Consider the following 72,089-nt stretch of genomic DNA (forward strand, 5'->3'; position numbering starts at 1 on the left):
ATCAACCGATATAACACACGCAAAGCTGCTAGCACGGTGTCTGACACATAATAAATGTGCAATAAATGTGGAAGTCGCAGCAAAAGAGATTAGACACATATAAAAATAACCAGAACACCAAGTCAAAAATAAGTGCATCCCTCCGGTCTATTTCGCAGGAAAACTCCTCCTTCTGGACCCATCCTTCTAACAATGGGGGTACAGTGGGGAGCTGTGTTTGGGGGGAAAACACTCCCTAAATGGCAACATTTCTGAACGGGCATCCAAATGATCTGCAATCTAAGGAGTGATGATGGTCCCTACACATGTAAATTTCTGAACGCATTCAAAGAAGGTCAATCTATCTGAAGTACCCTGTTATTAAAATTCAGACTAGTCTTTGCGAGAACAATCTCCAATCGAGCCATGTAAAAATGCATCTGCTGCTGTTACTCTTCTTCCCTTCTTTAACCCCTACCCCCCCCCCACCATGTCCTTTATTTAGGAAGAAACAACAGCATGGAGTTTCTTTTCAAAGTCTTAAAATAAAAATCCCAAAAAAAGGGGATGCTGCTTATAAAACCTTTCAGAGTTGTTTGAAAAAGCAAAAAAAAAAAAAAAAAAAAAAAAAAAAATGCACGCAGAGCCAAGTGCTCGTGTCCTGGCCAAGTATAAGCCTCTGAGAACAAGAGCTTGAGGGGAGGACTGTTAACCCCATCTGCGTCGGCAGCACTAGCTCCTTCCCTTTTGCTTTGCACTGGCTGCGAGGCTCCTCGTGCCCTCAGAGAGAAGCCGGCCTGCGAGGGAAATCCAGGAATCTGCAGCCTGAAACACTCCCCGGTGCCAACCTCCAAATTCTCGTCTGTCACTTCAGACCCTGACTAGTTAGTTGACAGAGCAGCAGAATTTCAACTCCACTAGGCTTGAATGTGCTTCTGGGCAAAGAAGCAGAGCTCACCAGGAAAGGGATTTAGAGAGTTTTCTCTTGGGTATTTGTCAAACTTTTATTTCCTGGCTGTGTGCAAAGAGGGGATTCAACTTCAATTTTCCGCCCCGGCTCGGGATCCAGCCACTTACCTGAAGGTAAATAAATTTTAATAACTTCACTGTATTGCCTGATTGCATTTGTTAAACTGATTTGCATGAGCTGATAAAGCTGTCTAATATTTTTGCCTAAATAATACAGAATGATCAACTTTTTGTGTGATTTGCAGAAAAGCTACTTCATGGGGAATTTTACCGTTTGTATTCGTGTTTCCTTTTTTCCTCCAAGATGAAATAGCAAGGACTAATAAATGATGATGGTTTTAGTGAAGACCCAAGACAGAAATACAGAACTGTTGTTAGCCCGAGCAGCACTCAGATCTTGGTGAAGCCCAAATCCTGAAATGTGTTTTGTAGAAATACTTCACTAAAGTATAAAATAAACCATAAAGAAAGTAGTTTTAAAAAAACAACTTTCAAATAAAATAATCTATTTTCCATGTTTATATTATCGAAAGTTCTTTACTTCTATAGTCCCAGTCTGTACCTAATAGTAATGTAGAAATGGAATCTTTAGCTTTTCCAAAAGGCAGGAAAATCTCTCTGATAGCATATTCTTATTTGATTATTTCTGAGTTAGTGTGATTGTTTGTTATCCCTTTCCTGACTCCCTTTTATAGCTTTAGAACGAATTGTGTCTCGCCTCCTACTAGTATTGCTAAGATGCACACACAGATATAAAATTTCTCTAATTCTTGATGATGCTTTCCTTAGAAAAGCAAAGGGGAGGGGACTTAAAGAGCGAAAGAGATTACGATAACTCATAAGGTACCATCATTTCTGACTCTCTCTTCTAAAATAAAACAATAATGCAAGCCGTGCTTATTCATTTCTCCCAGGTATTAAAGGTTACCCATCAGGAGAAAACCACACTTTCAACTACAGATCCACACTGTGGAAACCGTACACCAGGAGGTACTGCAGAAAGAGTATCTCTTTTGCACTGCCTTTAATCTGCAGAGGTTAAATATGTCACCTTGGCATTGTATCTGAGCTCTCCTCTGGCCCAGAGCCTAAGCACACTGAATAGAAATGTTCACTCAGTCCAACTCAGCAGAAATCTTTTTTTTTTTTTCAGTTCTCCCTTTTCTCATGGATACCAGTTTTTTTTCAGTTCACAGTTTACTTGGTTAAACCTTGGTGGTTATGACTATGGTTAACTATGATTTAAAAAAAAAAAAGACACCCCTCTTTGGAAAGATTTAAGTTTATATTTCTGTGCATTCAACAAGATCTAGCAAAGCAGAGCAGTCTATTTCATTCACTTATCATCCAATCAACTAATGCTGCTTTCCACATTTTGGAAAAGCGTATGTACGTGTTATTCAGGAATCTTGCCTTCTTCTTCCAGAGAATTTTTGTACAGCCATCGAGCAGTTAGCGTTCTGGGGTTTCTTTCCCAAGTCCTTTGGGATTTAATTCCCAGTAGCCTCTCATGGTGCCATTTCACTTAACAACTAAGTAAAAATATTAAATAGCGATGACAGAAATGAAATGAATAGTGATGTATCTGGACAACTCCAGAACATGATTCATTTCATTTCCTCTTGACTGGTATTTTTACTCAGTTGATCTGAACATTGCTATTTTAGTTAAGTTTATTCCAATGTCCGGAACACGTTAAGAACATTTTTCCATCAAGTAGAACATAAATAACTTGCTAAAAGACTTGAGCTGTACTTAGCCCTCACATATCACTCTGGAAGGATCTTCAGTGGGGGAGACCCCCATACATCCAGGAGAATTTCTCCGGAAGGCCTGGCTGCCCAAGACATGCCCAACCAGGCCAGGATCTGGTTCTTACATGGTTCACAGGGCATCTTCTGAGCTTGTGATAGGAGTGCCACCTGAGGCTAGCCTGGCTTTTGTCTTAGGCATCAAAAAATGGACAGAACTCTGGAAAACAGACTGTGTGGTCTCGACTAGTTACTCCAAAGGTAGAGAGACAGTCTAATAAAGTGAAGAAGGCCATGGGCTCTGGTTTATATCTGACCATATAGAACTGGTTTATATATGACAGTGTAGACCTGGTTTATATTCAAGCTTTACCACTGAATAGCTCTGTGACTTTGGGCAAACAACTTAACCTCTTTGTGCCTGAGTCTTTTCATTTGTGGAAATGGGATCATAAAATTAGGAGCTACCTGAGAGATTTATTATAAGAGTTAAGGGAAGAAAACTGCTATGCTTGGTACATTAAAGCAATCAGTTAATCATGGCTAATACGAAAGTACTGGCCTACCTATAGGTCCCTACTGAAACTCCATAGAAAGGGAATTGACAACAGATTTTCCCCCTTGGTTTCTTCCTTGTACTTACACATGTTGCTCTATAATAAAATGTCAATGTCAGGTCTGCGCCTCAGAGTCAGCACAGCAGAGTGGACAGAACTTGGGTTCAGAGTTTAGCGCCCCTGGGCTGGAATCCGACTCTGCCTCCTACAAGCTTTGTGAGCCCGGGCAGTCACTTCATACGTCCGGGACTCAGTTTACCCATCTGTGAAGCAACATGGCGATCGTAATACCTACAAATGGGGTTGCTGTGGGAATCAAATGAGAGGTTTATTAAATGCCACGTATAGGACCCGGCAGAGTGCTAGACACACAGGAAATTTTACTCATTGCTTAGAAGAAATCTCATCTATCAGTGAGGCCTCGGTGAACGTACATTCATGATTTTTCTGGTAGTAACGTTGGGGGATCAAGAAGGAAAGATTCTTCGAATTGTCTTGTTGGAAATCCAAAGAAATGTCCAAATAAATCTGACACTACCCTTTCCCTCTGGGGGCAGGGAAGGCTCTTTACTGCTTCATCAATTAGTATCTTCTTAATGGCCGAGTCAAATGGAACCCAAGAGAGGGCTGTGTTTCAGCTCGCCATCACTCAGGGGGAGAAGTGCTGCTTTGCAGTGGATCCTGTTTTATTGACCCACTTGGACAGGGAAGAAGGCCCCCAACATTTTGTCTTTCTTGTACTTTCTAAAGGCAAGAATAGGGCTTTTGACTTGCTCTAGGGGGTGTTTTTTTCTTCTCTAACTGAAATCCAAACGAAAGAGTTTTTTTGTTGTTGTTTTTTTGTCTTTGTTTTTTTGTTTTTGTAAACCTCTCCCCATGTTCCTCGCATTGAAATGTCAGCTGCTTTTTCTGGCTGCCTGGAGCAGCAGCCTGTCGTCATAGCAATGAAAGGGTCTAGAGAAACTCCTGCTTCATGGCCTGCTCTGGGAAATAACTCTTAGTCTGCTTTAAAAAAAATCCTTCTTTAGAAATGAAGTCTCCAGTCCTGGCTTGTTTCCTTCCTATTATGCAACCAATTTAGGTACACCAATTGCAGTAGCTAAATGTTTCCTTTAAAGACTGAGTGAATAGGTATTTTTAAAAAATGAACAAGGGCTCTAAAACAGTGGCCACTTTACTATGGAACACAGGGGGAAACTGGGAACGCAAAAGAAGAGAAATAGAATTGGCCTCACTTGATAGTGCATGCCGCACACCCCGCCATAAACCCATCCTCCAAGTCCCCACTGCCTCCCCCCATCGTCACCATGTGCCCCAGCGCAGCGGTGACCTGGGAGGATTCTGGGGCAGGCTGCCTGGACCCCAATCCTGAGACTCCTACTTTCTGGTTTCTTTAACCTTATCCACTCTGTGCCTCTGTCTTCTCATCTGTGACAGTCACAACATTGTCATGGGTACCAAATGAGGCATTTATTACAGTGTCTAATGAACAACCCGTGGTAAAGGTTGGCTGCTAAACTTGAGGGCCTCAGTTTCCCCCACTTGTGACATGAGGATTAACAGCGAATTCTTAAGATCATTGTTTGATTAGCTAAGACGATGAGTGTAAGTGCTCCATAAGTAGTAGCTATTATTATAGCTTTTTTTTCTTGGTTAGACATAAAACTGATAGGAATGGCCTTTTTGAACTTGGAATCTCCCAGTGAGTAAATTCCAACGAATAGAGGCTTCAGAAATATCATTTCATAAACGTGAACCACTGAATGTCTAAGGAGAAAAAAAGAAATAATTATGATTCTTTGCACATATAAAGAGTAAAAAGACCTCTCATCTTGATTAACACTAGGGCGAAAGTATTAAAACATCATATCTTTCATTAAAATACCTTTATTAAAGTTTCTGTTTCAGTTTCTCCAGCATTTTCCAGGTCATGCAATTATATAGATAAGCCATATTTTTATCTTACGTTTCAAGCAACTCATGTATTCGGTCTATACCATTCAAAATGCCAGATATTCAGCAGGAAGCAAAACTATAGAGGGGCTGTGTTCTTGTGGAGCTTACCGTGTAGTTAGGGAGATGGTCATTAATCAAATTATCACATGATTTGAATATGAAATATGAAAAAACTGCATATGCCCAAACATAGATGGCTTGGAATACAAAGCCATCTTTATTTTTCTAATGAAAAGATCCCCAGCCAAAGATTTTGGCCAACCTAAGTGTACAAATGGATAATGTAATGTATACTCAGGATATTTAATCTATGGCTATACTTACACAATTAAAATGTCATTTTTACTTTCAATATTGTAAACTTGTAAAACTGACTTTTTTCTTTTTTTTAAATTTCACGCAACAGTTTTGTTAGAACTCTTCACATGCATCTTTAACGCCATGTGTGTGTTCCCTGGGTCCACTCTGTAATTATCTAATACTGAGCACATCGTCAATCCTTATGCAAGTTGCTTATAACACAATTTTGAAAAATTTGCTGATGCCACAGATTTAAGCCCCAGGCATAAGTCCTCAGCCCGGGCTGATGCTCTCCACATATTAATTACTTACTATATTGCTGTTTCCACTGCTCTTTAAAGGGCTTATGTAAAACCACCTGAATCTTTAAGTGTGGTTTTCTAAAACTGTATAATTCCAACACTTATGATAATGAAGTCATACCTCGGGAATAATGACTAAATCTGTTTTAAATATCTTTATCTCTTTTTTCATCCATGCTGCCAAGGTGACCTTCCTAAGAACAAAAATAAGCTTTGCCTGGGATGGTTTATGGTTGTTTTCTTAAATGGTGCCCTGTTGCTCAAAAGGAAGAAATGGAGACAGTGGCCCTTAGTATAAGAGACTGGAGAAGCACTAGAATGTGGAATTCTGGTTAGTCCCCGAGCCCCCGCAGGCATGAACTGTGTCTATCCCTAGCTCGGACCCACATGCTGGTAGGGTCAGTGAGGAAGGACGTCTGGCAGCCGAAGGTCACAGACTGAGAAAAGTCTGTGTCACTGAGTCTGAGAATATCATATACACTCACGGGGCTAGGACATCTTGATGTCAGACGGTGACTCAGCAGAGAACTCAAAATAGCAGAGCCTCTTTTTCATCCTTCAGATGACTGTAACGCCAAGCCAGAGAAGCTCTCCCCAGAGACTCATTAATACTTTAAAATCCCTAAAGCATCAGTGTGGACTCTGAATCAGGTAATAGCACGTATATGTTAGCCAAAATATGACTAAGAGATGTGCCCTCTCAGAACAAAGCCTTTGAGTATCATGCAAAGACGAGGTGAGGGAGAATGTTCTGTTCAAATCTCATTATGAAGTACCTGTAATAATCACTTTGTTTATTACATTTCCCAGAAAGGGAATTTTTTCATAGTTATTCTAATCGCTAAAAATAGCAGCCTACAGGCTTCCTCTGATATAAGCAAATTCAACAGAAGATACCTGGCCTTATTTGGAAGTGGGGATGTACCTACTCCAGGAAATGATACACCAACAGTAATAAGAAAAAGAAAGTAACAGGGAAAACAGTCAGCACAAACCTCTCATTTTTCTAGGGTACGCGGTATGTCTTTCTCAGTTCGTTTCACTTTGGACAAAAAGAGATAAACAGATCAAGTAGTCATCATCCGCCTTGAAACCCAAAAACACTAAAATAAGTTTCCCTTGGTCTAAAAGGGAAGAAGGAGGTTTTGCAAGTTTTCTTTAGGCTGCCAGAGAAGGAGCCAACAATTGGAGGGAGGGTTCAGCTACCTGGGGAAGTCAAGGCCATAGAGGAACATTCAATTAGAAAGCCTTGAACCAGTAGCTGCCAACGTTAAAATTTCCAAGGAGTCATCGACATGGCCAAAATAAAAGAGGAGTTCGATTCCTCCTTTCGGAGCTATGGATGACTGTGTTCACACCATTCAGTGTTTAGGCAGCTTGTTGGGGCTTGAGAAAAAAGGAAAGCAAAGGGAGATAGAGAGAGAAAAGAAATACAAGAATGTAAAAAGTGCCCAGTGGAGACAGATGGTTATGCTAACTAGATTCAAATGACGAGGCAACAGGCAGAACTTCAAAATCAAAATTTATCATTTTAAATTTACATGAATGTTCTCAAAAAGCTATAGGCACTGAAAAGAAATCAAATGCATATATCTACTTTGATCTAACCTTACACTAATCTAAATTTCTAGAAAGTACTATAGAAACTGAAATGGAACCCATTACAAAAAAAAAAAAAAAAAGGAACGCAAAATGAACCACAGTACCCAAAATACATTCTGGTTGTTTGTGTCAGTTCACTACTAAATCTAGATGGAGAGTGAAGTTTTAGGGTGTGCCAAATTGTAGATACCCTCCCCTTCTCTAGGAAATACAAACTTCAGGATGAAAAGACAGAGATGAGTCAGTGGGTTCCATTCAGAGGACTGTCCTATGTTCTCTACCAAATGCAATACCCACGCCACCTCTAGCTATGACGTGCACAGCTTCTGCCCTCGCCCTGAGGGACCAGGCGCTGGTCTTGGAGGTCCGAGCTGGCCTCGCTGCATCAGAGCTTGGGGCTGGTTGACACAGGCATAGCCCATTTCATCCGAGCCTTTCTGGCCAATCTCTGCGTGCTTGGCTGGGCTACGTTTCCAGCTAGAGGAGAGGGTATTCAAAGCCCCTTGCTCGCTTCTCCAGGGACAGAGCTTGTGGAGCTGTGGAGGAATCTAATTCCAACTTCCTTTCATGGTGAAATCTCATTACAACCTCTCCCATGGTGAAAACCAATCCTTTTAATACGGGTGGTGGGGGCAAAGCTAAACAAAGGGCTTCAAGCAGGGGACAGGCCTGTGTTCTGTCTTCTCTCTTAGGCAACTGTGCAGAAAGGTCGCCATGACCTTGGCTTGCCTTGCTTAAGAACAGAGGTCACAATCTCCTACTCCTCCCCACTCAACGAAAAGGAAAAAATATTTTCATATCTGATGTCAGGAGTTTTGGGAATTTTCTCTAAGATCCCTTAGTTAGATGAAGCAAATTTTGAGCCAACACCTGCTCCCTCCATATACACTTTTTTTTTTCCAGCAAGATGACTTTGCATATTGCACTTGGAATGCCATGTTAAACAAGAAAAAAGGTAGTGAGTTATTTAGGCCAATATCCTCCTGTCATGTGCTCCTGACATCTTTAATGCTATGTGTCAGCCTTTCAGCCAACCTGTAGACACTGCGGTGCTATTTGGAGGAGGGTCCCCCTGAATTCCTAAAACCTAATGGAGATAAATAGAGACAATTCTCAAAATAGTAATTTATGGAAATACATATCTTATAAGTACCTGGCGCATGTCTATAACTACTGAAATAATAAAATTACTAAGGACATTCTGTTCAAAACTCTATCACTACTGCATAATCACTCTACTCCACCAAATGTATATAAAATACAGATTTGCAGCTTATAAAGAAAAAATGAGCAAACAGCTCTGAAAGCAAAGCATTTTTAGATTCAACTTGAGTTACCTAATCATCTATGTGCTAGGGACCCAGTGGAAAGGTATCCTGAGATTACAAAAATCAGAAGAATTCACCTTAATTATAAGTCAATAAAAACCTATAACTTGTTTCAATACGCCATGTTTGGTTGAATGTTCATGCTCTCTTAACTCATTGGAATCATTTTCAGCTCTCAAGCCATTAATTCAGTGGATTCTCCCAACCTGTTATTGGGCACCAAACAACTCTGAGCTAACTCTCTCTAAATCAATGCAATAATCTGTTGGAATTCACAAGAAGCAAAACACAAATGCTGAACCCAAATGTCTTCTTTTCCTCTCTTTTTCTTCCCTGATCCCCAACTCCAACTAACAGTAGGTTTTAAGAACTTCAAAGGGGGGCACAAGTTAATCTCTTTCTAGAAAAACTTTTCAATTATTTCCTAAAATATGGAGAGAGGAAAATACTAGAAGCTTTTGTTTTAAACTAGGACGATGTTTGGTTTAAACCTTGGTACTCACAGTGATTCTGTATTCAGTAGCTTTTAGATAGGCATAAAAGTAGGGGAAGACGAGTACCAACATCAACTCACGCATGGATAAAAACAGCTGATTGATGTCTTCTTGTGTTCAGAAAACAATTTAAAGTCATTCATTTCAAAAGCAAAATTTATTTTTATGATTTGAAAAATATTCTTGCTTGGAGTGCGTAAGGCTGCGGTTCCCAACTGTGGTACTGGTCCGTGGCCTATTAGAAACCAGCCACACAGCAGGAGGTGAGCAGCAGGTGAGCGAGCGAAGCTTCGTCTGTGTTTACAGCCGCTCCCCATCACCCGCATCACAGCAGAAGCTCCGCCTCCTGTCAGATCAGCGGCTGCATTAGATTCTCATAGGAGCACGAACCATACTGTAAACTGCACATGCAAAGGATCTAGTTTGGCTCCTTATGAGAATCTAATGCAGCTGCTGATCTGAGGTGCAGCTGAGATAGGGATGCTAGTGCTGGGGAGCAGCTGCAAATACAGATCATCATTAGCAGAGAGGTTTGACTGCACAATAAATGTAATGTGCTTGAATCATCCTAACCACCCCCCATCCATGGAAAAATTGTCTTCCATGAAACCGGTCCCTGGTGCCAAAAAGGTTGGGGACTTGCCGGTGGAAGGTTACAATAGCCTGAGATCTGGATATTATTAACTTCTTTTCTTTCCCACACACAAAATTCCAGCCCATGCTTAGTCTGTTTGCTTCTTTGTTGTTTTATTTTTCTCCAATCCTGTGTGTTTGGATGGGGGCCACAGTAAGGTGTGACCCTGCCTGGTGGTGGCTGGCTGGCCTTACTGCTTCCTGGCATCTTGAGAACAGAGCTAACCACTCTAGGGACCCGTAGCCTCGTTCTTGAATGTGGGGTGGACATTTTAGTGCTGTGCAGCCGGAACTAGTAATTGTCCAAAAAAATTAACAACAGATTCCCTTGTACAGTATTATTCACCCAAAATACAACTTTGTTTCAATTTAGCTAATTAGACTACTCTTGATTAAGTAAATTTCTATGTGTTCTGGGACTAAACACCCAAAAACAGTGTTTTCTTGGAAAACATCGACTGAGCTAGCAAGCTGGGCTTCCTTTGATGTAGAAAGGACTGGAACAGAAGGGGAAAACAGGACTAATTACTTCCCAAGGCCCCAGATTAAACCCGGTGTCCTAACTCTCTAGAGACTGTAGGGAAAGAGAAAAGGAAGAACACTGTACAGCGAAAAAGGCCACTTTCCAACACCAAATGCTTCCCACGTTAGTTGCCCATATTTCTTTCTTAAGCTCTTCCATTCTATAGCATCTTCAAATCTTGTCATTCTATCAACGAAATCGTCTTTATTGGGTACTGATCACATTTAAATATTTTGTAGCTTCTGACTTTCTCCAAAGATGAGGACTGCTGAGCTCTGTTGAAAAAAAAAAAAAAAAGAAGAAGAAGAAGAAGATGATGATGATGATGATGAAATGTGCTCCAGCTAAGGCAACTCTAGAAAAGCTTAACTCGGGGCAGTTCTGGGAGTAGGAGGCAGCTTTGTTGACAGGGGATCTGAAAATATTAAAACTCGTGAATTCTAAATCTTAAATCAAGGGTCGTATTGGTCAAGGGCTTGGCAAAGAAATGATGGATCCAGGCAGGAAACTCAAATTTGGGAATTTGAGGAGAGTGTAATTAAAGAGTGATTTACCAAGGTGTGGGGAGGGGATAGAGAAGCCACAGAGATTGTGGAACAGACTGGTAAGAGCTGAGCTTGTACGTGTGAGAGGAGGGAATATTTTCTGAACCCAGACAGGAAATGCGAAGTGACAGGGTCACCAAGAGGCGCTGTGACCTTCAGGAGAGGGACACAGACACCTGCAGGGAACTGAGAAATATATTCCCCAGCCCTACTTTCCTCCTTCCGTTAAATTCCTCCTCATGGTACTCCCCACTGGCTGACCCCAGCAGAAACCACTGGGCAGGAGAAGCTGTCCATACCCCAGATAGGTCCTGGACAGCAGGCAGGGTGGAGAAGGGGAGCGTGGATGAAGAGGGCATGTGGAAAAGCAAAGGGAAGGGGTTTAGACAGTCAGGGGGGAAGATCTCTTCCCTGGGTGGGAGAGGAAGAATTTACAGCTGTGGATAAGCTGTGTCTTTTCCTAGCTTCAGGGAATCTTTCTAGACCTTTCCCTTTGAAGGCATAAATAAGCTTTGGGTTTTCACCCTATTTGCAAAGAACTCCTCAGACTCCAGCCATAAAATCCATTAGGGTTTATCGTGTCTGCTTCTTTGAGAGAAGGCAGGTAATGAGTAAGGTTGCACCGCTGGGACAAGCAACTGTTTCCCCTATTAAATGTCTTGGCCCTCACCAAGGTACGTGAGAAGCCTGGGCCATGTGCTGAACCCTGAAGGGACCTCTGTTTGGACAGAGTGCTTTCCTGAGTGGGAAACAAGAGCTAAATACTCGTTAAAGCACACCATTATTCCCCAGAGGTTCCCAAAACCATGAGAATGAGGCTACTTGGAACTCTTCTTGGGTATCCTTTGCTGTTTTTCTTATTCCTGGAAGAGAACTACCCACAATGAATAATTCTTGGTCCATTCACAGAGCTGAAAGCCCTTGCAATTCCTCTCCCAACTAGCGGAATTTAACAACTGGCTTACTCTATTAACAAAAGAGAGACAATTTCCACTGGGTCCAAAGAGGTTTCATACTATACTGGTAGAGTTTAACTAATAAGGGAAATTGAAATAAGAGCAGTCAAAGGAGAAAGCCAGGAACCAGGCATTCAGGGGAGAGAAATTCCAGGGAGGTGGAGAAGAAAATAAATTAAGAGGTAAAGAGAAGAGCTAAAGGCAGAAAAACAATAGGATTGATTTATCTGATCATTTCAGGGTCTAGACTTAAAAATGGTGACTTGTCATGCTATTCACAGCATGAAGCAAATTATTCAGGTATTATTAAGTCCTACAACATCACAAATGCCACAGGTCCCCAGGTAAGCCATACTTAGGAGTGGATTCAGGCTTTGTGAAGCCAGGAATTTACACAAATCTGTGGGACCTTCTTTTGTAAAGAGAAATCAACTTTTTGTAAAGTTGAAATCAGGTACAGGACTTTGCATGGTGCGAGTGAGGGACCCTAAAACTTAAGCCTCGTAGTTTTGCGGTACATCCACTCTGGTGATGCTCATATGTCTGTACCCCAAAGAATATGCAAAAAGGTGGGGGGGGGGCAGATAAATGTGAATATGAGCAAATCTTGCATTCGTGGAGGAGAAAATAAAAGGACAGATTTTATAGTAGGACTTGAGCAAAGAAAAACAAATATGGCCAAAATGATTTTTCCCACAACACCGCGGGGCAGGGAGCAGCAGAGACTCTCTGAGGGGCTTGCAAATGTCTGAGGAAAAGAAGAGAGAACGTGTTCTTTTCTCCCAGCCCGTATGGAGTTCTGGGCTGCGACACAGTGAGATCAGTGAGTGGTAGGATAAGATGAGCAACTCTGAAAGGCATGATGAGGAGGTGTGGACAGGCGGCTGTCACACGAGCCTGCCTCAGATAAGCCTGTGTGGATTCGCTAAATATAATTAAAGTAATCCCTCAATGACACATTAGAGAAGAGGAGGAATGTACTAATTTCTACTGAGCAAGGGAGAAGTAGATCTTTGAGAATGTCCCTGAAAGCCATTTGTGTGTGTGTCCTTTGGCTTCCATGTTCCTCATTCATGCCTGGGCACAGTGGCGAAGAGAGATGTTCAGGGAGCTCTCCCTGGATGGAAACTTCTATGCAGCAGAGGTGAGGTCACAGGTGGGAACACACAGGTGGTATATAGGTAAAGCTAAGCAGCTCAGCACCTGGCATATAGTAAAAATCCCCCAAAAATATATAAGCCATTGTATTAGCTACTATTAAATCATCAATTAAAAATGCACTTTTTCAGTAAGATAATACTTTGATGAACATAATTGATTCTGATACTAAAGAATATACTTGAGTGCTGTTCCCCATGAAAATATTTAATGTTTATTCCAAGGACATATTGCTGCTTACAAACTTAGTGACTTAAAACAACAATTGTTTCATAATGTCTCGAGATTTTGTGGGACAGGAATTTGAGCAGGTCACTCGGAGGTACCCAGCTGGCAGGTGAGCTGGTCTGGGGTGCCCAAGATGGTTCCGCTCACGTGTCCTGTGCATTTGCAAGGACAGACGCAAAGCTAAGATTGGCAGGGACTGTTGAACAGTGTCTTCTGTGGCATGGCGGTCTCTTACCAAGTGTCTCGGGACTCCCAAAATGAGTTTTCCAAGAAATCCAGGTAAAATCTCCTCGTCTTCTTATGACCCAGCCTCAGAAGTCCTAGAACATCACTTCTTCCTCAACCAACTGGTCAGGTGAGGCACTAAAGCCAGGCCAGATTCAAGGAGAGGAGAATTAGACTCCACCTCTCAATGGGAGGAATAGCAAAGAATTTACAGCCATCTTTACCGCATTTACATATTAAATGAGAAATATAAGAAATTATCTCAAGACAGCTACCCATGGGAGTTAGAACAGAGTTGACATTTGTGCGTGTTTTGTTCCTAACGGGAGACCTATTTCTACCCTGCTAGATGACTCATCTGGATGTTTGTTTGATTGGCACGTGGCCCAGCCAATAGAAAAACTTGAAGCATTTGAAATTCCAAATACAGGATTTCCCCAGAAAGGCCATATCTATGAAATGCAGTCTAGCTGTCACCTTTTAAAATTCCAGATGAAGTTCTCCTGAAAGTTGGGTAATGAGACACTCCAACAAAATAAATAAATTAAGAATAATTAAAACAAAAAGACATCCTGTTCCTAACAGAAGGAAAGGTTCTCCACAATCCCTCATCTTTAACTTCTCTAAATCCATGAAAAGCAACATTGAGATGAGGAAAGAAAGAAAGAACTTAAGGACTCTAAGTAAAGGGATGAATTAAAGTCTCTGTGAATTATTAATTATTGGGGTTATTAAGCCATCTTCTGCTTTATGAGTGTTTCAAAGAAATGATAACATCTTTCATTTAATTTTTACAGTTGGTGAAATTACCAAATAACTATATGATCACATGAGTCTCAAAACAACTCTAGAAGATAAACGAGAAAGGTACTATTATTTTTCCTATTTGGCAGAGGAAGAAACCAGCGACTTGACCAAAGTCTCTTGCCTGGTAAAAGGCAGTTCAAGTCCGGAACTTAGATCTTCCAATTCCACACCAAGCGTTCTTTAAACTGTGCTGCTGCCTTTGAATAAGCTCAGACATTTGGGCAAAAAAAGCATCTATCTAATTTCACATCAGTACTGCATATTTAAGCCTTCAAGAATAATAAGTACGCATTCAAAAATGTGTTTCATTTCTGCATTTTTCACCTAGAGTTTTATATTCTCTTTCGGCAAAATAGTCTGCATTTTGTAGCCAGTGTATACCAAATTGGAATGTCTCAAAATAAATGACTTTTTGCTTATCCAAGAATAAATGGTATTCATCATACTTAGCAAGGACATCATGGTTTTGATTTTCAAAGTACTTTGCAAGCATCAGCTCATTAAGCCTCCCTGAGTCTTCAATATGACAGTCATTTTCAAAATATCTTTCATTTCCTAGGAAAGTTCTCCATTCTGTCTTATTTATACAAATCAGCACATTTGTTCAGTTCTTAAAATAAGAATCTAAAGGCCATGAAATTATTTTGATCAATGTGCAGCAAACACAATTATCTCAGTAAGACAAAAATGTCCACAGCCTGGTCTGAAGGACCAAATGGAACACAGCAGAAGAACTCAGGGCTGTTTAAAGTCTAGATGTTGGAATTTCTCACAAGGTCCTTCAAAAATATAACATGGGCATCTTCTTTATCAATGAAACTTGAGGTGGTTTCCTGCTTAGATCATTCTAAATGGCATGACCATATTCTGCCTTTAAATTTTGTTTTCAATTTCACAATGGAAATAAACTCCTAAAAAATCATTTCACCCCGGGATTCAGTAATAATCAGGGACCATGCAAGAAATCTTGGGCTCTCAAAAAGCCTGCAGAACTGGCCATCTGAGGTTATACGGAAAACCCTATACTTGTTCTATCCCTTAGAACGTCTTCCCTACAGCTATGCCAGGATTCTTAGCCGTTCAGCAGCTCCTTTGGGTTAAGACCAAAGCAAAAATATCTCTTACCTGAGAGTAGAAAGACATTAATTCAGGAATATTCTTATCTTCCAAGTATGCACTGGATACATATAAAAAACTAGGATTTAAATGTATGGACTATAGCACAGGTGAATTTGTTTTTCACGAGTAAACTAAATGGGAAAAATAGCAAAGAATAGTAAATATGTTCTTCAATTTCTTGTTCTTTACTTCTCCTTTCCCTAAAACATAGAAAATGCTTGGATGACCACATTTGAATACAAATAAAAATTTCCTGTTACTGCACATTCTTCTTCAGCTACCATCTTACCCTCCTTCCTTTCAAAGCCAATCTTTTTTAAAGAGTGGTCTACACTCACTGTCCCCATGACCACCTATTCACTCTCCAATCACTAAGCTGGGCATGGTGGCTCACATCTGTAATTCTAGCACTCTGGGAGGCCAAGGCAGGAGGATCACTTGAGTTCAGGAGTTCGAGACCAGCCTGAGCTAGAGCGAGACCCCCACCTCTACTAAAAATAGAAAAATTAGTTGGGCATAGTGGTGCGCACCTGTAGTCCCAGCTACTTAGGAGGCTGAGGCAGGAGGATGGCTTGAGCCCAGGAGTTTGAGATTGCTGTGAGCTATGATGATGCCACTGCACTCTACCCAGAGTGACAGAGTGACAAACAAAACAAACAAAAATCTCACTCTCCAATCACCGCAGCCTGCCTTCCACTGACACCTCTACAACAAACTGCTCCCACTGATAACCTCCGTATTTCCAAAGACAGTGGATAATTTCCTGGCCTCGTTTGCTTTGAACTGTCTGTGATATTTAACACTTCCTTTTTCTTATGTGAATTTCCTTTCTCTCATTGTTTGTATCTTCAGCTCTTCCCACCCTATGATGGAACCTAATGATCCTCCCTCACTAGGGTTCTGGCTCCAGCCCTTCCTCCACTCCGTGCATGGCAGCTTCTCATGCCAATAGCACCCAAACTATATCTGGAGGTCCAACTCTAAGCTCACCTCCAGACCTATTCACCCAAGTATCTACTAGATATCTCTACTCAAATTCAAGAAGCCCAAAACTAATCGATTACCTTTCTTCTAAAACTAGATCTTCCTCCTGTAATCCCTCATCTTGGTGATTAACACCATCATTCACCCAGTTATTCAAATTAGAAATGTGATCACTCAAGACTCTTCCTTCTCATAGTCCCACAATATCTGTTATAATCGGTCATTGAGTTGTATGTATTTTTCCTTTAGTTATGTATTAGAAATAATCCAGGGGTGTGCTGGTAAGTGTTTAACAGCTGGTTTGAGGAGGGATGGATAGAATTTGATGCTTTTCATGGTGTGAGTTTCCCACCGTGACTGGTTCTGGGCTAACAATATGACATTATTGAACAGAATTGAGAAGAGTCACACACATGATATAGTATCTCCACCTACAGATATAACGGGTATAAATAACCTCAAGAGAGTAGATAATAGTAAAATCATTATGAAGTGATGAGTTGTGAGTATTTATATCCTTTCATTTTAATTTTTACATGAAACCTCTGGATTTTAAAATACTGGTTTGAAACATACAGTGCCTACCAAACCAAACCTATCCACAGCAACCCCCCCAAATCACAGGTTGCCAAGGGAGGGCGTCAATGGTTAGGTGAACATTGACATCCTCTAGCCCATGACTCCGTGGCAGTGCCATGTTCTATTACTAAAACTCTTCATTGAATGAGTATTTTTCTCTACCATGAAGGAGGCCGTTTGTTTTACCCAAACCTGACACACCATATTACTTCATTTCATGCCTTTCATCTTCATTACAAATACTCACAAATCTTGAGACCTGAGATCTCCATAGAGCTTTTACGCACAGCCCTAAACGGAGGTAGATTTTGCTGAACACAGATGGTCCAAGAAATCAAGGGGTCATTTTCACAGGGACACAATTGAGTAAGAACTGTCATTAATCTGTCTTTTCAGACATGTTAGTCCACAAAGATAGCAATTAGCCTCGAATACAAAGGACAAGACTGAGCTCAGCATTGGCTAAGATTATCTTTGAATCTTTCATAAGGAAACTTTTACCTACCACCGATTATTTTCTTGGTTCACAGGTCTAGAAAGCATGAAGACTGTGCTTTTTTTCCTCTCCATCTTGGGAACGGTAGCTGCAATCCCGGTAAATTTCCTTTCTTCTGTTGTCAAATCTCTCTCCCCCTGACATTTAGTTTAGAAATCCTCCATTTAAAAAAAAAAATTTTCTTATTAGTGGTTTGAAATTCTCTTTTGTATTTTAATTATATTCTTTTTTGCCCAAGCAATGAATGGATAACTAGAAAAAAATCGATCTAATATAGTTTTTAAAAAAACTTTTTTCAGAACTATCAGTTTCTACAAGATGCAATACATAGGCAGCAGAAAGTGTGAGCTATCAGTTTTTAGCCACAGAATATGCCCAAATACCAACGGGACAGAAATAAATAAATTCTCTTACAGGAGCTCATCACAGTGGTATTATAAATCTAACAATTTCACTTCGAGTGCATGTCACACTCTCCAGCTGCATTTTCTTCAAGATTAATATAGACTGGCTGAGAAATTTTGGAAGTCTGTAATAAAAACAGAAACCGATTGGTTAGGGGCAGGAAATGATATGGTAATCATAAATTGGCTCCAAACTCATCCCTGGGGGACTGTCCAAGCAAGCACGCTGAAAGTAGGTAGGACTAGAACATTCTCTTCTTCGTGGTCGGACATCCTGGCCCCATCAATCGTACAGCAGTAAAGCAGCCGTACACAAATTAGATCATTTGAGACCATGTCAGCAGCCTCAAATCAAAATGAAAGTTAAATTAAAAAAAAAAGTGGAACCATGGCTTGAATGATCATTTCGAATGATCCACAGATGATCTATTTTATCATCCTTAATTAAAACAAAAGATTTGTGCCATTTTTTTTTCTTTTTCATCAAATGGAGGCATCAGCCTCCTTTAAACAGACAAAACTATTTCTCCATTGTCCCTCCCTCCCTCCCTTTCTAGGTCTAAGATTCTGCCCTTGCTTTTTGGAGAAGTAAGTTGGTGGCTAGCTTCTGGTTGACAGATGTGTCAGCAAAAACAAACCCCATGCCACCCACACCAAGAAGTTCTTAGAAAAGAGAATTTCTGACCACAACTAAGAATCAGGCTTAAGTAGCATGGAGCTACTCCAGCTGAAATTATACATTGTAGCCCGAAATTGGAAAAGTGGGACAAATTAACGTTCAACACAGAAAGGAACTCCCACAAAACCATTGTTTTCTCCTAGAACTGTGTTTTGCCCTTGGAGCAGTTGCTGCTATGTAAATAGGCATCAAAAAGTGTCTTTGAACCAAGTGTTGGAATAACACACCTACATACAGACACATTCTAGATGTTTCATCTCCGGGGCAATTTATTATCAGGCAGACCCAGCCAAATGCTGAAAAGATAAATATCTTCTCATAGGCTTGACCTATTAAAAATTTGCTATTATTTCCCCAGCCTGCCTGAATTCTCCAGATATAAGTGAATTCTGTGTGACTGGGAGATTCCAGATGAATTTCCAGAGGGCTTGTTAAATAAATGTAGATACGGGCATAATGATAAAACAGAATTTCCATTTCAGAATATTTCTGGAAGAACAAAAGTTTCTATGTTTTTGTACATTTCTTCCTGCTTGGGGGGGGCAGGGAAAAGAGTGAGGGGGTGGGTGAGAGTGAACAGTTCTCCACTAACAGGCTTAAAATCTCCCCATCCATTGCCTTCCATGATGCCCCGTTGACAAACTCACCAACGTGAACACCTTTGTTTCTGCTTTTCCTTCTTTTTTATAGCTCCTTTAGAAATCTTTTTTCAAATATTACTCCCTGTAGTAGATAATAGCATAAGAAGCAAGAGAGCAAACCAAATCTAAAATAAATCCTGTCCTCTATGGCTTTCTTTGTATTACACAATCTGCACTACCGGACCTGCTAATAGAATCAAAATGAGTCAATCCAAAAATAATCTGAGTTTTATACTTAACACCTGGGTATGTTTTGCCGTCTGAGTGTGCAGACATCTCTATAATAAAGATCACTAGGTATTTGCCTCGGATGTTGGGCAGTGCATGTTATAACCACTGTATGGTATTACTACTAGCAATGGTCATTTGCAGTTGAGTAACTCCTTAGAATTTATGAGATAGTTTGGATACATAACCTTATTTTGATATTTCTGCTCACTTGATATTTCTTGCCACCTTGAGAGATAGCAGGGTGGAAATTAATGCCCTACCTACAGATAGTAAGTAACAGAGTCAAGACTTGAAGGGAGACCTCTTACCTCCAAGAGCAGTTGCTCAACTTCTCCATCATCCATCACTGCCCAGCTCTTAACCTGTATCTCCAATGATGCTAGAAAGAGACAGAGCCATCCCTCTAGTCGCAATAATATTCCATAGCTGCCCGTCCCTACTAGGCTCAGTGCCCTGTTTTACACCGTTTTTTAATTAATTCTAAATTGTTTTTCATTAAAAGATTTCCTAATCAATGTTAAGGTCAATAGTGTTAAGAAAGGAAATAAATATTAAATCAAAAGGTTTATAACATTTTCTGCTAATTGTCAGTGAGTACTTAGATGTTAAATTAAGAAACGGTATAATACGATATCCTATGGTTAATTTTATTTGACTTCAGCTTTCTGATAAACAACACTTTTCAAAATGAGGAAGTGTGAATGCTTTGTAAAAGTTTGAAAAACACAGGAAATAATTCCAAAACTCAAAAATGACCTTTATTGAAATCCTTTGGTTCTATTTTCACCCAGGCTCTGTGTATATAACTTCTTCTTAAATATGATTGAGATTCTTCTTTCACCTAACATTATATTCTGGGATTTGTCTGTATCCTCAAAAACTCTAGAGAATATCTTTTAATTGAGGTTATGAGTGAAGTATATTGCTACTAATAATCATGACAACAAGAGTACCTAGCAATTTTTAAAATTAGCATCTAGACATGAATGACACAAACTTGTTTTAATTTTTTCAGACAAACGCAAAGTTCTTATCTGATCATTCCAATCCAACTGCTGAAACAGTGACATCTGACAACACTGAAATCCCCATTTTAAGGGATGATGATGGAGAAAATGAAAAGGAAACTGTAGTATCCATAGAAGACCATCCCAACTATGAGGTAAAAATAGTATCATCATATTAGTATAATTTAATTCTCCAAATGTCTCAGTTTCGGCCGGGTGCAGTGGCTCACACCTGTAATCCTAACACTCTGGGAGGCCAAGACAGGAGAATCGCTTGAGATCAGGAATTCGAGACCAGCCTCAGCAAAAGCAAGACTCCATCTCTACTAAAAATAGAAAAAATTAGCTGGTCATGGTGGCACATGCCTGTAGTCCCATCTACTCGGGAGGCTGAGGCAGGAGGATCGCTTGAGCCCAGGAGTGTGAGGTTGCTGTGAGCTAGGCTGACACCACAGCACTCTAGCCTGGGCAACAGGTGAGACTCTGTCTCAAAAAAAAAAAAAAAAAAAAAAGAAGAACTGTCTCAGTTTCAAAGTGTGGTCAAAGAGATTACCTATTCGTGTCTCAGTTTAATTTTTCAAAACATTAGGATCACATCAGCTACCTCCAGTCACTAGAAGAATTGTGAGGATTCATGAGTTTTACTCTTTGGGCTGAGATTCTATATAATTGTTTCATTTTACAAATTTCAAACTCAGGTTAAACCTGTGGCTATAGAATGTAAAGAATATCATTGATATGTTTACATGATAATGTATGAAGAAAAAGAATAATGAATATTAAATGTTGGCTTAGGAATTATAAATATGATGATATTATCATTTGTTTCAAGAATAAACTTTCTTTTAAGGCTGAAGAATCTTCAATACTGAAGTCAAAAGGGGAAAGCCATGAACAGTCAGCAGAACAGGGTGAGAGTTACAGCCAAGAGCTGGGGTTGAAGGATCCAGAGGACAGTGACGGTGACTTAAGTGTGAATTTGGGCTATACACCAACTGAAGACACGTTGGACCTAAACGAAGATACAGGTGAGCCTCAGAAGGAAGAACTCCCAGAGAACATGGATTTCCCTGCTTCCAGTGTTAGTTCCTTTGTCGATTCTAACAAAGAAGAAAGCATCACAGAGGGAGAGGAGAACCAAGAACAACCTACAAGTGATCCCCATCATCAGTTGAACAGGAGCAGTGAACACAGCCACGACCTAAGGGATCAAGGAAACCAAGAGCAGGATCCAAACATTCCCAACGGAGACGAGGAGGAGGAAAAAGAGCCAGGTGATGTTGGCGCCCACATTGATAACCAAGAAAAGGAAAGAGAATTTCCCAAGGAGCATCCTGACAGCAAGTGGGAAGACAGCAATATCCAATCTGATGACATTTTGGAAGAGTCTGATCAACCAACGCAAGTAAGCAAGTTGCAGAAGGAGGAGTTTGAGCAGGGTACCCAAGAACAGGAAGAAGGTAACCCTGATACAGAAATGGAAGAGGAAAATGCCTCAAACCTCAATAAGCACACTCAAGGGACGGAATGGAGGAGCCAAGAGGGTAAACCTGGCCTTGAAGTTGTCAGCAGCCGCGAGGAGAATGATAAAAAGACTGTTTCTGAGGCTTTGCTCATGGAACCTACTGATGACGGTAACATCATGCCCCGAAACCCTGAGGCCAACGATGATGGGGGTGATGACGGCCCCAGGCACAGTGCAAGCGATGACGACTTCATCCCGAGCCAGGCCTTTCTGGAGGGCGAGGGAGCTCTGTCCAATTACCATCACAGCAAGGATGAGGAGCAAAGAGAAAGAGCCCATGAGAATGAAAGCGCAGATACCACTGAACCCGGAGAGCACCCAGAGGTAAGGTTATTGACAATGACACTTGTCCGATAAAGTCAGCATCATCTGGGAACAGCCATGACCTTTCCCTGGGCTCTCACACTCTCTTACGTGTATATCTATCAGTACATTACCAAAATATATGACAGTTATTTATTTTTAGGTCCATCTCCATCATTAGGCTGACCGTGCCTGTTTTATTGGGGTTGCCTTAGAAGCAGACCCTGGATTTGAAGGCTGTTTATTTGAGAAGTGCAGGGAACAAAGATAGAAGGGTGGAAAAGTTTTACAGGGCAGGAAAGGAAACTAACAAAAGGCACCTTGTTAAAGTCATGTAAAGAAAATTCCTTAGAATTATTCCATTTGGGGAGTGAGGGAGCTAGAGCTTATTTTGGCTTATTTTGCTAGGGGAGGTACTAATTTCTCAGCACTTCCGGTCTGTCCTTTGAGCAGGACAAGTAGATTTCCATGGTTTTCCTGGCAGCTGGAAGTCGCTGGAGTGAGCTGGAATGATCAATCAGGACAGATCTGGAGGGTGGGAGACTCTGACAGGGGCTGCTCTGATGCTTTGAGAGCAGGCGCCATGTTGTGTTCAAGTTCAATCATCAGCATCTAACCAAATGCCTCTGACATCATAAGAGATCCAGCAACATCTGCTGAATTAGCTATAAAGATTAAGGTACTACTTTATTAAGCAAATATATGCCAAAATGATAATCTAGAAACTGCAGCTGGGTAGGGTCAGGGAGGAAGCATATTGCTATTTGGTTGTTTAGTCATTTGGAGTTTTCATGCCAAACCCTACAAGCCACCCTCCAGGAGGGCTAGGCACAGCTTTTGGTGAGCAAGGTCAATAGTAAACTCAATTACTGAGAACTCTGTTGCCATGGGAAGGCAGGAGTTTTTTTACACTTTAAAAACCTGGTAAGAGGCTGGGCACGGTGGCTCACGCCTGTAATCCTAGCACTCTGGGAGGCCGAGGCGGGAGGATTACTTGAGGTCAGGGATTTGAGACCAGCCTGAGCAAGAGTGAGACCCTGTCTCTACTAAAAATAGAAAGAAATTATTTGGACAGCTAAAAATATATATAGAAAAAAATTAGCTGGGCGTGGTGGTGCATGTCTGTAGTCCCAGCTACTAGGGAGGCTGAGGCAGAAGGATTGCTTGAGCCCAGGAGTTTGAGGTTGCTGTGAACTAGGCTGACGCCACGGCACTCTAGCCAGGGCAAAAGAGTGAGACTCTGTCAAAAAAAAAAAAAAAAAAAACCTGGTAAGAAAGCTTTACCAACAACCTCATAGAGATTAACAATGCAACCCTGCCTTAACCACAGAATCACAAGGTAATACCTCATTTCTGGGGTTTTCCCAAACCCAAAGGGGGAGATTCCAGGTCTTATTGAGTAAATCCCCTGAGATACAGCACTAAATCCAATCAATGACGATAGAATCAATTGTTCTCCAAGGGCTACCGTCTACCTCCACAGTTGCAACTGGTTTCCCTTTTTGAGATCCGAAATGATTTGGGCATGAAAAAAAAACAGTGAAATTTTGCACAATGGGAATATACATTAAGTAGTGGCTCTCCCGTTAATAGATTTAACATCTGCTTTTGTTATTCTAAAGGCCAAGAAAGCAGAGAGCTCATCAAATGAAGACAAAACGTCAAGTGAAGACAACATGAGGCTGCACAGTGTTGGTGAGTGTGCACCAGGCAAGCTGTTGGTGACTATATCGAGGAAGAAGTGGCATCTGTCACTTTGGGCTCGCCCCTCCCCTCCTTTGTGACTACTGCAATCCTCTCCAAGGAAATACCCCCATAAATTGTTGATATTTACTTGTGCATATTTGACACACAACTAGTGTAAATGTGTTTACAAACCGGAAGTCCTGTTGAGATATTAATGAAAAAGCTAGAATTGTTTTTCCCTAAATCCTTCTGCTTCTGGAGAATAATTAATTCTACTTTATTTATTCTAAAGCCCATAACTTACTAGTGAATTTAGGTCCCATACTTAATTAAGGGCCTAATTCCTACAACAATGACAAACATTTTGAATTTCAGCACAATAAAATTCTCACGGCTTATTTAACTTCTGACTGGCTTGCACAACATTGCACTGTGGACTTCAGACCATGACCATCTCAAGCAGGCCAAGAAGAGCTGCCTGTTCTTTGTATATCTCCAATCCAAACTGCTGCAAGAGGAAATCTAGGCTGGCATGTAAAATAGTCTGATGGTAGAAGGTTCCATCTGGAAATTAACACATCAACGGAAGTGGTTTCTAATAGTTTCCCACTTCCAAATTTTCAAATTTCAAAGGTTTCACATTTTCTCCCATATTAGTGGAAATGAAGCTAACAGTCTGAGTGCATTTGCATTTGCATGCTTAGTTTATCGTTCTCCGTGTTTCCTGCCCAAACTTTTCTGCTAGATGCTTGCATGAGCTTCCAGTGTAAAAGAGGACACGTCTGTAAGGCAGACCAACAGGGAAAACCCCACTGTGTTTGCCAAGATCCAGTGACTTGTCCTCCAACAAAACTCCTTGACCAAGTAAGTATTCCACAAAATAGTCTTTAAGAGGTTCCTAAAGGTCAGTGCTATGAATGAAAATAGTTTGCAATGGAAATGTGTTGTTAAAAAAAAAAAAAAAAAAAAAAAAAGCAGATGAGATGCCCAAGTGATCATACAATATTTGAAGTAATATTGAACAGGAACAAATGCAAACAAAATCAAAGAATTCCAACTGTGCCATAGAAAGGTAATAATGGCATTTGAGCTATAGAACTTATCTTAAAACTCATTTTGGCCTCGGAACATCTGAAGTATTCTACTGAGCTTATTTAGAGCTAAATAACTGGCATCACCGTTGGTATAGTTTACTGGATTTTTTTTTTTGTATACCAAATGGGAGAATTATGATTTTAATAATCTGATTTACCTGCACCATTTATCAGACAGCCTCTGAGCTTTACAGAGCAGTGTTCCAATGAGCATTTAGCTCTATCAACTTTTTCTCTTGCTTGTCTTTCCTAGGTTTGTGGCACTGACAATCAGACCTACGCTAGCTCTTGTCACCTGTTTGCCACTAAGTGCAGAATGGAGGGGACCAAAAAGGGGCATCAACTACAACTGGATTATTTTGGAGCCTGCAAATGTAAGATTCCATCACTTCTGCCAACCCCCATTTCTGAGAGGGTTCGGGGTGAATCTGCATATGCCTGATTTATCTCCATGCAAAGAGGAAACAGCTAATGCCGTTCTGAACTCAGGCTACACAATAAAATCAACTGTAGGGACTTAAAAAATAAGAATAATTCCCAAGCTTTAACCATACGAAATTCTAATTTGATTGGACCATGTTGGAACCCTGGCATTGTTTTTTCAATTGTTTTGAAAGTAACCTAGATAATTATAATGTGCACCAGGGCTCAGAACCTCTATAATAACGTTATCCACTTAACAATAGCGATGAAATCACTGGAATGTGGCTGAATTGTTTGCCCTCTTCCCGATTTAAGGGAAGCCTTTGCCAGGAAATTTTATGGCAACATATTCTTCCAGAAGTTTTTTGAAGTTGTCTTCCTTCCCCAAGATAATCTCAATTGCATTTGACTCCCCTTTCGGCTAAGTGATTCTCCACATCAGTGGTGCTCACTAATATTTCCGGTTCTCCTCTCCTTCCAGACACAGGAGAGGATGAAACTCTTCAACCCCCTGGACATTAGATGATTTACTTTGTCCAGTAAAATGTGAGCAAAAGTCATCCATGTGAGTTCTGGGCAGAAGCATTTAAGAGCTGGTGTCTTGTTCCCCACGCTCTTTGCCTTTGTCACCGCAGACCCTGAAGCCTCGTGTTGAGAACAGTGGCCTCAAAAAATGGTGGCGCCATCCTGAGCTCCAGGGAGACTGCAGTGAGCAGAGTCCTCCTGCCAACTTGTACTGGACTTGGAGCAGGATTGCAAAGTAGACTTTGGTTTCCTTAAGCCACGGAGATTTAACATTATTCGTCACCATAGTATAAGCTAACCTCTACCTTTTCCTCTTTTCCTCTAAAAAATAGCTCTTGTGCCCTCCACCTCTGAATTTCAACTCTGATTCTACAGCAATGATTTCTGATTCTAGCTGCACCTCAAAATTACTCTTGGAGCTTTAAAAACATCCTAATGTTTAGGCTTTACACACCCCAATCAAATCAGAATTTCTGTGCATGGAAGCTGGCATTTGGCATGTTTTATAAAACACCCCAGGCAATTCTGTTGCGCTGCCACCAGGGTTAAGGAGCTGTGATGCTCCATTAGCCACCAGAGGTTGTTAAGCTTCTTGTGATGAGGACTTGCCACAGCACAAGATAAGGCCCAAAGATTACGACCTATTTTCTGCTCCTATCACTGGAATGGAAAAACAAACACCACATGTACTCACCATTAAATTGGAACTAATTGATCAACACTTAGGTGCACATATGGAAATAACATTCATCAGAAATCAAGCAGGTGGGAGCGGGGAGGAGGGAATGGGTAAATTCACACCTCATGGGTACAATGCACACTATCTGGGGACCTAGGGGATGGGCACACTTATAACTTTGACTCAAACGGTACAAAAGCTATATATATATATATATATATATATTTTGAGACAGAGTCTCGCTCTGTTGCCCGGGCTAGAGTGCTGTGGTGTCAGCCTAGCTCACAGCAACCTCAAGCTCCTGGCCTCAAATGATCCTCCTGCCTCAGCTTCCTGAGTAGCTGGGACTACAGGCTCACAAAACCATGCCTGGCTAATTTTTTCTATTTTTAGTAGAGATGGGGGTCTCGTTTTTGCTCAGGCTGATCTCGAACTCCTCAAGCAATCCTCCCACCTCGGCCCCCCCAGGGTGCTAGGATTACAGGCATGAGCCACCGTGTCCAGCCTCAAAAGCAATTTATGTAAACCAAAGAGTTTGTACCCCTGTAACATCCTGAAATAAATAAATAAATAAAAATTTTAAAATAAAAAGATTTTCTGCTTGTAACAGCTATTCCTGCTTGTACGGACTTTGAAGTGGCTCAGTTTCCCCTACGAATGAGAGACTGGCTCAAGAATATCCTCATGCAGCTTTATGAAGCTAATTCTGAACACACTGGGTATCTCAACGAGAAGCAGAGAAATAAAGTAAGTTATCGGTGGGTTAGCTTCTTGAGTGTCTGTCGACAGGGCCTGAGGACAAAGGGTGTTGGGGGAGGAAGGGACTACCTACCTCTATGCATTGGCAGAAGCCCACTCTGCTTCCCCAGACCTGTTTAGTCCACCTGGATTAACAGAATAGTGGTGGCCGCTATTCATGCCACAAAGTTTCAGATACCACCAAACCACCCCGTCCCCACCCAAAGGGCAGGGGTCTGAATAAGGGCTCTCTAACTCATAGCCAGAGCAAGCTCTGATTGAGTGAAGTCAACATAAATTCAGCATTTATATAGTCAGGCCCAAATATGTTATTTAAACATATACATTTTTATTTGCCCCCATAGACCAGACATAGATGTATGATAGAAGGAAATTCATTACTCACATCAGTACTATATTAAGAAAAAAGTGAAGAATATTGATTCCAGAAGTTTCCAGAGAAAATGTGTACATCAAATAGTTACTGAGTGCACCCTGGGTGCCAGGAATTGATCTAGTACTGGAAATACAGCGATGAATCAAACAAAATCTCTGCCTTCATGAGTTTACATTCTAGGCGGAGATAGACTCTAAACAAATAAGTGTGTGTGTGTGTGTATTTGTATATATACACATACATATGCAAATATGTAAGTATACATGCAATTATATAAATATATTCAATAAGCATTTATGCAAATATAACCAAATCAGCAAATATACATGTAAGATATGTACATGTACATGTAAGATACATGTCAGGTGGGATGAAACACACTATAAAGAAAAATAAACCAGGAAAAGAGTGCACATTAACTGTGCCAAACACTGTTTATAGATTGTAAATTGAGGACTGAGAATCAGAGAATTGGCCACTGACCTTGACAGGTGCTGTTTTGGGGGTCGGGGGAGAGACTTTACTCTTCAAGTTAAGTTTAGCAAGTGACAATTCCAACACTGGTCTGATAATCTTCTTCCTTCCTAATTCCAGGTCAAGAAAATTTACCTGGATGAAAAGAGACTCTTGGCTGGGGACCATCCCATCGACCTTCTCTTGAGGGATTTTAAGAAAAACTACCACATGTATGTGTATCCCGTGCACTGGCAGTTTAGTGAACTTGACCAGCATCCTATGGATAGGTAAATACCCTCCCGTTACCGGATCATCTCTCTGACGTATTGTCTACATCTAAATGCAGAAGAAAAATCTAAACAGATTTAGGATATTTCCCAGTTCCATGTTAGAATACTAAAATGCCAAATAAATACGGTTAGCAGTCGAAATACAAAGCTGCTTAGAAAATAACGGAATATGGCTACACCACAGCTCCCAAGTTTACGTGTTACAGTCTAGCTTCCCACAGAGACTCCTTCAACTTTCTCACTCTTGATCCTAAATTCCCAAGATAATCTGATTGGCCTCGCTCGAGTCACGTGTCTACAGCTGGCCCCATCAGGCACGGCCAGTGCATAAAAACCAGGTTGTACAGACACGATTGCTGGGCACAGCCCTATAGAGTTAGGGTGGAGGGGAGGACAGCTCCCAATGAGGAGAGAAATCAACGCCCCAAAAGCTGTCAATCGTACCCACAAACAGTTTATTTTATGTGCAGCTTCTGATCAGAGTATTATTTATTTGGCATACGCAGTAACCTTGTGGAAGAAAAACATCCTTGGGATACTAAGGGTTAAGTCTTCATGCGCAAACTTCTCGGCTAATGGGCTGCCGTTCATTTCACTGCAGAGTCCTGACACATTCCGAGCTGGCTCCTCTGCGAGCGTCTCTGGTGCCCATGGAACACTGCATAACCCGCTTCTTTGAGGAGTGTGACCCCAACAAGGATAAGCACATCACCTTGAAGGAGTGGGGCCACTGCTTTGGAATTAAAGAAGGTAAATTCGTCACTAGCCAAAGGACAGGGGTGTCCTCTCCCCTAGACGAGCCCTGCGCCCTGCAGGACGCACGGAAGAGGTCCCGCTGATGTTCAGATTGACAGCCAGAGACAAAAAGGTGTCAGAATCCCAGAGAGGACGCCTTGCTGCACTCGCTGTCGTTGCAAGGTCCTTTCTTACTGCCTGTATGACATTCCGTTCTCGAAGGGTAGCGAGGGTGAACACACATCGGGGTCTCAGCAGTTGGCTGAGCCTATGAAGGCAGTGTGAATCCAGGCAGCTGTGACAACTCTCAGAAGGCTTTACGACCTTCCTTATTTTAGATCCCTCCTTAACCTGGGTCTTAAAAATCGTGTGTGAAGGGTAAAACAGCAAGCCTGCTTCTGACAATGGGAATTCATTACTGACATCCACTCATGACTAGATCTTACATCCCAAGCTGTGCTGGGATATTATTCCTTTAACCCCAAACGGACCCGTGGCTGCATTTGCAGTTGGTGGGAGGGGAAAAAAGATCAGAGGGTTCTTTCTTTATGCCCTCAGTGGAGGAATTTAAATTTAGACATTTGCTGTGAGAGGTTATGTCTTAATCTACTTCCTTTACTTTACCCAAGTTAGAGTTGACTTTTATGAGCAAGGATGTTTTCAATAATGAAGACGTGAAAGATGTTAAAAAAAAAATGAGCATTCACATTTTCACCACAAAAATAAGTATGTGAAGCAATGCATATGTTAATTAGTTCAAAGTAGCCATTCTACAATGTATATATATTTCGAAACATCATGCTATACATGAGAAATACATGCAATTTTTATTTGTCAATTGAAATAAATTAGTAAGAAAAAAAACAGCTCATAGAATGTAATTCAACAGTGAAATCAAATCTCTAAAACAGAGGTTTTACACGTATGTCTAGGACATATGCTGGATAAATTTGCAGCCAACCAGTAAAGTAAGTTCTTCAAAGGTCAGAATTCCCAAAAAAAGTAACCTGTGCAAACTTCGCTTTGAAAATATTGCTCATGCCTATGTATAATGCCTTGCAATTAGAAAGAGCTGAGAGTAGGACTATTTATTAATAAACAGGTGAGCAGAAAGGGTTAGTCTTTTACCTCTACAATATTATTCTGTGAAATAAGCACAAGTGTTACAAGCAAAGCATGTATATTTTTGCAAGCATCTAGTTCTGTGTATTACTTGTCTATGCCGCGTAACAAATTATGCCCAAACTTAGCGGTTTAAAATCTCTCCCACAGTTCCAAGGGTCGGGAATCTGGGAGTAGCTGGCCTGGATGTTCTGGCTTAGGTTCTCTCGCTGGGTTGCGGTCAAGCTGTCAGCCAGTGTGGCAGTGATCTGATGGCTTGACCTGGGCCGAAGCATCTGCCTCTAAGCTCACTTGCATGGCTGTCTGCCATGGAGGTCTCTCCTCCACAGGGCTGCTCACAGCGTGGTATCTGTAGCTGGTAGCTTCCAGGTCAAGCAGGGAGGGAGAGAAACAGAGAGAGAGAGAGAGAGAACACCCAAGACCCCAGAGCTGATGCCCCAATGTCTTTTATGGCCTAATCTCAGAAGTGACATACCATTGCTTCTACCATATTCTGGCGGTCACCCTGACCAACCCTGCTGTAGTTTGGAAGGAGACCACAGGAGGTGGGGGACCACTGAGGGCCATCTTAGAGGCTGGATGCCACATACTATTTAAACACTGTTAGCACTGATATGAAATTAATAAGCTATTAAGACCCAGACCCATACGAATAACATCAATTTTCTTTCTAACATCTATTCTACAGAGTGCTTATAAAAATTCAAATATATTCCTAAAAAATGGCCAACACTGTTTTTCCCAATTCCCATATTAAAAAGACAAAACAAGTACAGTTGCCCTGCACCCCAAACTCAGCTGGAATAGGACGTATTTGTGTATGCTCTTTTGCATGACACGTGATTTTAAAGCACTAATAAAAAGGAAAATTTGAACATAGGCCACTTATTTAAGAAAACCGGTTGCATTTCACTCTTCCTTTTAGAAAATTGTGGCAGCTCTTCAGCATGTGAGCTCACTCAGATTCTGTGCTGGGCGGTTGTCTGGGAGGAGCAGGAAGGACTTACAGTCCAGTCATTTGCAAAGCTACTAATGATCTTGTTTGTGCACTGTGGTTTGGCCGTCATTATGTTATTTTGGAGAAAGGAAAAAATTATCACATAATAAACCAATAAAGCAGATATTAAATAGTCAGAACAAGTAAACAAGTTACTGCGTTGGGATGTAGCTAAGGAAAACAAACAAAAAAACCCTCTCTATTTGTAAGTAAACCCTTCCTTCCCTCCGAGTTGAGAAATTCACAGAATGGAAAGATAAATTTTAGCCAGTCTTTTACTGAATTTTAGCTGCCTGTGTTCTGAACTAGATGTGATCAAATATTCCAACTCTGTCATTAACTAGCTGTGTGAAGAGGGGCATGCCACTTGTCCTTCGAGAGTCTCACTTTCCTTATCTACAAAAATGGGGTCCAATTAAGAGGTGGAGGGGTCTTCATTTATTTAGTGCCTATGATATACCATGCATTGACATATATCCATGCTGATCTTTAGAAAACCTTCCAAGGGAGACCAATGGGGTGAACGAGTTAGATCACGCAGATTATACTAAGCCATTTAAAAACATTAGCTTAAGAGAAGTGGGGCATCACCAAAGTGTTTTAAACAAGAGAGTGATTTCTCTGGGATCGTATTTAGGAAAGATTCCTCTGGTTACACTGTAGAGAGGCCAAAGAACAGTTGAGCGAATGTTGTGGTAAATCCAGGCAAGAATTGATAAGAACTTGAACCAGGGAAGTGACAGAGGGAAAAAAGAGAAGTAAACATATTCAAGATATATTTTTAAATATAAGCGTACTCCTGATGTCCAGCATACAGAAATAGGAAGGTGATAGGAATATGTCGGGGCAGGGAGCAGACAGGTGAGGGATTGAGAGAAAGAGAAGTACATGCCTAGGTTCCTGGCCCAGGGCAGGCAAAGTAGACAGAGGCACCTTCCACTCAGAGAGAAAACACCAGAACAGAAGCAGATTTGAGGGAAATGGCAAATTCCATTTTGGATACATTGAATTTAAGTACTTGGGAGACATATACTGTTGGTAGTTGAATATTTGGGTCTACATTTCAAGATAAAGAGTTTTGGAACTGAAATACATATTTGGGGATTATTACGAGCATCCAAGAGCCATTGGCACCAGGAAAGGGAATTAATTCCTCAAGGAAAATGTGTTGAGTTACCAGGGAAGGGTCTAGGGCTGAACATCGAAGAACAACATCTAGATGATGGGTAGAGGAGGAAGAAGGAGTTCACTAAGGAAAATGGAAAGTTTCCCCTGAATGAAGGAGGCACATCAGGAGAGTGCCATGTCAAAGGAGGTGTTCCAAAGAGGAGGAAGAGATGGACGGTACCAAATGCTGCTGAGAGGTCAAGGAAGATGAGAGACTGAGCATGTTCATCAGAGGTAGAAATAAGGGTATCCTGGGTGGTCTCCATAAGAGCAGTTGGGTGGCATGGTAGGGATGGAAAGCCAGATTCTGTAGGTTGAGAAATAATGGGAGATGAGAAGAGGGTGAAGAGAGAATGTTTGATGGCAGGGAAGAGCTAGAGGGGGATACAGAGAGGAGGAAGCATTTTTGAGAATGGAAGAGGCTTGAGCATTCCACCCATCCATTCGTTTATTCTTTCACTTGCTCAACAAATCTTTCCTGAGGGTCTACGTAAGAGCTGGGCACTGTCCTAGAGGCTGAATATACAGCATATATAAATGCTAATGGAAAGGGCCCAGGAAAATAAGGGAAGGTTGAGGGTGTAAAAAGAAAAAAATAAAACAGAGGAAAATAGAAGGAGGATCCTGAGAAGGTCAGAAGGAATCTTGAGCACGGATAGAGGAAATTAGCCTTAAGGTCAACAAAAATGACATCTCCCACTTGAACAACAGAAAGAAGAAAAAAAGTATGCGTGCAAATATAAGTAAATTTACAAGCAATTACATTATCATCTCCATTTTACAAATGAAGCCAGTACTCAAAACAAATCCATCAAATTCCATCATCTCTCTCACTCTGCAGGGCTAAAGACAAATTGGGCAAGAAAATTACCTGGGGCTCCAGACAGAATAGTAGTTCAGTATGCCTCAAATGAATCTGCTTTAAACATTTGTTTACCGATGATTGAGTAGGGCAGGCCACATGGTAAGGAGTCCTATATCCACTAGAGGATGCTGTCTTCTTCCATAGGTGTGGCGACGAGTCCTTTTACAAGTTTTCAATTGAAAACTTGACTTAATTGGCACTACACTTCTATTTATTTCTATTATATTTTAGCTCTCTTATAGATTAGTACACGTGGCACTTCTTGGCCTCCCTATCAGTGGTCCTCAACCCTGCATCAGCATTATTTGCAGCATTTTCTGAAGGTCTGCATGCCATTGGCCCAGCCCTGGGGATTCTGATTCCAGAAGCCAGGAGTGAGGCCTAAAAATATATATTTGTGAAAGTTCATGAGTGATGTTGATGCCCTACCAGGGCTAAGAACCACCATTATTCTGCCTTATTAGATGGTTTCTCTAATCCCCTAGCACTGGTTATGCTTCTACTCTAGCTACTTTCTGAAAATGTTTTTTGTTTTTTGTCTTACAGAAGACATAGATGAGAACCTCCTGTTCTGAATTAAGATTTGAAAGAACTCCAACTTTCCAGCATCCTCCTCAGTCGTGACCACTTCAGAAATATATGCAGCTGTGATACCTGTAGATTTATATTTAGCAAAACGTTTGCATGTATAAGAAGACAATGAGAGCAACTGCTTGATAACAAGACACGCACCAGGCATTTAACACAACTTTGGAAATAAAACGTTTTAAGTCAAGTCAGTATATGCAAAACACTGTACATTGTGAACAGAAATTTAACTCATAGTAATTTTACTCTCTGCATCAGCTTAGGAGGTAATTACTAATTGTAAAACTTGAAAAAATAATGCATTCATATTCATAATATCATGTGCACTTCAAGAAAGTGGAATATTGCTCTTTTGTGGTTAACATGCATTATTTTCAATATCTTAATATCCTAATAAAGAGTCCACAAAAATCCAAATGCTTATTCAAGCCTACTTCCAGTTATTTATTTAAACAACCAAATCAGAAAGACCAACCCAGGGCTTATACTTCACATCAAATTATAATTGTGCTTCCCAGACCCTAATACCTAAAAAATACATATATATATGTGTAAGTGTGGGTGAGGAAAAAGTATGAGATGTTTCTTATGGGAAACAAATTCTCAGTTGTAAAATATTCATGGTACTTGTTCATCAATGTCCTTTGTCATTATGTAAGTTTAAACAGAAAGAAATTGAATTCAAATGCTTTTCACCAAATTCAGTTTAAAATGTGGAAGATTATACACTGCTTGATCAAACCAATTCTAGCTTTTGTGCAGTTGTGCATGTGTTGGGGGACAGGGAGACCCTGAAAAAAATTCTACTTGCTTCGTTATCGCAAAATAAAGGTCCTGTGACGTTAAAACAGACAGATGGAGAACCATGAAGGGTCTTGGGGTGCAATGTAGAAAGAGACAAATATTACTGCTGTAAACTGATAACAAAAAACGTGTCCTCAGAGAAAATTTGGGTTTTTATTTGAGCTCTTCTTCGGTAACTATTGTGGTAAAGACTAGATCACAAAAATATAGAAGGCATCATAATAGAGTTTTCCAAGGTCTAAACCAAGACAATAAAAGAATCTGTCACTCACTTGATCTACCTACAAATATTTGAAAGAAAATGGTGTTTCACATATTTTCCTATCTGAAATGTAATATCTCAATACAATTATCTTTGATTATTTGAAAAAAAAAAGTATGTTGTTTTTGGGGGGTTTTTTTGTTTTTTTTTTTTTTTGAGACAGAGTCTCACTCTGTTGCCCGGGCTAGAGTGAGTGCCGTGGCGTCAGCCTCGCTCACAGCAACCTCAAACTCCTGGGCTGAAGCGATCCTCCTGCCTCAGCCTCCTGAGTAGCTGGGACTACAGGCATGTGCCACCACGCCTGGCTAATTTTTTTTCTATATATATTTTTAGTTGTCCATATAATTTCTTTCTAGTTTTAGTAGAGACGGGGTCTCGCTCTTGCTCAGGCTGGTCTCGAACTCCTCACCTCGAGCGATCCACCCGCCTCGGCCTCCCAGAGTGCTAGGATTACAGGCGTGAGCCACCGCGCCCGGCCGTATGTTGTTTTTAAAAACCTTGTCTGTGACGGTGGCTGAGAAAACGTGCCCCTGGGAATTTTATGTGAAAGATATTTATGGAAGAGTTTATTCTTCTTTTTTATCAGAATTATCTTCTCTGAGTACCTCAAAATTGTATTTGTTATCTCTTTTCTTAGCTCAATAAGTCACTTGTTCTTAACCAGAACCATGTAACACCATGTTCTTTCTAAATATTAATAATTAAGTTCACTTTGATGAATCAAAATCTAATGATTATTTGTAATTTTTTCCAGCTAGGGAAATAACTTTACAAATTATTCGAAATTTCAGAATATTTTTATGTGACGCTAAAAAGGGTTTAACTAATTAGAAACCAAGTTCTTGGGAACAGCGAAATTATGTTCGGAAGCATTAATTAGACCTAAATTATTTGACCCTCAGGCAACTTTTTAAAATGTGTTAAAATAGTGAAAAGTGATTTTGATGCTAAGGACACCACCTAAATTATTTATTTAAAAATTTTTTATTTGAAAATAATTTTCCTTTTGAAATGAATAATAGTCTTTAATAACAGAAATTTTCAAACCTTAAGTTTCTGTGTCAGGTAAGGATCTCATGCATATAGCTGGATGATATAGAAGCACTTTAATATTCTAGGTGGTCACAATTTTTAAATTGTGTGTGGTTTGTGAGAAAGATACTCATCCCAACCAAGGAGATGAAGTGATTTTCTCAGTAATCAGTCAGTAAGCCTATTTCTGTGTAATTGAGATATTTTAGAAGGTGGAGTTCATGGTCTGAAAGCAGCTATCGAGTTTAGTTTGAACTGTTATGACTCATAGAGCCTCTGACCATAAAGGCATTAGGAACGTGGCTTAAATACTAGATGGGTATAGAGAGCCTAGGAGACCACACTGCTCCTTGGATTCGTCTCTCCGAGGGCCAGCTGAAGGAAAGGTAATTGAAGAGACGTACAGTATAATTTGCACGGATTCTATTGCACTAGATAAAAGAATGTAAGATATTCTTGTGTTGGATAATGATTTAATGATTTAATGATTTCTAGTAGGTCCACTTCTAACAGGAAAAAAGAAATTCAAGTGTTTGAATCCAGAAAGAAAAAAAAAATACAAAGGAAAAACATGAAAAAAAGGAGGGGGGAGGTAATAAATTGTCTAAATTCAGGCAAAGTAAATTAGCACTAAGACAAATCAGAGTTGAGTTTTCAATGTATATAAAACAGCTAAAGAATGATTTCTATATAAATAGATATAATTTTCCTCAGATGCTGGGACAAGTCTTAAAAAGAATATGATGAAGGTTTTTTTCCTCTCACAATCTAATTCCAGAATCCGGTGATTTGTTGTGATACTCACAAGGTAAGTTCATTTGAATTCAATGTGATTTTAAAAACAGAAAAAGGTTGACTTTCAGAACCAACAGCGCAGTAAAAGGCCAGCTGATTTGCTTTATTGAATTGACTCTTACCATGTTGATTCTCTACCAATCCATTCTATCTTACTAAATGTTTTCCCATACAATTTCCTGAGAAACTACACCTGTCAGTAACAGCATCCTCACCAGATGAAGGCCTGGTAAGTTTCATGGAGGCACAAGCTCTAGGTGGATTTATTACATTTGTGCATCACATAAAAACTCTCCTCTCATTTGAGCCAGTGGTGATCATTTCCCAATAGTAAGCATGACGCAACATGGGCGTTTAAAAGATTTATGAGCAAATAACTTCAGGGACCAAACAGGTATAGGTATAGGTTGAACTGTAAATTGGTAAGAAAGTGGTGGTCTATGTTGGGAGCCAAAGAGTGCATGTCTTGTCTAAAGCATTCCAAAAAGTGTCTAAAGGTTTTAAAAACACTCTCCTAGGCTTATAAAACCTGAATCTGGAGGCAGGATTTAGCCTGGCCACTATTTGAACACTTCTAACTAAACAGTCTATTTACAGCAAAAATAGGACTTACAGAAAAAGAAAAAGAGGCCGGGCGCGGTGGCTCACGCCTGTAATCCTAGCACTCTGGGAGGCCGAGGCGGGTGGATCGCTCAAGGTCAGGAGTTCGAGACCAGCCTGAGCAAGAGCGAGACCCCGTCTCTACTAAAAATAGAAAGAAATTATATGGACAACTAAAAATATATATATAGAAAAATTAGCCGGGCATAGTGGCGCATGCCTATAGTCCCAGCTACTCGGGAGGCTGAGGCATGAGGATCGCTTGAGCCCAGGAGTTTGAGGTTGCTGTGAGCTAGGCTGACGCCACGGCACTCACTTTAGCCTGGGCAACAAAGTGAGACTCTGTCTCAAAAAAAAAAAAAAAAAAAAAAAGAAAAAGAAAAAGAAAAAACACTAGAAATGATCTCCTAACCCTTCAATTCCAGGCATTTCACCTTCAGGATGAAATTTCTCTTCTTGGTTGGCCTTTTGAGCACTGCCACCTCGCTGCCCATCCCTGTGAGTACTCCATCCTCATCTGTCAACCTAATTGCAGACTTAGAGCTATTGCATTTCTAGCCTAGAAAGCATTTCCTATGTCTTTTTATTTCACAAAAGAGGAAAATTTACGTTTGGGATGTAACGTTTCAATTTACACTTTTATACTCCCTTCACTTTGAATTTATAAGTCCTGAGAACTAAATCAAAAATACTGTTCATTCAAAGATTAAAAAAAAGATATTCATGTAATACGTAATTAATCCTAAGAAATGTAAATAACATTCTTTGGATATAAAGCAAAAAGTACTCGGTGTTCTAAATCATTGGCCAAATTAATTCAACTTTTCCCTACAAGATGCTCAACTGCTTTTTATTTCAGACAGGAAGCTATATTATGATGGGTACGATGCTCAGTAGTGGCTTATCACATATTCTCATTTAGAATAAAATCTCTTTTCATGGATAATATATTACCATACGCTACTTCACCTTGTTGCTGTTATTGTTTTACAAGCTTGAACAATTTGGAGGAAGTTCCAGTGAACAGGTAAGCTTCCAGTTCTACTTTCAAAGGATGTGTTCATCATTTTCACAGGTTGCCACTGTCTGAAATGACTGACATCGTGTTTCTTTTTGTAGAGATTTAACTTTTTCCCTCCACCAATACCGCCATTTCTTCCTCAGTTCCCATTTCCACCCGCTCCACAACCGCCTCTGGTAAGCATGAGTTCGGGGAATCTCACATTGCAAAAAGTATTTAGTAGTTGGATGATGGTTATGAAATTGGCCAAATTTTGATATAGAAAGAAAGGTGTTTAATCACTTTCAGCTATGCCTGTAGAAAGCAAAATGATTTAAAAAAAAAAAAGTAAAAAAAAAAAAAAAAGAAAGAAAGAAAGGTGTTAAGAGGTCACCGGGAAATTAGCTATTCAAACTCCTCTCCTTATATAACTTGTGGTGGAGCAAGACCAGGGTCATATTTGGTGAGCAAACCTCCCCCCAAATCTTCAGTGCCCTCTTCCAGTTGTCTCTCTGCACGTATCATTATAAAGGTGTTTATGCTGAATTATTTTCACTATGATGAGCCTAGTTACCCTTTGTGAAGAGAATACTAACTTCTTTCCTATAATACCCATTCTTTTGCTTTTACTAATTTCATCTTGCTGCTTTCTTTTCTCCAGAAAGTTTTTTTTCCCCCTGGTTTTCTATAATTTTTTCCCAAAGGTCAAGCAATAGGATTATTTGGCTCTTCATGTTGGACCCTCTCCAATCTCTCTCTCTTTTTTTTTTTTTTTTTTTGAGACAGAGTCTCACTCTGTTGCCCAGGCTAGAGTGAGTGCCGTGGCGTCAGCCTAGCTCACAGCAACCTCAAACTCCTGAACTCAAGCGATCCTCCTGTCTCAGCCTCCCGAGTAGCTGGGACTACAGGCATGCACCACCATGCCCGGCTAATTTTTTCTATATATATTTTTAGCTGTCCATATAATTTCTTTCTATTTTTAGTAGAGATGGGGTCTCGCTCTTGCTCAGGCTGGTCTTGAACTCCTGAGCTCAAACGATCCGCCCACCTCGGCCTCCCAGAGTGCTAGGATTACAGGCGTGAGCCACCGCGCCCGGCCCAATCTCTCTTAATATCTGAATTCTTGTAACGTTTTTTTTTTTCAGAAAAGGTACGATCAATGCTAAATACATAATCGAGTTGCCTTTATTCTATATCTAACACTTTTGTAAGTACACACAGATAGCATTCACTTGGTTCATATTTACTGAGAGTTAATGGTGAGTGCTGGAAATACAAAGAGTATGAGGTAAGTTTGAGATCTGATGAGGAAGAAATGAAAAATACAATGTAATTTGATCAGTATTTCTAGACACAAATACAATGCTATGGATCAAAGACTTCACCCAGGAGACAGTATCCAAGCCAGGTGTTAAAGGATGAGGATTAGATGGGGCATTTCAGGCAGAGGAACAGCAAGTGCGTGGTAGTTTGGGAGCAGAATGATTAATACAACGCAGCTGCAACACGGGTTACATTGGGACAGTATTTAAGCAATGATCTTTTCCTCAGTCACACACACTTAAAAAGTTCACATACATTTTAAAATAGCATCCTGCTTAATATCTTGTCTGACTTCCTAAATATTTTAAACATACAAACACGATCTTGCATAATTTTGTTTTTATAATTCAGTGTAATAAGCACCTTCTCTTTACTTGGGTTTAATTTCAAACTGTTTGTCCCCACTTTAAGTAGGCTTTCGAAAATCTGTCACTAAAGTCCCAGTCCTCCATGGAATACTTCTTCCCCTTTAATGTTTTTACATGTTCTAATTGAATCCCAGTCACTAAATTTCTAAATGCTTGCATTTGTAATTAACTGTGAATGATTTTGGTGCTAGTCAGGGCTAGGTGCATTGTTTCCCTATTTTTGGCTGAAATTCAGTTTATTTGTTTTAAACTGATGCAAAATCCCGGCGGCTTGGCTAATAGTTAGAATTTAGGAATCCACGTTGACATCTTCTATTTAAATTTATGTAAATCTACGTGGCAATTAGAAGAATCACTAGTATTTGAAATGGAAACTCTTCCTACCACCACCAGATGGCAGAATAGTATGTAAAAAGCAAGCAAAGACATACTGAAGAGAAGCTTGACTGGTGGATTTGCAAGAACTATTTACGCCAACACTGATACGTAAGACAGATTCCTGGACTTTGACTAATTAAGCAAAATAACCATACTTATGGAAAGAAAAAATTATACAGAATCCACTAGACTCTAATCTCCACGAGCTAGAAAGGGAGCCCCTAAGAACAATGTCTTCTTTACTGCTATTCCTAGACCACCTACACATACAATTGCTCACTAAATATTGCAGGGATGGATGGACAGATGGATGAAGGGTAGGTAACTGCATGAATGACAAAAAGGCCCAAAGAAAACGTGCTGTTTGTTTCACTCACAATTCACTGTTTTTTCCCCTTTTCTTGTAGATTCCATTTCCTTTTCCCTTTCCTAACAATCCAAACCAGGTAATGATACTTAAAGCTTCCTTTTAAGAAAGTACTTAAACGAATACAAAACAAAAACTTGATAATTCTTTAGATTTAATTGGGGAGGAATTTGAAACCAAGCATTAATGGTTAACATTCTCTTTAGGGGACCACTTGTTGTTGCTTTATTGCTATTTTGTCTGATTTGAGTAATTTAATATACAAATCGTACATATCCTTGAAAAGTGAACTACCTAAAACCTGAAATGTTTCTTATTCGTGTGGCAGGAGCAGTAGAAAAAGCATTTAATTTGAAGTCGAATGATTTGGAGATGTTAAGCTTCAGCTCTCCCATTTAATGCTGCAGAATATTCTTTAAACTCCTTTGACCCCCTACCTTCTTCTAGAATATAAAATAGTGAAAAGAGATCATTTACAATGTCCATTTTGCCTCTAAAGTTTTATGTTTATATTTGTCATTAGTGGAGGGAAAATGCATTCTAATTGAAATGTAAATCTGTCCTAGAAGTTTTTGAACTAGATTTAAGGCCACAGTCATGGTATAAAAGAAGTGTTTAAATTTTACTTTTGAAAAGATTTTACTGAGGAAGTGATAATTACATATGATAAGATTGATTCAGTAAAATACTAAAAATATATAGCATATTAATTCCAATTTTTAATATTATATTTATAGAAAATAACATTTTTTTCATAAAAAGGTGATACCAAAATATAGTCTTTTTTCCAACTCAGTAAGCACAGATTTGATGATCTTTCCAAAAAGTCCCTGTGTTTAGTGCCCACAAAGGAAAATATAGACTTATGTTTCCAGAGATGGTTAGATTTGAAGAGGGGTGCTTAAAATATTAGTGAATAGGAGTCTTAACAAATTTTAACAATTCTAAAAAGCATGCTTTCATTTACCAAGCTAATATAAAATGTATGACATAGAAGAGACAGATAATATTCTGAATTACAACTCCTTGATTATTTGATTGTTTCTTTTATTCTAGGTCATTCTGACACTTAATGATCTTATAGTGGTAAATATGTTTTTCCTTGTTAATCTATAAAGTCTGTCAAAGTACTGTATTCAATACCCTACATAAGATGAACCAATTCATCATGAAAATGATTGTCTGCATTCATTATTTTGGTATTGGTTTATTTGAATACAAAATAAAGCACAGCTGTTAAATTCAAAGCAAAAAATCATCTCAATGCATGAGAAGGGTTCTACATTGATTTATTCAATTCATCCAAACCATAAACTAACATGATTATTTCTTCTATCATCAATGACGGTAAGAGTAAAGAGAAGACTTGCGTTATACGATAAATTGCTCTAGGAAGGATTAATTCTTCACTAATGACGAATTATCATAAACACATAATACATTAAAGATTATCAAATCTAAATTCCAACAGATACGTTTTGTAATAATTCAACTTGAGGCCTTTTACTGATACAATAAATTACTCAGAATCTTCACAAATGAAAATGCTGAATACTTGAATAGAGTTACAAAACATAACACTAAAAAATTCTATTTATCTAAACCACACTTTCTACAGATATTTTTCTGAAATCAGGACACAATGAATACATCCCTTGAATCCAGGGTCTTGTTTTTCTTTAAAAAGCTATTATTAATGAAATGGTACATTTTACAATTGATAGTATCTTAGAATCAGGAACATGCAGTATTTTGTAAAAATGTCAGAAAATTAGGTCTTAATCATATGAGTGCCTGAGATAAAATTTTTTAGGATTCTTCAACATAGACTGGTTAAAGTCAACCATCTTGAAGAATGTTTAAGTGTCCCAGAAAGATGAAGGTCAAATAGATAACTTCTGAGCCTAAATAAAAACCTAAGTCTTTTGAGTTCCAATTGCTAGCGTTCTACCCACAACCCACTCTGTTTATGCAACGTTATAGTCTATTTCCAAAGGGCAATTTGTAAAATTTCTAGCATATCTCTAACGAAACATGTTTTAGGAAACTAACTTCAATGATTATTAATAATTATTGTTGATTACAAAATTAGTAAGTTCACTTTTACTTTGAAGCATGGCTTAAAGAGCACTGGCCTATGGTTAGAAAGCCTAGATTCTAGTCTCATCTGTACAATTAAATTAGCAGGCAAAATGTATGAATTCATCTCCAATATCCCTTCCAATGAAAATATTGACTCCTCGGAGGAATTTAATTCATTCAAATTACTAGATATTTCTAAAAATGTTGTTAGCCAATACCCTTTTCTATGCTTTCTATGGCTAAGCTTCAAAGCAATACTTTTCCAGTAAAACTGCTTATGTAACCAAATCCTCAAAACAAAGTATTCATAGCTGTCCTAAAATTTTGGTTCAAGTGTCATTCACAGAGGGACTCTGCATCATTTATGAAAGACGGGACTTGAATGGAAGTGCACAAAGTGGGTTTCTTAACCATTCAAATCAATTTTCTAACTTTCAGCTATAGTAAATACAATCACTAGGCGGTTACAAGAAAATTATTTCTGTGAATTAAAAGAATTTAAATCTAGAAATAACAACTTTATTTTTAAATCTTACATCACATAAATACAATACTAAGCAATAAAACTGAATTTTTCAATAAAAAAAGATCTTCATATTGAAAACATTGTAACTTACATATGTACTAACTTAAATATAAGATAAAAAAATAAACCCATGGATTGCATTGATCACTGATTTTTCTTCTTTCATAGTTAATCACTGCTATTCTGAACCAACTGGGGGTAAGTCATTTATTTTTATGCTACTATAAACTACAAATTTACTCAATGGACTAAAGAAAATGTCTTACTATTTTTTTTTTATTTCTAGGGCTTCTTTGGGGTAAGATTTTATGATTATATTGATAACATAAATGACATTCATTGTCAGGAAAGGTAAGAATAACTCTTCGTAACTATAAAAACATGGCAGAAGCAAACCCAACTCATCCACCCAAATTAGAATTCATGGGTTATAAACTCAATTTCCTCCAAGATCTTTAGATCAAAATGTTTGCAGTTCTGAAAAGCTATTCTTTTCGTAACGCCCATGGTATTTCACAAAATTTAAGTTTACAGAAATACATGCAATTTTAGATTAAGAAATTTCAAAAAGTAAAGTTTGCCACAGGCTTATTTTTGTCTTATGCATAATTCATAGAACATGAGAAAAGCTTACTGTAAAACCAGCAAACCTAGAAATGGCCTGATCTCAAGCCAAAGCAACACGTCTCCTTAACACAAAAGCATCTGCTTGCTGGGTGCAAAGGCTATAAACCTTGAGGCTTCCGTTTTGACTTTCACTCAAGATTGCTTTCATTTAAACTATATACCAAAAAAAAAAAAAAAAAAAAAAGAAGATACCAAAAAGGTATATTCCTTTTTGTTGCTGTTTTAATTTGTTTTTAAAGAAAGGATGTCTCGGCCGGGCGTGGTGGCTCACGCCTGTAATCCTAGCACTCTGGGAGGCCGAGGTGGGCGGATCGTTTGAGCTCAGGAGTTCGAGACCAGCCTGAGCAAGAGCGAGACCCCATCTCTACTAAGAATAGAAAGAAATTATATGGACAGCTAAAAATATATATAGAAAAAATTAGCCGGGCATGGTGGTGCATGCCTGTAGTCCCAGCTACTCGGGAGGCTGAGACAGGAGGATCCCTTGAGCTCAGGAGTTTGAGGTTGCTGTGAGCTAGGCTGACGCCACGGCACTCACTCTAGCCTGGGCAACAGAGTGAGACTCTGTCTCAAAAAAAAAAAAAAAAAAAGAAAGGATGTCTCACTATCTTGCCCAGGCTGAAGCGTGGTGGCTATTCACAGGCCCAATCACAGCACCCTACAGCCTTGAACTCCTGGCCTCAAGCAATCCTCCCACCTCAGCCTTCCCAGTAGCTGGGACTACAGATACAAGCCACTGAACTTGGCCCTTTTAAAATAACAATCAATACATCAGTGAATATTATATATAGCATGTATTTATTTTAATCTATCTGGAAAGTAGCTGAAGAATAAATAGAAAATGGATTTTTACCCAACAGTTTTTCTCCTAACAAGTTTTACTGCCTTGAAGTGCTTATTTAGTACTTTTTATCACTTCAAACACTTTTATCAAGCCATGAGAGGCCAAGTGGGAGAAATTAAGCTTTATGTTGCAGACATACAGTTAAGGATTCTACTTAGCATTTAAGTATAACAGAACCACCTAATTTTCTTTACCCAGCACACACAATTATGCCAATATCAACAAATTGGCAACAAAATAACCATGGAATGGGAGACACAGGGGAAGGTGAAGAAGGAATTATGGCGAAAATCCCTTCATATAGTAACTATAACCTGTATTATCTATTTTGACAGAAATAATTCTCACTGCTACGCCAGAAGTTATATACGGTTAGTAAAATCTCCAAATATCTTTCAAGCAGTACTATACATTTTTGAATATTTTTATCGAAAGAGTTTAATCATCTCAGATTGTGCCCACGTTGGTAAATTAATAATATGATGAAAGTAGGTATAAAAAGACCAACTTAATTCAAAATGTTTTCTCCAAAGAATGTATTTTAATGTCAGTTTAATAAAACTCCAGAAATTTTAGAAAATTATACCCACCACCAGAAGTCCTGAGCAAAAGAAAACATACTGTTAAACAAGAGTAGCCTCTCAAAGTGCTTAGAATTTTCAAGTGTCTCTTTAGCTACCAAATATTTAGCTCTTAACATAGCTATGATCTTAAGTAAGTTTAGCCTAACTTCTATTTGAGTTTAAAATGCCTTCAAAAGTTCAAGAACACCTATTGGCAAAACAAATATTAAATGCGACTATTCATCCTTATTTTAAGATATTACCAAATAAATCGTCCTGGGGTGAAAATTATGTAAACATTTTCAACAATGCTTTAGTCAAATCAGGTGTGGTCCTTGAATTTCGAGTCACAAATCATAACTGCAGTACTATGAATAACATGAGTACTATTTATATAATATATAATCTTCCAGACTGCATACTTAAATAATAAATCATAGAAGATTCATAACCTCAGTAGGGAATAGACAGGTTTTAGAACTAGGTAGACCAAGATTCAAATCCCAGTTCTGTCCCTTGCTGAATAAAATCTTGGGCAATCTTTCTAAATATCAGTTTCTTCATCTGTGAAATGGGAATAATACCACCTAATTTCACAGGAATTGTGGTGAGGATTAAGTAGTATAATATAGATATTCAGTAAATGGTAAGTATTATTACTATTTTACCAAATGTTTCTAAAAGAAAAAAATATTCCTTATACATAAAACGGAAGAAAAGTAAATGTGAAGGGAATATTACCTAGTGATACAAGAGTAGCTGTTTCTTCTGGAAATGTCCTAAGCTAACATAATAATCCGGTTTTTCCCCATTATAGATGGTGCTGGATATTTACAGTTATCAGAAGATGATCGACTTCTATCGTATCTGCTGTTGATGCTGATAGTAGCTTCACCATTTTGCATACTTTGTAAAATGTTCCAGTGAAAATCCCCCCAAAAATAAAGAACTTATTACCTAGCTCGTGTGTTTTAGTTATACTTTAAATAAAACTTTAATATAGCCTAATATCTTTATTCACGTATCAAAACTATTAAACATAAGTAAATATAATTTTTCAGAGAATTAATTGCTCAAACTTCCTTAAAAGCTTTTGTAAGTCGCTTCGATTTTAGAGAATTCTGTTCAGTGCTAGGAAGAAGCAGTTTCTTCCTGCCAAACAGTAAAAGCAGAAGCTGACTCGTGCTGAAGGCCATCCAGCCTCTTACTCAGCGAGCACATTATCCTCATCAAATATAAATACCTTTATTACAAACCCTCGGGACAAGGATTTTATGGACTTTTAAAAGTTAATACCAGGGTTAGGGGAGCAAGCGCAACATACATAACCTAAACTTTTGTACCCCCACAATATGCTGAAACAATAATAATAATGATAAAAGTTAATACCATACTTAAGCCCTATAATGCTTCCAGAGGGGTTTGAGGTCTACTGAAATCAAACATTCTGATGACTCTCAGCAAAACCTATAGTCATACTAGGGGGGAAAAAGGCCTCCTATCAGTTCTATGCAGGTTTATCACAACGGAGCTTTGAGGTCAAATCGACAAAACAAAAAACAAAAAAAACATTTTGTTTTACCTTAACCCCGGTTCTACTCTCTAGCTACAGAGAACGCTGACTATCTTTTTCAAACATCGGAAGAAACGAAAAAACCATGTCCCAATCCCCAAAAGCTTTTTCTTCAGGTGCCCCAGCTGTAGTCCAACCCTAATTCACGTTGACAGGAGTTAATATCACAGGACTTTCCGATGCATATTTTTAGGCAGAATGTGACACACGTGTCCACCTGGACGAGGTCGTATTACTCCAACAAGATCATATAAAGCATAATGGCAAATAATTTAAAGAAAAATCGGATCTGACATCAAACTGTACATCCAATGGTGGTGCTCATCTTAAAGCAGCCCGATGTGGCGGGAACATCCTTCAGACCCCAGAAGATTAGTGGGGAACAAGAATTGACAAACAAGAACTAGATGGAAAACAGAAGTTATGGCTGATCAAGAATTTGTCTTTATTCTTCCAAGAGCATTGGTGGTTTCAATTTCGTTTAAGCCATGCTTAAATAGAATACATACAAAATACGACTATTTACATTCCTTTTGACCAGAAAGCTGAAAATTCAGTGTTCTATTTCAGCATATTTATTAAATTTTATTCTGATGCAAAACCCTCTAAATGCAAATCGTGTTGGAAGCGAATAGGCCCAGTGGCCTACCTTGCCCCTTTTATAGTACAAGTTGTGCGATGTTGCCTTCTTGCAGCACGTGCTCCTATGGAGACCACGAGCTACACCCCGCGACAGTCAGCCTCAGCGTCCTCGCTCCAGTGCGCATCTCGTTTCTCTGCCACAAGTTTAATGAATTGAGAGTGACTCGCATAGAGCTTGAGTTTAGCACTGATGTCAACCCATCTCACTTTTCCAGCATCATCTCCAGCCTCTAGGGTAAGATTATCCATTATCTCACCTGGTTACCAAAGAAAAACCAGCATCAAAGAAAAAGAAATTCACTTCTTCATTTCTTTTTCAACGTATCTTGATATCTTCAAGTATTCTTACTTAATAATCTTAAAGCATCATTAAAAACTAGATGATTCCAAAATATCCAAATTTTAACCAAGTTCCTAAATTTTAGGTAGAGATACAAATAAGAAAGCTCTTCTCTTTAAAAAGCAAGAATATCAACCTTCAAACAGAGAGAGTGTATTAAATGAGTATGAAACCTTCTATCAAAATCAATTCCTGGCCGGGCGCGGTGGCTCACGCCTATAATCCTAGCGCTCTGGGAGGCCGAGGCGGGTGCATTGTTTGAGCTCGGGAGTTCGAGACCAGGCTGAGCAAGAGCGAGACCCCCATCTCTACTAAAAATAGAAAGAAATTATCTGGACAGCTAAAAATATATATAGAAAAAATTAGCCGGGCATGGTGGCGCATGCCTGTAGTCTCAGCTACTTGGGAGGCTGAGGCAGGAGGATCACTTGAGCCCAGGAGTTTGAGGTTGCTGAGAGCTAGGCTAACGCCACGGCACTCTAGCCAGGGTGACAGAGCAAGACTCTGTCTCAAAAAAAAAAAAAAAAAAAAATCAATTCCAGAGGGATTAGAGATTTAAATGTAAAAATTAAAACAAATTATTGGTGACCCATTTCATAGTCTTAAGGTAAGTGGACTTTTCTAAGCAGGACAGTAAACCAGAAACAATAAAAGAAATATTTATAATTATCAAAAATTAAAAATAAGTGCTCTCAATCACTGTCGGGAATGTAAATAGCTTATTTCTGTAGGACAATTTGACAATGTTTATCAAGAGCTTTTAAAAAGTAAATGCTCTTTGATGATCATTCATTCACTAGATATCAGAGTGCACCATGTTCACCAGACTCTGTATTAGGCACTGAAGAGACAATAAACAATAGAACAATTCCACTTTGATTTTATCCTACAGAAATAAAAAAACAAGTCTATTAAAGAATTTAAGGTAGTATTACTTAAATATTTTTAAATACTGTACTTAAAACTTTTTTTAATGGACATAACCAATCTTTCCATCAATAGGGTATAGATTAAATAAATGATGGTATAGACACACAAATGTTCTCATATATAGTCATTATAAACGAAGCAGATTTTTATAACTGACATGGAAAGCTGTCAATATATTTTTTATTTTTTGTATTTGTTGCTGTGACTTAGATCATAATATATTTTTAAGTGAAAACATTAAGCAACAAAACAGAATGTGCAGTATAAGCTCATTTTATTTAAAAAAAAAAAAAAGCTATAGGAAGTCAAGAAAAAGACATACCAAAATGTTAACAGTGGTTATCTTTGCGTAATGAAATAACTGGTGTTTTTTACATTTTTCCTCTTTACAATCATCTATTTTTTAACTAAATTACGATAAACACGTATTATTTACCTTTATAATAATTACCTTTATAATAACAAAATAATAAAGCTACTTCTTAGAAGAACTAATCTATTAGTACACAAGTTTCTGAATTCCAACACTAAAATGATAATTCTTCATGCATCTTCATTGCAACTACAACATCCAACCATCAAATGAAGAAACAGAATTAAAAAGTAAACCTGAATCCAAAAGTTAAACTGAGTATCTGATTATCTAAACAACAACTTCCTCTGACATCGTGTTCTCTATCAGGACTAATAATGTCTGAAGAAGGGTTCTTTTACTCCTCCTCTGGTCACCTAATAAATTACGTATGACACAATTCTAAAAAGTTTAAAGAGGTCTGGTCTGACGTGTAAAAAGACCAGATGTCATCACTCCCATCCTCCTTAGATCCATCCGAGAACTGAGGTCATGGGGCACACTCTGGAATGGCAGCCACTTTGAAATACAGGGAGAGCACTCTGCCGCCAAGGAAAACTATGTTACCGAGGTCTAAGCAATCCAGGGGAAAGGAAGTCACCAATTCTAGCCCCCTCTGGCTTTCCTGTCTCCCCCCTGTCTGCGTGGAGGTGGGGGGGGGAAGCTGGGAAGCACTGGTGAAGGTCACAGCCCGGATCACAGGCTCACTACAAGACTGAGAGCGAACCACAGGCTTCCCCTACGATTCTCCTTCCCCCAGAATCTGCCACCGTACCAAAAGGGCTCCTGTATAATAAAAGGAAAGACAACGGCAAGAAGGGCACACTTCAGACCTTATGTTTAAAGTCTCAAGGCAAACCCAAAGATGACAGGGAAGACGAAAACCAAAACACTAGAGGAGATTTTCAGCCTCTGACACCTACAGCTATAGCAAAGAATAAACACAGCCTAACTCCTAGGCAGATAAATGTAAACGTCAAACCTCACACTAAGGAACTATTTGCCTTAGTTCCCTTTACTGCAGCGGTCCCCAGCCTTTTTGGCACCAGGGACGGGTTTCAGGCAAGACAGTTTTTCCACAGCCTGGGAGGGGTGGGGGCACTGTGGGTAGGCAGAGAGCCCAGGCAGTGATGCCAGTCGGTCCTAACAGGCCACCAACTGGTGCTGCCAGGGGCCCAGGGCTTAGGGACTGCAGTTTTACTGAATACATCATGGCCAGATTTCAAAAAAAAAACACTCCAAGGCAAGCTAAAAGGCAAAAAACACAGTCTGAAGAGACTAAGCAAGCATTAGAACCAAACTCAGATACCGCAGAGATGTTGGAATTATCAGAACAGAACTTTTTTAACTTTAAAGAGAGAAAAAGATAGGGTGAAAACAATGAACAACCCATGAACTATATAATCAACCACTGGAGGATCAGTCATGGCTTTTAACTTCAAAACTAAACAGCTAACAAATTTATCAGTACTTCAGTTGTACAGACCTGCTTCTAAATTACACTTGTATATTTCTCCTAAGTTCTCGAAACCAGAAAGATAAACTCTTCCACCGTCTTGGTTAGAGTAGTTAAACAGAACGAATGGAAATGGTACTGGGAGTTTTCCCCAAGTTCAACGAGGAGAAGCACAGAAGGGAGAAGTGACAGATCTTCTAGTTTTAGCTCATTTTCTAAGTGAAAAAAACTGAGTCCACGAGGAAAAGTGATTTGCACAAGGTTATATAGCTCAGAGAAAAGCACTCAGTTCTCTGACACGGTACCCTCACTTTATTATGCTACGGATGAAAACAAATGCTTAAAAGGTCATCCAATTTAACAATAAAATGTTTCAAGGGAAGCCATTCAATGTGTAAATTAGGATCAAATTCATTTTTAATATAGCAGATTTCCCTTCTCTTCTCATCATAAAAGATTTGACTCTCCCCATGAAATTTTAAAACCCGTGGGCCAGAAAAAGCACTCATTTAAAATTTTTGCAGTACTTGGAATTATTTTGGTATTGTTTTGTGTTTGGACAGTCCATGCTTACTGTAAAAATATTTCAAACAGTAAGATATAAATCTCATTTCCTTTACCATTGCCATACTGTCTACCCAGATCTCCAGTTGCTTGTTTTTGTTTTACAAAAATGGAATTATATTACACAAATAATCTGACAATTTTAAAGCACATAATTTTAGCCCATAAATTCAACCTTAATTTCATTATTTATCAATGAATTAAAGAAATGTAGTCACTGGTGATAACATTTTTGAAGCTTTCTTCTATGTATTCTTTTATTAATAATACCAATAATTTTGCTTTCATATAAATACAATCCAAAAAAAATCAATAGTTAATCGGCTTAAGATGCTACAATAATCCAGATTTCATCATGCCCTAGTTGGCTAGTGGCTTAAATTGATCCTTTAATCTCAGTCAGTTTAATAAACATGAATATAAAATTACCTGTTTCGTCATGGTAATTCACAGCCTCTGTCTCCATCCACGCATTGTCGGTGTTTCGAGGGTCATCAACATACCCTTTATATATCTATGTTTGAAAGGAGACAGATTTTTTAAAAATTTCAGACATGAGACTTAAATGGTCATCAACCAGAAACACTCTGTATAACATCATATAAAATGTAAATATCTGGCCGGGTGCGGTGGCTCATGCCTATAATCCTAGCACTCTGGGAGGCCGAGGTGGATGCATTGTTTGAGCTCAAGAGTTCGAGACCAGCCTGAGCAAGAGTGAGACCCTCGTCTCTACTAAAAATAGAAAGAAATTATATGGACAGCTAAAAATATATAGAAAAATTAGCCGGGCATGGTGGCGCATGCCTGTAGTTCCAGCTACTCGGGAGGCTGAGGCAGGAGGATCACTTGAGCCCAGGAGTTTGAGGTTGCTGTGAGCAAGGCTGATGCCATGGCACTCTAGCCCGGGCAACAGAGTGAGACTCTGTCTCTAAAATAAAAAATAAAATAAAATGTAAATATCCTTTCAGAAAGAGTGAATTCATGTAAAAGCAAAAGGTTTTCTGTTAAATGGGTACTCAGCATGTAAGAAAATAGTCTGCTATGTTAGCTCACATGTAGTGTAAAGAAAAAGTAAGAGGAAAAAAGCATTATTAATATAATAAATGATACAATTGAACTAAAGTTGGGCTATAAAACTTTAAATGGAAATCTACTTACGGTGAAGATCTATAATTTGTTTTTAGGAATATATTTCAAATATACAAGTATTCTGTTTTATTTAGAGAAGGAGCTACTAGATTCATAGGCGCTCTTTGACTCACTTTCCATAATCCACAGGGCTAAATCCCTTCTAGGAACGACCATTTCTTACCACGAGATGCTCTTGGCTGAAGAGTTTGTGCAACTGTTCCTCTATTTCTCTCTTCTCAGCACTAGATTTCTGTAAGGAGTTGAGAGCTTCCTCACCAAATTCTCTTTTCAATGTGGCACTAATCTTTTCTCCTGGATCCACCATCCCCTAAGAGTTACATTAAAAAAAAAAAAAAAAAAAAAAAAAGTAGTAAGCCTTGATTCATTCAACAAATATTTGCTGAGTGGTACAGCAGACATTTATTATTTTATCTTCCCATAACATTACCGGGTGATGTCCCCATTCCTCTGTGACATGCTCTTCTCTAAACCATCTGTTTCTAGTAGAAGCAGCCAATATAGGATACCTTATATATTTCACTACGGTCATTGGTCCAAGGCTAGTCTATGGCAAATTGAGCCCATCAAACTAATTTCCTGGCATGTTCCAAACTCAAACTAAGGAAAGAAGGGCTGGGGGCAAGAAAGAATACAGCGAGTTGATCCTTCCCTCAGTGTTCATTCTGTTCCAGCCACACTACCTCCTCAATACTCCCAGGACATGCCAGACATCCTCCCACCTCAGGGCCTTTGCACCTGCCATGACCTCTATCCAAGATGCTTCTCCCCAGATATCCACGTGGCTCACTCATTTACCTCCTTCAGGTCTTTACTCAAATGTCATCTTCTCGGGGAGGCTGGGACTCTAACCTCCCTGTCTAAAATTGTGAACTCTCCAATGCTTTCTAGTCCCCTACCTTGTTCACATTTCCTTCTTAATGCTTATCCCTTTCTAACAGACAATATATTTAATTTATTTGTCTTATCATATCCGTCTCTCCTACTAGAATGTGAGCACCAAAAGACAGAGACGTTTGTTTCGGTTGCTCCATCGTATCCCCAATGTCTAAAATATTAGCTGACAAAAAATACTCAAAATACACTGATTAGATGAGTAACTCTCAAAATAGCAATGACAACAGTCCCCTGCTTGATAAGAATTTCAAATAACAGTAAAAATATAAGATCCTATGATGAAATCACTATTATGCTATTGTACTCAGCATAAGTGAAGGCCTTCTATTTGGCTCATAGAAATTAGCCTAAGTTTTTATCGGACTCAGCTGAGATCTTTACGTCTCTTCCATTTTTATTCTACAAAGAAAAAAAATTCTTGCACATAGCAGCATGTTTATAAAGGGTCATCTTCACATCAAACTATCTCTATTTCACAGCACAACATAAAATATAAAATCCTCTACCATACACACATATACTTTAAAAGGCCATTTCAAATATACCACTGGCAAAGATTCAAACTAAAGGCCAACAAAGTACATTCTTCTTGATGATATTATAGAAATTTTAAAAACTACGAGGAATAGTATGTAATAAAACCTATCATTTTCGTTATGTCGAAACTTATCAGTATTCAATAAAAAAAAATGATAAAAATATTACCTTGGGCTTGAAGTAGGGGTTAAGTTCTGAGACAGGACCCCACATTAATGAGTGCCTACTATATACCACGTGTTTATATGCTATCTCTAGTAACCTTGGGAGGTAGATATCTTTGTTTTAAAGATGAGGGCCTGAACTCCATGTCACCCAGTTGTTAAGAGGAAAGGCCAGAACACAGGCCTAGATCGAACTCCAAAGTCTATGTTCTTTCCCAAAGGTATCAGAACTAGACTTAGATTCTAATAGCCTCGGATTATCCTAAACTTGTTCCTGACAATGACACTTCGTGGCAGGGATGAAAGACAGAAGAATTACTGCTTGATGTGGGGAGGAATGGAAGATACATGGAGTAGAAAAGATCCACAAACGATAACCCTGGAGTAAGTAAAACAACTAACAAGAGCTTAAACATTAATTTATTTGTAATGCTCACCCCTGGGATTGCCCATTCTCCACAGTCTTTCCTTTTTATTGCAACAAACTGGAGGATGTGTTTCCCAGAAACAGGATGGGTGATTTTATTTCCACTGCTATCTCTTTTCCACCTGTGAATAGTAATGTGAAATCATAACTGATTTACATCCAAGGCTGAGGTTCTATCTCAAGCTTGAGACAAAGTTATAAAGATATATTTTTCTTCATATCAGAGTATATATAAATTTACGTCAAATCAGTGAGTTTTACAAAAAAAAAAAAAAACTCTTGTTTTTTATTAGAAATATTCTATATTTAGCACTGTTAACAAACCAGTACAAATATATACATTACATAAAGGATACTAATTCTCCCTAACAAAAGTTCAGGATATAAGATCTTTTTACTTCTTAAAGCACTATCAAAAAAAGAAGTTTGTCAGCGGAATAGAATTTAAAAGGAAGAGTTGTAAAAGTTTTGTTTTTTTTTTGAAGTCCAAGGATCCTTTTTAAAAATTACTGGTAGTGAAAAAGACCTGGTAATATTTGCTTTTTACAGTTCATCCGGTGTTATCAGAAAAGTAGATAATATGATACAGTTTAGCTGATGTCAAAAGCAATGCGTCTCAATCTTTCTGCCCTCTTCTGATAAACAAAAAAAAAAAAATCAAGCCTTAATTTTATATTTTGAATGGAATTGCACATGCTTTTATAAAAAGTAGGAAGGCAACGTTAATTGCAAAATACACTTTTTCTAATCACTACCTCTTTCCCAGAGATAGATAGAGATAAGCTAATTAGATGCTAACTGTCCACTACGGCTTCCCTTTTCTGCTTCTTGTCCCCTTACTTGCATCACATTTCTGCTTCAAACATTTCACACCTCCCTGTCTTTAGCCAGCCTCACCAAAACTGGAAAGAAACTGATACTGCCATTAATATTTTTAACCTAAGTTCATCATAGGAATATGTTCACTTTTCCCATCTCGTTTACACGATAAATGTTCTAAGCGAATTGTAGATGAATAGATAGGTGGGTTGATGGTAAATAAACAAGCAGGTGGGTAGATGGATGGATGGAAGGTAAAATTTGGGGTGGAATAAAGATCCCTTTTGGCTGGGGAGCTGAGAGGGCAAGTAAGAAAATAAGACTGGCTGGGTGTGAGTGTCTTTTCTAGAAACTTGAAAATAAGGGAAATAAGCTGCCTTCTTACAGTTAAGCTATCAAATCATTATTATATCCCAGATCAGAGGAAAACAAGTCTCCCTGAAGAAAGGAAGGCCCCCAAAATATCAAAACTAAAAAAGTAACAATATTGAAGATATCCGTACTATTTAAAGAAGGAAAGTGACAATGCCATGTGAGGAGGGAGATGGTCAGTGAATCCTAAAAGTAAAAAAAAATAAAACAGGATGACAAATATGACAGAACCTTCCAGCCGCATTGGAAAGATGATTCCTATGGAGATGGCTCAGGCAATCTAAACATCAGATTCACCTGCCTTCTTAGTTCAGATTCACCACGCTCAGCAACGGACTTTCTGAACAATGAGTTGGCTTACCAGATGGGTTTGCCTCAGGAAAAGAATACTTTTCTCCTGTTCTGGAACCTTCTATGGCTTCAGTTCATAGTCCTAAACTTTGGCATTTAATATCCTCCACAATAAAGCTGCACAAAAATTAATTTTAAGTTTCATTTATCACCCACTATGCTCCTGCAAGTATTAGTATCTTCTGTTTCAAGCAAGCTGGTCTCCATACTCAAACAGATATTAATACAAACCTTTGTCTTAGGCCTCTTCCTGTTTCCCTACCCAACATTCAAGTTCAACTCAAATCTACCTCCTTTACAACGCCTTTCTTGGGTGCTCCAGTTTGCCATGGTCATGCCTCACATCCAATCTTCTAATCTTCTAAAGCATCCTGGATCACCCAAATTACGTGATCATATCGGATATGTTTTCTTAATTCATATTTTCCATCTTGCAAATGAGGCTATAGCTTTACAATGACAAAAAACCAAAACCTACGATTCTTATATGTTTTCACACATCCTCTAAAATGCCTAAAAACAAACAGATGTTCAATAAATAAATACATGTTCAAAGAGAATTAAGATAATGCTTAACCTTATATAACATAAAACTACAGCTTTGTACTTACATCACATCACTATAATTTTACACAAAGTCCCTTTAAAATATAGGTTATTTATACATGTGTGTGCGTAGGTACATGTGTATATAAGGGAGCATGTGTTTGTATACACATATACACAGTCATGTGTCACGTAAGGACATTTCAGTCAATAACAGACCACATATACAACGGAGCTAAAAAACTCCTTTCACCTAGTGATGTCATAGCCATTGTCATATCCTAGCCCATTGTATCACTCATCACTGGTATAAATAAATCTACTGCGTTGCCAGTTGTATAAAATTGTATAAAATACATACAATTATGAACAGTACATAATACCTGATGATGATAATAAATGACTGTTACTGGTTTATGTATTTACTATACCATACTTTTTATTGTTATTTTAGAGTGTACTCCTACATATAAAGAAAAAAGTTGGCCGGGCGCGGTGGCTCACGCCTGTAATCCTAGCACTCTGGGAGGCCGAGGTGGGCGGATCGTTTGAGCTCAGGAGTTCGAGACCAGCCTGAGCAAGAGCGAGACCCCACCTCTACTAAAAAAAAAAAAATAGAAAGAAATTATATGGACAGCTAAAAATATACATAGAAAAAATTAGCCGGGCATGGTGGTGCATGCCTGTAGTCCCAGCTACTCGGGAGGCTGAGACAGGAGGATCGCTTGAGCTCAGGAGTTTGAGGTTGCTGTGAGCTAGGCTGATGCCACGGCACTCACTCTAGCCTGGGTAGCAGAGTGAGACTCTGTCTCAAAAAAAAAAAAAAAAAAAGAAAGAAAAAAGTTAACTGTAAAACAGCCTCAGGCAGGTCCTTTAGGAGGTATCCAGAAGAAGGCATTGTCATCGTAGGAGGTGACAGTTCCATGTGTGTTATTGCCCCTGAAGACCTTCCAGTGGGACAAGATGAGGTGGAGGGGGAAGATAGTTAATAGTGATGATCTTCATCCTGTGTACGCCTAGGCTAATGTGTGCGTTTTGTCTTAGTTTTTAACTAAAAAGTTTAAAAAGTAAAGAAAAGCAATAATTTTTAAAAAGGGAAAAAAGCTTATAGCATAAAGATATAAAAAAGAAAACATTTTTTGTACAGCTAAACAATGTGTTTGTGTTTTAAGCTAAGGGATATTAGAAAAGGGTCAAAAATTAACAAAAATTTAAAAGTTTATAAAGTAAAAAAGTTACAGCAACCTAAGGCTAATGATTGAAGAAAAAAAAAATTTTATGAATTTAGCATAGCCTAACTGTACCGTGTTTATAAAGTCTACAATAGCCTACCCCAATGACCTCGGCCTTCACATTCACTCACTACTCACTCACTCAGAGCAACTTCCTGTCCTCCAAGCTCCATTCGTGGTAAGTGCCCTGTACAGCTGTACCATTTTTTATCTTTTATACTGTATTTTTACTGAACCTTTTCTATGTTTACATATACAAATACTTGCTATTATGTTACAACTGCCTACGGTATTCAGTACAGTAACACAGTGTACAGGTGTCTAGCCCAGGAGCCACAGGCTGTAGTAGCCCAGGTGTGCAGTAGGCTATACCATCTAAGTTTGTGTACATCCACTCTACTATGTTTGCACAGCAACGAAATCACCTGACAATGCATTTCTCAGAATGTATCCTCATCGTTAAGTGATGCATGACTGTACACACACATATACACATGCTTATATACACATGAGCATACATATAGACATACACACACATGGCTATAATATGTATTTTTCCCATCACTTAGCTCTTTGCTGCTAGAATGTTTTATCTGGTTCTTGCCTGGTTATGATGGGATCTGCAGCATGATTTGGGCCCCATCGCCCCAAAAGCCCCCGGCCGACCAGTCCCGTCCGTCCTGCAGGATTTCTGAGGAAAAAAACATAAAATCCATTGAATGTGTTTATCTTTCTTAACCCGACTTAATACGGCCCAAGAGAAGGTAGTACAAGCAATAGGAAGAAAGTAATATTTCCTCACAATCAGGGACGCTATCACATATCTGGCACTGAAATGACATGTGTCATTATACTGTTATTTAATTTTTCTTTTGTGCATGTGTTAAGCTTTGGACTTGATCCAGGAGGAGGATCTCATTTCCAAAGTGGTTCTACAATGTAAGAATTTGCTTCAGTTCTCATCTATATTCCTAAATTCAAACTAGAACCTGATTGAACTCTCAAAATGATCAAATCATCTATCTCTAAAACAATTACCATTTACCTTTTGGGATACCCCCACCTCCTCTTCCCTTTGCCATCTTTCTCCTTTCCTACTTTACTCTCCTATGACCCTTCCCACTAAAGTTGTTTCTGTTACACGTTTAAGTCCATTTTTCTCAGTGGTTTCTGGATTTTTGTGATCGGCATTATATATTTTGTAGCATATAATAAATGTATTAGTATTACTTAATATATCATAGATTTCAAGTATACCAAAAGCTTTTATTAAAAAATGTCAACTATTTAATCTAATGCCATAATCCAGTGTTAAAAAGTCATGCCTAAGTAATTTTATATCAGTCAATATTCTTTACATGTTCAACTTTCATTACGTATCAGTAAAATGCCCTGATCTGTAATCTTATCTATTCTATCTTTTGATAGAGTTAATGAAATATGCTCTATCTTTTGTCACCCTACTATGGGAAAATAAACAACTTCCCAAAAATCTCCCTGTTAGCCATTTCTTTTTATTCTGTTCTTCCCTGTGACTATCATTAAAACTGAATTAGGCCGGGCGCGGTGGCTCACGCCTGTAATCCTAGCACTCTGGGAGGCCGAGGCGGGTGGATCGCTCAAGGTCAGGAGTTCGAGACCAGCCTGAGCGAGACCCCGTCTCTACTAAAAATAGAAAGACATTATATGGACAACTAAAAATCTATATAGAAAAAATTAGCCGGGCATGGTGGCGCATGCCTGTAGTCCCAGCTACTCGGGAGGCTGAGGCAGTAGGATCGCTTAAGCCGAGGAGTCTGAGGTTGCTGTGAGCTAAGCTGACGCCACGGCACTCACTCTAGCCTGGGCAACAAAGTGAGACTCTGTCTCAACAAAAAAAAAAAAAAAAAAAAAAAAAAAAAAAAAAAAAAACTGAATTAATGTTTATGTTGTTTTGTACTAGACTCAGATATATTTCAGCAAGACTTACAGAAAGACAAGACAAGACACCTGGCCAGCTGACAAGAATCTCCTCGAATTCACAGGAGGAGGTGTAGGGTGGCCACCAACCATATCTTATTCCATGTACCCACACCCCTGAGCACAAATGACCAAAGCCAATACTAAGAAAGAGAGTGTTAGTTTTTATAGGTGACCAAGCCTATAACTTATAAACTAGAAACTGTGGAATGGACATACTGACTATCCTATGGCCCGAGAAGCAGAGAAAGTTGTTTGCAGAGAGAGAAAAATGAAGCCAACATGTAGAGAAAAGCAGAGATGAGGAAGAGAGAGTCCTAATGGATTTCCAATTCCACTTTTTCCTAAAGTTAGCTGCATTTCTGCTTTGAGGTCCTTGAGAAAATCCTATAGCCTTAAAATAATTTCACTTTCTTGCTCAGGCAAGCTAAAGTTAGCTTCTAGTAGTCAAAGAGTCTTGACTAAACCAATCTATCTTGGCTTTCTTTTAAAATGTGTGTGTGTGCATGCGTGTATATATATATATGCACACACACGTCTTTTCATATATTTTACCCAAAAAAGAACCTAAGAAATAAGTCAAATGCAAGGACAGTTTGACTTGACTCAATAACATAAAAAGGTAAGTTATGACCAAAGAAAGAATTGACAAAACTGAGGGTCAGGATGGGGTTCGAGGAGCATTAACCATCTCTGTAACTTAGAGGAACTAAGAATTCAAAATGCAACATTTTCATAAGGTGCTAAACATGATTACAAATCTGTGATCCTTTTACTTTATTTGGAACATGCCAACTTTTATATGTCTCCCTAAATTCTATAATGTCTTCTTAAGGAAAAGAGATAATTTTGGAATTGTGTAGAAAAATCATTTTTAAAAGTACCGAAAGACTCTGGATGTTAAATTACTGGATTATTTTATTTCTACTCTTATACATTTGGATAAATTCTTACTTTAAAACACTATATGGCACAAAGGACATGAATAGACACTTTTCAAAAGACACACAAATAGCCAACAAATGAAAAAATGCTCAACATCACTAATCATTAGAAAAATGCCAATTAAAACCACAATGAGATACCATCTTACAGCAATCAGAATGACCATTATTAAAAAGTCAAAAAATAACAGCTGTTGGCAAGGAAGTGGAGAAAAAGGAAAGGTTACATACTGTTAGTTGGACTGTAAATTAGTACAACCTCTATGGAAAACAGTACGGAGACTTATAGAACTAAAAATAGAACTACCCTTTGATCCAGCAATTTCCACCCAAAGGAAAAAGAAATCATTATATCAAAAAGATAACAGTATTCGTATATTTATCGCAGCACTATTCACAATAGCAAAGATATGGAATCAACCTAAGTGTCCATCAACAGATGATAAGATAAAAAAAAATGTGGTATATATACACAATGGAATACTACGCAGCCATCAAAAAGAATAAAATCATGTCTTTTGCAGCAACCTGGATGGAACTGGAGGCCATTATATTAAGGGAAACAACTCAAGAAACAGAAAGTCAAATACCACATGTTCTCACTTGTAAGTGGGAGCTGAGCAGTGTGTCCACATGGACATAGAGAGTGGAATAATAGACACTGGAGACTTGGAAAGGTGGGAGGGCAGAAAGGAGATGGGTGTTGAGAAATTATTTAATGGATACAAGGCACACTATTCGGGCGAAGGATCCGCCAAAGGCTCAGACTTCACCACTACACAATATATCCATTGAATAGATTTGCACTTGAACCCACTAAATTTACACAAATTTTAAAAAGACACTATAGCATTTAATAAATAATTACTGAACATATAATATTTAGTCCTTTCTCTGTTCCTTTATTCAATTAATAATTTCTACCTTTAAGGTGGAGTTACAGAAAGGTGCATTCAAATCTGCCTCCGCCGCTTGCTAGTTGTATCGCTAGCTCTATGCAAACACTTACACTCTCTTATCTGTAAAATGGAACTAAAAATATCCACCTGCAGGGTTATTGTGAAGATTTAATTAGATCACATACATAAGTTCTTGTATACACATATAAGCATTTTATAAATGTTAACTGTCTTTCCAACCTTTCGAAGACCCATTGTTGTAAGATGTTCCATTCCCGGCACCTACCTAGGTCTTCCATTTTCGATCTCATACAGGCCATTCTGGCTCTTTCGCTCAATATGCCCATCCTTTTCGTTAAACTTGGGAGAAAAGTTACGTTCACTGGAATGAGAATACCAATGCAAAATAAGAAAGAATGATTCAAAGCTACCAACAGCTTAACAATGCAAGTCGATCTCTCATTCATAAGCAGTATTCCTGAAACAGCAAATTTTTAAGGGCTAGTTTTCATGTATAAATCCATCTTATTCCTTCAAAAGAATTTCTAAGGAAAAAAAACTTTTTAATCAAAATATCTTAGAATACAAAGATGTATATTCTTACTAGATTTATCAACTCCTCTGGAAGGGACTACTGGCAGAATTGGAGCTCTTCCTACATGCTACCAAAAAAAGTCTACATTACTATTAACAAGAAGGAATTGTCTGCGGGTACATTATGGTTCCCATGTGGTTCCAAAAATAAGATTCCTTCTGAGATCTTCATGCTTCTACTGTTTCAAAGTAATTTAAGTTTCTTCAAATGTACACTGATTAACAATAAAAGACAACTCACAAAACAGTGAGTTTACCCTCACAAACTGCATGACAAATATTATATAGATTTACAAATAGACATAATATGCTGGATATGTTCTAGATCTTGATCTGAGTGGTGGTTACAGAGCTATATAAACATAAAATTTTACCGAGCTATAAGTGCACACTTGAGACATGTGTACTGTACTACAATTATATCATGCCTCAACAAAAATATTTTTAAAATAGATATAACTAAACTACTTTCCTCACCATTATAAAATCTCTGCAGAGTGGTTAAGAGAATGAATTCTGAAGTCAGAATGAGTTCAAATTCAAGCTATACCATCTACTAGCTCTGTGACCATAAGCAAAGGGTAAACTTTCTGTGCTTCCATTTTGTTGTTTTTTTTCCTATAGAGATAACTGTGTCTGCTATCCAGGATGGTTATAAGAATAAAACAAAATAATACTTATAAAAAGCATTTAGTACAGTACCTAGCTCATGGTTAATACATTAAAAATCTCTATCATTATATTTATTATTAAATGGAACACAAGGGGGGATGGAGAGATGTTGGTCAAAGGGTACAAAATTTCACTTATGCAAAATGAGTAAGTTCTAAAGATCTAAATGTACAGTGTGGTGACTACAGTTAATAATACTGTATTGTATACTTGAAACTTGCTGAGAGGAGATCTGAAATGTTCTCACCATCAAATAAAAGGTAACTATATAACATAATAGGTATATTAATTAGCTTGGTTATGGTAATCACAAGGTTTATATATATTAAAATATATTGTATATCTTAAATTTAAATAATTTTTATTTGTTAATATACATCAATAAAGCTGGAAAAATAAAAGAAACATCATAAAAAGTGAATCAATATAGCATTTCTATGAATTTAGTGAGAGCCCCTTCTTTATTCTCTCTCTCTCTCTCTCTCCTTTATCTGTCCCTTTTCTATTTTCTCACACTGATCTAATTTTATCATCTTTCTGTTCTTAGTAACCTGGAAAAACTTTCTGAAAAATGCTCAAATACAAGTCTAGCTATCTTGGAAAATAACCACAAAAGATGTTCTATTGATAATCCAAACAGAACTCATGAAAACAGATACTACTAGCTGCTATTTCCAAACAAACAGCTATCATTTCAAATCAAAATAAATTTACCTATTTGGAAGGATCCTCATAAAGCCCCCAAAAGAATTAAAAAAACAAAAAAAAAAAAACTGTTTAGTGTTGGCACGAATTCAAGCAAATGTGGAAACTGAGCTATAACACAGTAAAGCATAGATAAAAATGACTTTTCAGGTGTCAAAAAGATAACTTACAAATACAACCATTACTGTCTCTAAAAGTCTTACACCGTCTACAAAGTCTTACACAACCGGCTCGTGCCAGTTTATCTGCTCACCTGATCTGAGGATCTGCCCACCTGGGTCCAGCCAAAACAGAGACTGCAGTGTATTCCACAGGGTTATAGTCTTGCCACTCAACAAGCCAGCCCACCTTCTCATTAGGAACCTGGCTTCGTTCAACCTTTGAACCTGGGTAAGGAGATGTCCGGGCCTTGTTGTGGGAATTGTCTTTGGAACCATTAGAACCAGACATGGTGCCGGTATTAAGATGAAACCAACAGGATGAGAATGAGTTTCTGGAGAGGGGAAAAAAGGAAAAAAGTTTTACATAAATATCAAAAATATATTAATTAAAGAACCCAATTCAAAGACCCAAAAACATACTTCTCAATTTTGAAAACTTTTAAAAATCAGAAAATCCAAATTTGATGGACATTAGTAGAAAGGTCCAACATCTGTGAGAGATTATTTTAAAATATAAAAATTTAAAAAATAGAGCTAAATCTTATTAATCAGTGCCTGCTCACTGAATTTATTTTAGTGGTGAAAAAAGGACACAAGCTTACTTTTGTGTTATCTGTTGTGGAAGGGGAAGTTTGTTATGAAAACTTAACCATAAAAACAAATGTAAAAGAAAGCTGTTTAAGTCTACATGAGCAAGGAAGTTTTTTAAAAACCATCTATAGTCTAATATACATGTGTAAAACGTATGGCAAAAATAGTACAAAAAAATAGTGACAAATACACAAACTGTAAACTTTAGAGCAAAATTTGAATAAAATTAAGAGGCATGAAATAATTGGATAGCATATGCAAAAGAAAAATCTTCATCCTAACCTCGCGGCATACACAAAAACTTTCCGTGTCTCCTCTTGCCTAAAAGTTAAATGGCTTCTCTTTATTCTTAAAATAAAAATGCAAATTCCTGATGACCCCAAATTAGAACATATAAAGTGGAAAAGGAGATTCTGAGAACATGGTAAAATGGTGACAGCTCCTTTCCTCTGCTCTCGTAATACCCGTCAATTTGCCCTTCTTGAGACAAATGGTTGATAGGACAAACACCACCGTGAGCAGGTGACAGAGTAAGCCAACATCTTGTGCCTCCTGATATCACGCACTAAGAAGTGAACACAGGGCCGGGCACGGTGGCTCACGCCTGTAATCCTAGCACTCTGGGAGGCCGAGGTGGGCGGATCGTTTGAGCTCAGGAGTTCGAGACCAGCCTGAGCAAGAGCGAGACCCCATCTCTACTAAAAATAGAAAGAAATTATATGGACAGCTAAAAATATATATAGAAAAAATTAGCCGGGCATGGTGGTGCATGCCTGTAGTCCCAACTACTCGGGAGGCTGAGACAGGAGGATCGCTTGAGCCCAGGAGTTTGAGGTTGCTGTGAGCTAGGCTGACGCCACGGCACTCACTCTAGCCTGGGCAACAAAGTGAGACTCTGTCTCAAAAAAAAAAAAAAAAAAAGAAGTGAACACAAACATTTCTGAGGTCTTCCTGCCAAGAACATGTGACCTGATCTCTGAATCTGGACATGAGGACACACAGTTTAGGCGGCATCTTACAGAATAAAGGTCGGTACTCTCTAAACAGGCATGGTCATGAATGACAGAGAAAGATGCAAGGACCCTTCCAGATAGACAAGGACCAAACAGACATGACAACTAAATACAATCAATGATCCGGGTTTGGCTCCTGAACTGTAAAGGAAAAAACACACATTGCAGAAGAAGTGCTAAAGCTTGAATGCTATAAATAATATATTTATAACATATAAATAATTTTAAAAGATGATTTTTAAAAAAAAAGTATCTAGATACACTGAATTTGGCAATTTCTTGGATATGACACCAAAGACACAAAACAAAAAATAGATAATATTGAACTGCATCGAAACACACAACAGAGTGAAAAAACAACACATGGAATAGGAGAAAACCCTTGGAAATCTTCTGTCTGATAGGGGGTTGCTTAACATCTAGAATGTATAAAGAACTCCTACAACTCAACAAAAAATACCCAACTTAAAAATAGGCAAAGGACTTGAATAGACATTTCTCTAAAGATGATATACAAATGGTCAATAAGTACACGAAAAGATGCTCAATATAGTCATTAGAAAAATGTAAATCAAAACCACACTAAGATATCATCTCACTTCCATTAGGAAGGCTACTATCAAAAGAAAATAAAAAAGAAAATAAATACTGACTAGGATGTGGAGAAATTTACTATTAAAAATAATGACATTGGCCAGACGCGGTGGCTCACACCTGTAATCCTAGCACTCTGGGAGGCCGAGGTGAGAGGATTGCTTGAACTCAGGAGTTCGAAACCAGCCTAAGAGCAGGACCCGTCTCTACTAAAAATAGAAAAAATTAGCCAGGCATGGTGGCGTGCACCTATAGTCCCAGCTACTCAGGAGGCTGAGGCAGGAGGATCACTTGAGCCCAGGAGTTTGAGGATGCTGTGAGCTAGGCTGACGCCACGGCACTGTAGCCCAGGCGACAGAGCAACACTCTATCTCAAAAAAAAAAAAAAAAAAAAAAAGGACATCAAGCAATTTGTCAATATTTTCATAAGGTTCTACTAGAAAAAAAAGCTAGATTCACAAAAGTGTATACGACATTCTTATGAAGACAATTTATTTATAAATGACAAAAATAAGAATATACATTTAAGAGTATGTATATATGGTATTAGTATTCTGTTGCTGCCATAACAAATTACCAGAAACTCAGTGACTTAAAACAACACAAATTTATTATGATTCTGTAGGTTAGAAGTCCAGAATGTGTCTCACTGGGCTAAAGCCCGTATGTCAGCAGGGCCGGGTTCCTTTCTGGAGGCTCTGGAGAAGAATCTGTTCCCTTTCTTTCCCAGCTTCTAGAGGGCACCCCCCCCCCCCCCACTGTGGCTCATGGGCCTCTTCCATCAGTGTCTAACCCAGCAACGTTGATTCTCCGACCCTTTTTTAGTAGCCATATCTTTTTCTCACCACTTATATCTTTCTCTGACCACAGCCTGGTCATTTTTTTTTTTTAACTCTTGATTAAATCAGGTGCACCTGGATAATCCAGAATGCTCTCCCCATCTCAAAAGTCCTTAACCTTAAACACACCTGCAAAGTCTCTTTTTGCTACGTAAGGCAACGTATCCACATGTTCCGGGGATTAGAATGTGGACATTTTTAAGGGGCCATTTTTCTGCTACCACAAATGTCCATACTCTTTACTATGCGAGCATGGGGGAAACTACAGAAGGATCCCTATCATCTAGTTCTTAACACGGGTTAGAGGATAAGGTGCTGATGGGGGTAGAGGTAGAAAGGGGGAAAGGAGGGGAGCGGAGGGAGAGGGAAAAGAAGAGGGAAAAGAAAGGGGAAGGAAAAGGGGAGGCAGGAGGAAAGTGGGGGTCAAGAAAGAAAAAGGGAAAGGTGAGAGGAAAGAGAAGAAGGTGGCGGCAAAGATGGGGAGAAGGGGAGAGAGAAAAGGAGAAAAAAGGGAAGTATGAATGAAGTGATGAAATACATGCATTTAGATCAAATTAATTATATTTGTATAGAAAGCTTTATTTAAAAAAAATTAAAAGTCTTCTTAACCTGACCTACAAGGACTGCCTACTACACCTCCTCAATGTACACAGTATATACAATGTATTCACCATTATAGTTTCATACAGAATAGTTTCACTGCCATGCTCTAAAGGCAGAGAGAGTGATTTGCGTACAATTCTATAATGGCGGATTCATGTCATTATACACATATCCAAACCCAGAATACAATACCAAGAGTGAACCCTAATGTAGGCTATGGGACTTGGGGTGAAAATGATGTGCCAATGTAGGCTCAATTGTAATGAATGCACCTCTCTGACAGGGTTATTGGTAATGGGGAAGGCAATGCATGTATGGTATGGGGGCAGGAGGTATATGGGAAATCTCTATCTTCCACTCCATTTTGCTATGAACCTAAAACTGCTCTAAAAAATAAAGTCCATTTTTAAATTCCTCTGGGCTACCTCAATTCATCCTTTCCCCTCTCCCCCTCCTTGGCAACCACTGGTCATTTTATTATCTCCATAGCTGTACCTTCAGGAATGTCATATAGCTGGAATCATACAGCTTTTCCAGATGGGCTTGTTTCACTTACTAATGAACATTTAAGCCTCCTCCACGTCTTTTCATGGCTTCATAGCTCATTTCTTTTTAGCACGAAATAATATTCCATTGTCTGGATGTACCATAGTTTATTTACCCATTTACCTATTGAAGGACATCTTGGTTGTTTCTAAGTTTTGGCAATTATGAATAAAGTTGCTTAAAACATCTGTGTGCAGGTTTTTGTGTGGATATTAAGTTTTCGATTCATCTGTTAAATACCAAAGAGTGTGATTGCTGGGTCATGATTAGAGTATGTTTTGCTTTGTAAGAAACTGCCAAACTGTCTTCTCTTCTCTGATTTTTAAATGGCTTAATTCTTTCTTATTCTAGTGTCTTCATGTGCTAATCAAGTTGTTCTCTTTCATCACATTTAAAGGCTTTGAAACAATTTCTATTTCATTTTGCACTCACTTTACAGGTGTAAAATATTGTCAAACACTCAAAACTCAGGGAAAGCCTGACCAATAAAGAAATTAATATCCCCAAAGGGACTGAACAGTAATGTAAGATGAAAGGATAAGTGAGTTGTGACTAACTTTATTAAAAGTGGTGGGTTAATTCATTACTTTCATGTTATGATGACTTGCTTGCCTCAGTTGCCAATTCTGGCAATCCAAATAATAAATATTCTGAAAATAAGGTCTTCCTCACTCAACCTAAACCCATACTCAATAAAAATGAACAGATATGAAACACACGTATTTATCAAAATTAACAAACAGATTTTAGGCATGCATTTTAAAAAGCAAAATTTTAACAATATGGAGCCCTAGTCTCTATCTGAATTCCATTACAAAATGAGTTATGTTTCAGGGTTTGGGAGTAGGGCAAGGAAAAGTCAAGGCCATTAATTAAATGTCCAATAGGAAACAACAATGTTGTTCCACTCTCTCCCAACCAAGCACCAAAACTGGTTTTTAAGTAACTGGAGGCTCTTTGTACACTGATTTAGCAATAAGAAGTATGTGGAATTCCACAAATCTGCTACGCACTCTGACAAGAGAAACGTACACATCTCAATGTTTACTTTTCTAAAACAAATTTAATTTGGCAAGAAAAACAGCAAAAAATCAAACTATACATCTTATCACATCAAGAAGTGCTAATGCTGCTATTTGTATCTGCTGTTTAAATGTAATACACTGAAAGGTATCAGAACAAGAATACTTATACATGTATACAGCCTAGACTTTTATTGTATCATTAAATAAGTGCAAGATATATATTTGGTGTGACTGATGGAAATTAAGTAGCTGATAAAGTTCATTTTACAAAGCAAAACCCAATTCCTAAGACTGGCAAACTTGAAGAAATGCAATACTGACATGATGCTTTGAAATAAACTTTGCAATAATCATAATGTCATAATCATAGCTAAATGTACATAGTGCTTGCTTTGTGGAATACACTGTTCTAAGCACAGTAATACATTAACTCACTTGATCCTCACAACTCTTGAATTTAGGTACTATCATCCTTCTTTTAGAAATAAGAACATTAAGGTCCTGAGAGGCTAAATAAGTTTACCAACGTGACACAACTAATAGGCAAGCTGGCTCAGAATTCCTAGCTATTAACACTACGCTATACTATCTCCACTTCATTTTTTGCTCACACAAATGTTTTATGTATTTACAGGAATAAAATATACAATACTCTCCACACATGCTGCTGATTGATCCTGTTGGGAAATTTAGAAGCACTCACTATATCTTTATATACTAACTTTTTTCTAGAAAATCGATGTTTGAAATTATCTAGTCAGATCACAGAAACTAACTGCAAAACTATCACTTTCCAGATTTGCCCAGATTATTAACAAGTGGTAAAATTCCCAGCAATACATTTATTTTGTTTATCCCAGGATGTTTTGCAGTGTTAAATACCAGGTACTCAGTACATAGTTGTTGGCTTAACTTTTGACTTCTTCCAAACCAGAGCACAGTCTCTGGTTCCGGATATACCTGCCTCATCGAAGAATAACTGCCAACCAGCTTTACATTGTTCTAGCGGCATTTAACAGAAATTGCATTAGTGACTTCCAGAGAGCACATATGTGTATTCCGTCCCTCCCCAAATCCCACCGAAAGAAGATAAAGTTGTATAAAAGGAAATAAAATCCACAGAAGCAAACAGGATGCCCCCGGTGATAAGATTTTAACCAATTTCAGAAAGATGGAAAATGGATGCAATCATACTGACCTACAAACCAGAGTAGAACAAATTATGCACAAAAGAGTGACAGAAAGGTGCCACTCCTAAAAGAGCTAGAGAGGTTTCAAGCTTAAAGTCAGTGGGCCCAAAGGTTGTAAATTGCAGTGGAACAGTAACATGGAAATCAGTCAGTCTTCCTCCCTCTCCACCCTCCAAACAAAAAGCCTGCAATGGTTATGTTTGCCCCAGGATAAAAGTATAAAGTTTTTTCAAAAGGGAAGGGCCGGGACCCCCACTGTGATTACTGGTGTTAGAGAACCTAGCAGAAACTTGGGCTTACTAACTTTACAATCCACGCTGAGGAAATAAAGTTAAGGCAGCAATACTCAGGAGAAGCTGCTGCACCACCACTGTAAAGCCTCAGGCAAAAGGAGGGTTCCCAGCCTATCCACCTGGTCCCTGCTCACACATTCTCAACAGACACCTTCCAGTCTAGGCGACCTGGTACAAAAGAGCCAATAGTCAATTAGCCCTCTCGTGTAGAGCAAACAAAGCCTATTACTTATATTCAACAAAATGTAAATATCTAACCAGTGTCCATTTGAAGTCTGAGAAAAAGCACAAAAACAAGGAAAAAGGACCAAAAAGTAACAGAATAATAGACCAATAGTAAACAGATTAATTCAGGAAATAGATAACTTTTTACTCTAATTATTACCTTTATATATTCAAAAGACTGTTTATATACATAAAATAGGAAAATAAAAGGGGGCTGCATCTAGGACAGTGTTCACTGACTCAAAGAATAAAAACTGCACAAGGGAAGAACAGAAGGAGGCAGTGTGAGATACTATAAATCCCTAAATTTTTAAACTCTGTATATATATTAATTTTAATAATGTTTTAAGTGCTGACCAGAAAAAAGTGCCAGGGGATAACACTACCCCAAACAAGTGCTATTTAAACTGGCATGATAATGTTGGTGACTTATGGAGGATGGCAGATTTTAAACTCAAGGTCAAGTAAGGCTCCTGCCACTAGTTTTTCTCAAAAAGCAGACAGGACATTTTGGAGCCTTTCTAAAAACTTGTATATGGTTATAAAAATGCGGGACGCAAGCAAAGCCTACGGAATCCGCCGGAAAGGAACCTGGTTCCCACCCCCAATCCAAAGTCGGCACCAGGAGCCAGCACCAGCAGGGGTAATACCTGTAGGCGGGGATGCTGCGACAGCCCGAGGACCTGACAGTCACACAGGCCAAGGCCACAGAGACAGACACAGTGGCTAAAGCCTTTCCCAGGAAGCGTCCAGCCATCAGCGCCCCGTGGGCGGCTTCGCGGAACTAGGTCACCGTTAGCTTGGGCCTCAGTCTCCGCCCACCCTACAGCTCAGCGACCGGGGCCCCGGCCATCCAACCGGCACTAGGACCCGGCCGCCCTCCCGTTCCCGAAACGGAGCAGGGGCATCTACCTCTAAACACACACAGACCAAAAACCCCACTCAAAATACCAAACGCTTTCCCCGGTGCAACGAGGAAGTCCAAACAAGCACGTGACACCCACGCTCCCAGCGTCAGGTGCCGGGAACTGCAACCCAGGCGCCGTGACAACCCCGGAGCGTGACGACGCTTTACGGCCGCGCCGCAAAACAAAGGTCGTGCCATTCGTAGCGCCTTCCTTTTCGGCCTTCGCAATGTGCGCAGGCGTACTTGGGGCACGGCTGAGGGAAAGAACGAGGCGGTCCTAGAGCTAAGAAACCGTGAAAGGGAAAAGGAACCGGCAGGGAAGAAAACAGGAGAGAAATGGGATTTGAGAAAAGTGTGGTTT

At 38.8% G+C, this 72,089-nt stretch overlaps 2 protein-coding genes across 3 annotated transcripts; one reads left to right on the forward strand and one right to left on the reverse strand.

The window, feature by feature from the left end:
• Window positions 1–712: 712 nt before the first annotated feature.
• On the forward strand, window positions 713–34,460 carry SPARCL1 (SPARC like 1). The gene is made up of 11 exons (XM_069485522.1): window positions 713–1,062; window positions 17,526–17,590; window positions 20,462–20,608; window positions 21,304–22,302; window positions 23,904–23,976; window positions 24,713–24,831; window positions 25,315–25,435; window positions 27,299–27,435; window positions 28,418–28,566; window positions 29,171–29,319; window positions 34,002–34,460. Exons 2-11 carry the CDS (start codon window positions 17,537–17,539, stop codon window positions 34,028–34,030), a joined length of 1,977 nt encoding a protein of 658 aa, XP_069341623.1. The 5' UTR covers window positions 713–1,062; window positions 17,526–17,536; the 3' UTR covers window positions 34,031–34,460.
• A 12,301-nt stretch (window positions 34,461–46,761) lies between these two features.
• Window positions 46,762–71,860, reverse strand: NUDT9 (nudix hydrolase 9). Of its 2 annotated transcripts, XM_069485523.1 has the most exons (8): window positions 71,472–71,860; window positions 63,995–64,234; window positions 62,057–62,152; window positions 58,573–58,659; window positions 54,659–54,770; window positions 52,787–52,933; window positions 51,901–51,985; window positions 46,762–48,086 (listed from the first exon to the last, which is right to left on the reverse strand). In XM_069485523.1, the coding sequence occupies exons 1-8, from the start codon at window positions 71,576–71,578 to the stop codon at window positions 47,908–47,910; spliced, it is 1,053 nt and encodes a 350-aa protein (XP_069341624.1). In that variant the 5' UTR covers window positions 71,579–71,860; the 3' UTR covers window positions 46,762–47,907. The 2 variants fall into 2 exon arrangements, with proteins under 2 accessions (XP_069341624.1, XP_069341626.1); XM_069485525.1 differs by lacking the exon at window positions 62,057–62,152.
• Window positions 71,861–72,089: the final 229 nt, after the last annotated feature.

Source organism: Eulemur rufifrons, chromosome 13 (genome assembly GCF_041146395.1).
Source record: "Eulemur rufifrons isolate Redbay chromosome 13, OSU_ERuf_1, whole genome shotgun sequence".
Lineage (NCBI taxonomy): Eukaryota > Metazoa > Chordata > Mammalia > Primates > Lemuridae > Eulemur > Eulemur rufifrons.

Bases quoted from the DNA above. Each gene is read 5' to 3' on its own strand.
- NUDT9 (XM_069485523.1), bottom strand. From the start codon at position 71,578: ATGGCTGGACGCTTCCTGGGAAAGGCTTTAGCCACTGTGTCTGTCTCT. The intron at 58,660-62,056 runs GTAGGTGCCGGG...TTTTTTCCTCAG, and splicing joins ATCGAAAATGGAAGACCTAG to AAATCCTGCAGGACGGACGG. The intron at 48,087-51,900 runs GTAATTTTATAT...TTTGGTAACCAG, and splicing joins GAATTACCATGACGAAACAG to GTGAGATAATGGATAATCTT.
- SPARCL1 (XM_069485522.1), top strand. From the start codon at position 17,537: ATGAAGACTGTGCTTTTTTTCCTCTCCATCTTGGGAACGGTAGCTGCA. The intron at 20,609-21,303 runs GTAAAAATAGTA...CTTTCTTTTAAG, and splicing joins AAGACCATCCCAACTATGAG to GCTGAAGAATCTTCAATACT. The intron at 27,436-28,417 runs GTAAGTTATCGG...TCCTAATTCCAG, and splicing joins ACGAGAAGCAGAGAAATAAA to GTCAAGAAAATTTACCTGGA.